The sequence below is a fragment of the Mustela putorius genome, unplaced genomic scaffold, assembly GCF_011764305.1.
Source record: "Mustela putorius furo isolate JIRA1106 unplaced genomic scaffold, ASM1176430v1.1 tig00003845_pilon_pilon_pilon, whole genome shotgun sequence".
Classification (NCBI taxonomy): Eukaryota; Metazoa; Chordata; class Mammalia; order Carnivora; family Mustelidae; genus Mustela; species Mustela putorius.
Genome location: NW_025421998.1, coordinates 85,346,872 through 85,418,683, shown reverse-complemented (window position 1 = coordinate 85,418,683; position 71,812 = coordinate 85,346,872). Strand labels below are relative to the sequence as shown.

General features: G+C 44.0%; 1 long non-coding RNA gene across 2 annotated transcripts; it reads left to right on the top strand.

Moving 5' to 3' along the window:
* The first annotated feature begins 24,195 nt into the window (after window positions 1-24,195).
* LOC106004537 lies at window positions 24,196-69,882 on the top strand. Of its 2 annotated transcripts, XR_001177573.2 has the most exons (4): window positions 24,196-24,946; window positions 30,902-30,959; window positions 50,207-50,366; window positions 67,075-69,882. It is a non-coding gene; the product is annotated as an uncharacterized LOC106004537 (long non-coding RNA). The 2 variants fall into 2 exon arrangements; XR_006601409.1 differs by lacking the exons at window positions 24,196-24,946; window positions 30,902-30,959 and adding an exon at window positions 47,387-48,102.
* Window positions 69,883-71,812: the final 1,930 nt, after the last annotated feature.

The window sequence follows — 71,812 nt, the reverse complement described above, 5'->3', positions numbered from 1 at the left end:
ATCATCACAGAACGGGCTGTCAAGCAGCATGGTTCTAGATGAATTCTATTCATATACAAATGTGTGTGTATATGTGGGTATATGCGCATACACACACATATATCTGTGCAGTTGGCATAATATTGTACATACTCTTCTGTAATTTGTTTTTTCCACCTAACAGAGAAACTGTTAATTTGGTGTGATCCACACGCAACATCATGCCAGGAAAAATTTAAAACCGAGCGCATAATCAAACGTAGAGTTTTAGTAAATTAAAAGTATTTTAATTCCAGATTTTAGAGGTAATTGCAACACATCCTTAATGCTTGTCCCAACTTCAACTAAATAAATTATTTTTGGAGATAGTCCAGTCAGCCTTGGGTATGTGAAGAAAGACGATTCAGAAGCTGTGGCTTGAGTTTAGTCTACTATGCTCAACACTCACACAGGCGCGCACACACACATTTCCTCTTATTCCTGTTTTGTAGCAGGTGTAGTAACCTTCTCCTGTTTAGTATTTCACTGTTCAGTAGACCAGCGCTGTCCAAAATGGTAGCCATGAGGCATGGGTGGTTATTTAAATGGAAATTACATTTAGTTCCTCAGTTGTACTAGTCCACGTTCATTAACTGTGTGTGGCTGGTGCACACCGTGGGTCTGCACCATTGCCATGTTGCACAGGGTTCTGTAGGACAGCCCTAGACCGGAAGCTTCCTTCAGATACACTGTTCATTCACTGCAGTGATTTCCCCACGGTTGAGGAATGGGGGACTCTGTCATGGAGGAGATCTCAGAATTTATGGGAGTGAGCGGAGAGCTTTCACCCCATGCCCTTTCCGCTCAAGATTCTGATCCCCTTTGAAGGTGTCTGTCCTCTGACTATCTGTTGAGAATTAGTGTTCCATAGTAAGTTAATTCTGGGAAAGAAAATTGGTACCAATGGCATTTCAAGGTTAGAATGTTACTTTGATCATTGGCTATGTATATATGCTGTTACATAGCACCTATATATCCACTAAATGTTACCGTTCAGTATTTTTTTTTAAGATGTAGTTTATTTGTCAGAGAGAACGGGGGAGAGAGCACAAGCAGAGGGAGAAGCAGGCTCCCCACTGAGCAAGGAGCCCAGTGCGGGACTCCATTCCAGGACCCTGGGATCTTGACCTGAGTTGAAGGCAGATGCTTAACCGACTGAGCCATCCAGGCGCCCCTGCACTTTCTGTTCTGAACTGAATACTCTATTCTTGCCCTGCTTGTGTGCTTGCTCTCTGTCATATAAATAAATAGAATCTTAAAAAAAAATTTAGATGCATTAGTTACAGTGAGTGCTGACAATAGATTAGGTTTAAACTTTTTAAAGTGAGAAAAGAATATTGGAAAGGCACCCTTTCGTGAAAAGTGCTGCATTTATGTTAGAAAATGTGTAATCTGGGTGGATTTACAGGACACCTTCCCTCTGGGACGGGAGATACTATAAGAGGGAGACGGAGGTATAATAGAATGACTTCGTCACTCTACCCTTTTCTTTATGTACCTTGTAACTATGTGCTATGTTCCTTAGCAAAAAACAAAAAACAGTGAAGGACAACATAAAACACATCATTAAAAATGTGCGAGATGCCGAAAAGATGGCTTAGGGGATAAGGGTCACTTAGAACAGAAAGAATTCTCTCATTCAGCAGGAGCAGAGGGCTGGTCTGACGTTTCATGTGACCATCAGATGAAACCTCGTGAGGCCTCGGGGCCTGCCAGGTCCCCGCTTGGCAGACTGTTTCTTACAGGCTGGATATTTTGCAGTAATTAAAACTATATAAAACTGTCTTGGTACCTCAGCGTTAATACATTTTAGCAGAAAAAATACACTCCCAGTACTGAGTTTTTTTTTTTTTTTTTTTCATGCCACCATTCTTAGCACTCGTGGAACACAGCTTAGGAAATGCTGATTTAAACTCTTGGAAATCATTATCCCAGAAAGAAGAGGTTGAAAGGAAATTATTGTAGTTCTGGGACACCCTGCTTTAGCACCAGTCTTTCAAGAAGATGAATATTGGTGTTAACTGAGTTTAATTTGAACAGTGATGTACCACAGCTTTGCTGGACATGTACTGCTCACATAAAAGTCCGTGTATGCCAAGTATGGACTTGGAAGCCCGCACTGCCCCATCTCCTTCCCCACCCTTTGCCTACAACCACTATCAGGGACCGTGGGGTGGGAGGGTCCAGCAGGGGGGAGGCGTGGGCCACCAGGACAGAACCTCTTGCTTCCACTTCATGTCTGTGTATCCCAGCTTCCAGGAAACCATGACATCAAGCATGGAGTGCCCAGAGAGCCAAAGGGAAGTGTTACAGAACCCTGGAGTTCAACAGACTCGATCGTTTTCTATTAAAGCAAATGGTGGGATTTGTACTTTTTCAGCAAAGAAAAGTAAGGGGAAATCAGTTAGGGAAAAATGATGCCCTAAACCGCATGCATTACAAAGGAGTACTTGTTTGTTGTGGAAGTTTAAGGCAAGGACTTCCCAAAGGCAAGGCTAATTTTCATAATATTTAACAACCAGCCCAGTGTAGGAATTCACACACTGAGCATAAATGACAGCCTCACTTACTGGTGTGGCTGTACCTGTGTGTACGGGCTGAGTGTCACTCCCGTGGAACAACAAGGTCCACTTGAGACCAGAAGTGAGCCATCGTGCTGCTGTTGGGTCTTGTGGCGGAACCTGTGGTTTGTCCTCTCAGTGTCCATAACACCCATCTTTTAGAGTCATTGCAGCCCTACTTCATAGCTGGTAGCTTTGTGGCCCTATGACTAAATTCTGGTTAATGGGAGGTGCATCATTACATGGCTGTTTCTAGAACCTTCCTCAAGGGACAATATGTGTCCCCCCTGCCCTCTCTCTATTTATGTCTTTCCTGTTCTGCTGCTTGGAATGTGGCTGCCACGATGGTGAACCGTGACGTTGACCTCAACTCATGGTAGAGCAACAGTATGGGTAGAGTGCCATACTCAACTTCTGGACTCTTACCTGAGGAAGAAAGAAACTTCTCTTGTTTAAACCACAGATACTTTGGGCTTGCAGATACTCCCAGCCAAATCTAAATCTAGCAATTGTAGGTCCCTAGTGCACTAGGCAAATTCTATTCTATTTAAACTCTTAACCCTCCTGTGAACTAGGTCTTCAGGTTCCTATTTAATGGGTTAGGAGGTTGAATAAAAAATGAAGGAACTTTCCCAAATACCAGAGCCAGCATTTGAATCCATGTCCGATCTTTCTGACTTCAAATCACCGGGAGCTTAATCCTTGCTTTAGTAATTAATGTTAAACATAAAGGCCACGTGGCACATGGTTTTTGTAACATTCATGCTTTGGCAGAGCCCCAGTTTTGTGGATTTTTAAAAAAAAAGACGTTGGGCTTTTCAGAGAAATTCATTTGTGGCTTTTTGAAAGTGGCAAACATGTTAACTGTTTTTCAGTCAATAATACTTATCAGGAAAACTTTTTTTTTTTCCCCCAAATTTCAAAGAAAGCTGTGTTGTTCCTCTAGTTTCCAGTGTTTGCTTAATTGTCATCTTCTAATTAGGACATTTCTGTGAAAAGAAGATAGTTTGGAGAGAGACCGCGTGGTTCATTTTCTTTAGTTATATGTACACGGGAGGATATTTCAGGAAAATCTAGGATTCTTTTAGAATTCTCCTTACTGTGCCACAACTCCAGAAAATCCTCCCTTCCCATATCTGTTGTATGTATGATGATGTAGAAATTAGGATGACAGTGGGGTGAAGGGTATGCGTTATTTCGATTGTCCCATGGGGCAGCCTTGGCAGCCAGCATTTCTACAACATGTAGACAGGAGAACAGAGACATGAGGTGGCCGTGTGCCATGCTGCTTGGGGCTGGGGCGGAGTGGGCAGACTGGCAGCTGATGCCCGGAGCACAGGTGGGACGCAGCAGGTCTGGGGAGGCTGGTGAACTGGGGCCAGTGCAAACAACTAGTTGGCAGCAGACCCGTAATCGAGCAGGGGCTCTTGACCTGCTGCCAGGGCTCCTGGTGGTGCCCTGGGCGATGCTTCAAGTCCATTCATTTTTATAATCTCACAGTGGACACTTAATTGGTTGGAACAGCAGTCTCTTGAGTGTGTTCCTGAGAACACTGGATCTGCAGGGTTTGCTGTATAAAAAAGAATTCTATGGCAAATAGGTTTGGGAAAATGCTGTGTTCTAATACCTGTCTCAGAAATACACACTGCACATTTACCATTTTAAAAGTCTAAGGTGAGGGGCACCTGGGTGGCTCATTGGGTTAAGTGTCTGCCTTTGGCTCAGGTCATGATGTTGGGGTCCTGGGATTGAGCCCATGTCCAGCTCCCTGCTCAGCGCGGAGCCTGCTTCTCCCTCTCCCAGCTCGTGTGTGCGTGCATGTGCTCTCTCAAATAAATAAACAAAATCCTTTAAAAAAAAAAAAAAAGCCTAAAGTAAGAAATCTATTGCACCTCATTTAACCCAGTTTCTTAAACATACTTGAAAATAAAAATTGTATTTTTTTAAAATTTGACCTCTTAGGGAAACTCCTCCATGATTCTTTCAATAACGGCATTGGAAGTTGCCATGTGACTAGGTTGGATTCCTGAGAAGATGTAAGATTTGCATCTAACAACATGGGACTTTTTTCGCATCATGTATGTTGTTCTTTTTTTTGTTTTTTTTTTTAAGATTATTTATTTATTTTTTTGATAGAGAAAGAGAGATCACAAGTAGGCAGAGCAGCAGGCAGAGAAAGAAGGGGAAGCAGGCTCCCTGCTGAGCTGAGAGCCCGATGCGGGACTCGATCCCAGGACCCTGAGATCATGACCTGAGCCGAAGGCAGCGGCTTAACCCACTGAGCCACCCAGGCGCCCCTGCATCCTGTTTGTCCTTATTTGCCGGGCCTTATTCTCCAGATTGTAATGCGTCTCTGTGTATAATTGAGAGCAGCAAAACTTTCTGCTTGAATGGCCGTTTAGGTCATCTAAATTGTGCCCCTTCACGTGCTGGTTGAGGAAACTAAGACCCAGAAAAGCGAAGTCGTTTGCCAGAGTCCACACAGCTAGTAAGTGAGGGGCCAGGGTCTCTCCATGGGCCGTTCCTCGGTTCCTAGTGGAAATTACTGGAGTCAGTTCCTGACTTTCAGTAGTTTGTTGTTAGTGCTTCCTCCCACTTGGGGTAGATGAGAGCAAAAGAACTGATGTTTGATTTCCTGCCAGCGTTTGGGATTGGTACAGAATGAGAGAAGAGGGAGTGCCCGGGGAGGCATAGATGCTGCTACATAAAAAGGGCCACAGGGGAAACCCCAAAATCCAAAAAAAAAAATTTTTTTTTTAATTTTTGTGGCTAAGAATGACTTAAGCTCTCTGTGGAGGAGAATGCAGAAATTGTGTTACTTCTGGCAGTGCTCGGGGGTGGGGCGCTCCTCCGCAGTGACCAGGTGAACAACTGAACAGACCGTATTGCAGCTGTCACCACACTTTGTAGACTGGCAGCTGCCTAGAGCCCATCAGGCAGTGCTCATTACCTGCCAGAGATGCCCCTCGTCTGGTTTTCATGAAGTGAAGGGTTTGGAAAGAAGGATTTCTGAAATTGCTTTTTGCAAGGTCAAGAGCGTTGACGTCATTAGGGTCCAAATTATTATTTCGCTTTAATTTACATTTTTCTTTTTTCCCGTGGTGAAATTAGTAGGCTCTTGCAACTGGAGTTTTTTCTTAGGAGAGGTTCTTTTTTGGTCTAAGTGTCATGATTTCATCTGTCATCAGTTTTTGTGGCATCGGTTTTTTTGTATTCATCTTATGTTTTTATGAAATACTGTCTACAGTCTTAAAATTCAGAGAAAAAGAATAAAGCCGCAGTGTTTTCTCCTAGTCGAACTAGTGATTCTTCCTTCAGAAGGGAGAAGGTTAATGAAGGATCATTTTGATTTTGATTTTTTTTTTCCCCTTAGAGATTTTTAGTTTTTTTGGGGGGAGAGAGTGTGCGCATTGGGGAGGAGGAAAGGAGGGGGCAGACAGAGAGGGAGAAGCAGACCCCCACTGAGCAGGGGGCCCAGCGCAGAGCTCGATCCCAGGACCCCTAGATCATGACCTGAACCAAACGCTGTTGCTTAACCAGCGGAGCCACCCAGGCGCCCTGGGATAATTTTGACTGAGCAGGCCTTACAGCCTCTGCTTGAACTTTGGTACATAACTGCTCCTTTGTCTTAGGATCGCTCTAATCATTAGAGCAGTTAGGTTCGTTCTTGTATTGAGTGGACATCTGCCATATGGTGACGTTGGCCTGTGTTCCTGGTTTTGCCCTCTAGCCCCATTTGGGGAACAAAGTAGAAAAACCCACTGCATATGCATGTTCTACACATTCTCATTTAATCTCCATAGCAAGTCCGGCAGGTAAGGCCATTGAGATTCAGAGACAGAAGATTCTGAATGATTTTAGAGAGCAAGTGATTGGCCAGGGGCATGGCATAACGGGCATGCCAGGCAGCTGCCTGTCCATCGTGACCCCTTAGCATGAGGAGGAGGCAGGATGGTACTTGTTGGAACAAGGTTCAGGATCCTCATTGTCCTGCAGAGAATGTCTTCACCCCCGCACCAAATCCAACATATGCCTTGAAATAGGGTGGACGGTAGGGGCTGGAATACTGCCTGCCTGTCCCGTGCACACCTCTTTCCTTTATCCCCTTACCTGGAAATGCCCCCAGACCTCAGGTGGGGGCTTCTCATGGCAGCTGCTTCATTGAAATCTGTTAACTGAAGCCTTTGATGTGTAGCACTCAGTGAGTTTGTGTAGGAAAGTCCAATGCTGCACATACATGCTGGGTCTCTGTGCAGCGCACAGAGCAAAGACTCAATAAATACTTGCCGATTTTTGTAATATCAAGTGGCGGCCTTTGAAATTGGGAGTCGTGGTATCCGTGGGAATGCCGTTCACATACCGTGCACAGCCTGTGTGGTGCTCAATCGGTCCTGAGGTTGGGTAGGATTGATCCCTAAGCAGGAGGGGCCCCAGGGGTGGGGGGAGGCAGAGCCATTTGGTAAAAGCTGGGTTGAGTGTAAATTACGAAGGGCAAAACTCCATGTGGGTCAGAAACCTGTGAGAATGGGAATTAAGAGTAGATTCCATTGTAAGAAGCCATTCTGTGTGAGTAACAGGACTGAGGATGTATAGATGGGCTTAATGTGAGCAGACCCCCCACATCTAGCCTTTCTCCTTCCAGGAATATACCCTAGAGAGATGGTGGGACATGTGCATAGAGAGACAAGTTCAGGAAGACCCCACCCTTTAACTTCTCTTGGCGTAGAGATAAGTGTATGAAGATACCCGTGGGCTGGATAAGCACTAAATTCAGGATAGCGGTCTGAGCAGAGCCCGTTTTTTCTTATTAATGTACGATGCGTCAGTCCTAAGTTATAACAGCTCTGTCTGGAAGCTCAGTTAGTGGATAGGTGTTTTGTGTGTGTGTGTGTTTTCTTAGCCAGTGAGGCTGATGGTAACAGGGCAGGAAGGACTCAGAGAGAAGACCTGCAGGAATGAAGATTCCAAGTTGCTAGGGGTACGACTGGGATCGAGAGCCATGCTTTTCTGACCGCCGTTCCAGGCCTCTCAGCACTACAGCATGTGTGCTCTCTTAATGAGGGATTTTTTTCTGGTAACTAATGTAGCTGGTTCCGTGCCCCTAACTCTTTGTGGTTCTCCATGAGAGCCTGTTAGTGGATTCGGGCACTTTAACTGCATCGATCACCAAGCCCCGGGTGCATTTTTCTTCTGTGAAAATGTATTAGCATCTGTCCACATTTCTTTTTTCCCTCCAAGATGTTTTATAAGTCTTTTTTTTTTTTTATAAGTCTTTTAAGTGAAAAAACAAACAACTTTGCAATTAAAAAAAAAACACTTATAAAGCCCTAGCTTTATATGGATTCTTTGTTCTGAAAAACCTTTATAGAACAAATTCTTAAAACTTGTCAATATTCAGTTAATTGCAACAGGAAAAATGTAAGTGACTTTCATTCCTCAAGCTGACATTCATTTGTGGTAACACAGCATTAAGTCCAGTTAGAAATTGACATAATTGCTTGAAGGACTAGCATAGTTACCACAACATGACCTAAAAAGGCGTTATATGTTCTCTATAATACGGCTTTCTGTCCACTTTTCTTGAGCTATTGCTCACCAAGAGTCTAAGACCACAATAAAAAAGCAAAACATAATTTGGTAACAAGATATCAACCTTTTTAAAAATCTGTTTAATGCAAAACACTCAAATAGTCTGTAGACAAATCAATGAAAACATTGTGCTGTGGGTTAAGTGTAGGTTAAATGCCGATACTAGTGCATGAATTTACGAGCCCCAAGTGGTGTGGAATGAGAACTTCCATACAACACACTTAGCTCTAAAACCACGGCGATGTCCACTAGTACCCCCTGTCCCCCACCGCATTGGCCCTCAGGTGCTGGGTGCACAGATGGTTCTTAAATGTTGAGAAGTGCCGTATACGGAAAACGGGGTTCTTAGAAGCTGCCTGCAAAGCAGAGATGTCTTAACTCAAGTGAAAAGATAGATGTGTTAGAAATGGAAACAGCTGTGCGTGCGTGTGTATGTGTGTGAGTGTGTGTATGTGTGGTATGGTAGGATTGATGAAAAAAGAAAAAAACCATAGTGTGTTACAACTTCTTGAAGATGTGCATGCAGAGAAACCCTTTTCCCTTTTCCTGCCTTTTTCCAAAGTCCTGTGGTTTATCATTTAGTTTGATTTCATTCAGTCACGGAGGGCTTTTTCTTCTCATAAGCTTTTATGCCTTTTTGTAGCATAGAGTGAGGGACTGACAGATTGTCTTGGCCAGCTAGCTTGTAATCAGTGGTGAGGAATGTCCAACATCCTATTTATAAATAATGATACTCCTTTAGTAGCCTATAGTCTTCTCCTGTCCCAGGTTTGTTTTTTAAACACCAGTGACTTCTTCTAGCCAAAGAACTCATCCCTCAGCTTGTTCTGCCTGGAGAACTGAAGTATCATTGGGATGTTTCGGTTCCATTGATACTACTCAGATGCTTAAAATAGTTTGGGTGTGATTCTCTCTGCACTTGGGGAGCAGTGGGGGTCTTTTATCATTTGATTCAGTAGTAATAATACGTCCCAGGACATGAAATCTACAAAAGTGAAAAAACTTTATTTCACTTGTTTTCCCTAAGGGAAATTCCCATTGCAAGTGGATGGTGGTGCGTTTCCCGAGACGCGCTGGTCTGGAAGCAGGGCTCTCGGATGGCTCCTCCTCTTTCTTTCCTCCCTTTTGTCAGCAGATGGCGTCTTGCAGTTTCCTCTCTTCTGCTTTCTTCGCCTTTTTATTCCTCTCCTCCTTCCTCCTCCTTCCCCAGCCCCCCCCTCACCTCAGCAAACGTTTGTCACAAGAATGAATGGCGTTAAAAAAAAAAACAAAAAAAAACCCTGACTGTGACATATTGTCTTTTCAAAAGGACAAGAAGGAAAGGAGGAAACAGGTTTTCATGGCTTCAGGCATAATACAGCTGGCTGATTTTCTCTGCTAACCACATTTATTTATTCAAGGAGCCTTGTTTCCCGTTTGAAGCGAATCTGACATTTTACTGTAACAGTTTGCCTTTATATTTCTATCACGTTGTTTGGCATGTGGATGGCTCCCCTTTTCCCTTTTAGGGGAGGCGGGCTTCCTTTTGTTAATTTTACCTGTTTTTAAACAAAGCTTTTTTTTTCCAAACAGAAGCCCTAAATGTACAGGTAAGTAGATTACAACACCTTCGTACTTAGCTGGGGGAGTAAGACTGCTTCTGTGACGCAGGGCTGCGGACGCAAGGGTCGAGCACACGTGGAGGCGTGCTTGGGTGCAGAGCGCGGACAACCTAATGAGAGGCTGTGAATGACCAGGGCAGGGCTTATGAATAATGCATTGGAAAACCAGACTGCACGCGGAACGCATGAGTGAGCGAATTAAACCTTCTAAGGAGACCTACAAACGAACCCCCTATTCCCTTCACCCTTTCGCTGTCCTTTCTGCCATCCGTATCTACCGAATCCTTCCAGGGTGGGTGTGTGAGGTGGTGCTGCCGAGGATACCTACAGTCTCACGTTGGTCCCCTCTGCCGCCTTAGGAAGAATGGTAGAGTGAGGCCAGTTCCCTCGTTCACGTCCCGTTACCACTCACTCGTCCGATGCTTGCGTAAATGCAGGTTGCAACGCAGCACCCTCTTCTTTGTGACCAACTTTAATTCTCCGCCCAGCCCTCCTCACTCGCCCACCTGCCTCCAGAACACGTGACCTCGTGGTCCCCTGAACGTCCTTCGCATTTGTGCACACCCGGGTTTGGCCTTGTCACTTACTGCTTCGTAGGGCAGTTCTTTACAGTTGAACTTAAAAGCATTCCTGGTTCCCAGTAGTTCTCCACACAAAGCCCTGAACAGGAACGCTGCCCGCTAAATCCTTTATTGAACATGCATCGCATATTAACTTCTTCAGTGCCATGGGCCCTAGAATCAGTCAGACCCGGGTTTGAAACTCCGCTCTGCTGTTGGCCAGCTCTGCGATTTTGGCCAAGCCTAAGCCTCTCTGCGTTTCAGTTTCCTAATCTGCAGAACGAATACTTGATCAAGATGCTGTAGAAATAAAAAGCATTGGAGGAGGGAAAACACAGTGTGTGGGGCACAGTGGGTGCTCAGTGATCTCAACGTCTCTCCCTCTCTCGCACATGCACACACACACACACACACAAACACACACACGGTGCATGTGTGAGATGCGAGGCATTTGAAGGCAATACCATACAGGTCTGAGGCTCGTGTTGCATAAAGAAGAAATAAAGCCATACAGGGTTACACGGTGGGGAACAGCGCCTCAGGAGTGCCCGTCTTTCTCCCAGAGAAAGAATGGATCTAGTTTGTCGAGAGTTTTAATATAAAAGGTGGCAGTTGTGGGTTGGGCTCAAATCAGTGTTACTGGAGGCTAGAGAGGTAGATAAATACTTTAAGAGATTTATCTTTTTAAAAAATAATTGTTGTGCGGTAGAACTTTGCAGTGAAGGACTGCGATTGGAGGTGAATACCTCCTGATCTGCCAGTAGTTTTCTCCGAAAGCTGCCGGAGCTGCCCACACGTGTGTTTGGATGGCCTGCTGTTCTTAGTCCGAGTGTGGTAGTTGCCACCAGGCCTGTTGGAAGTGGTTAAACAGATCGGTAGCAACATCACCAGTACTCTGGGTCCGACAGGTGATAGTGCAGTATTGGGTGCATTTCCCATGGGTACAGAGAAGGGGAAAATCAACTTGTCTCTAAAGATGCGTCAGCAAGAGGCTTTTCAGCTTAACGGTGACATAATCACACACATTACAGGGTAAACCCTAGTCCTTTCTGTGTACAGATTTTTCTAAATGCTTTGAAGTAGGCAGGGGGTAAAAGAGGCATGTAATTGTAGATCATCCAAGAAAGAGATGATGTGTGTTACTTTATTGGGTATTGGATCACCCGGATTCAAGTGTGGACCTTAACGTGTAGTCTCCAGTCTACAAAGTTGACTTTACTGCTCCTGGGGGGGCACAGAGCTCTACCGCCCAGACTGCTGAGTCTGTTCAGTAATGGAATCAGGTTTATACGCTCCCCTCAGAGGTTAAAACTCTAAACAATGAGGAGAGCCAGTGATAGTAGTATGTTCGAAACAGGGTATTAGAGTCCTCGCAGAAGGGTGCTGGGACTCTAGTGGGTGCTCAGTCTCCTCGGAAAGCCTTTGGGAATGGTCTGAGCACGGCTGCGTGGTGTTCTCACCTCTGCTTCCCTTGGCACCAGCTGGGTCCTGCCGCTCTGAGGAGAGTCCACAGGAGCTGGAGAGGGTCTCGCTCAGCCAGTGAGGACAAGGAGAAGATCGAAACCCACATGCCCTAGAGCTAGAAACCCAGTGACACACTGCTCTGTAGAAATGTGCGTAGCAGAAACTGCTTTTGAGGACAGGCACTTCTTTGGTATTGGTGGGGGGTGCCTGGTGTATCTTACGGGAATGCGGTTCCACTGACCCCACTACTGATCCTGTAGCCAGGAAAGGGCTGGTCTCTCCTGGCTGTTCATCTTCTTTTCCCTACCTCCAGTTGCCTCGCCATTTCGTGTACTGTTTAAATTGGAAATTGGGAAGAATTTATTTTTCCTCAGGCTCAGCAGTCCTGTTTTGGTTGTCAAATGAAGTCAGAAACAAGAGCCTAGTGGTAGAAGCTCTGGGGTTCTGTTGCAGGTCCTGGCAGTCACCTGCTGTATGATCTCAGGTAACAGTTTCTGAACACTTGTGTTTACTCATCAGTGAAATGAGGCGGAGGATACCTATTTCATTAGAGAACATAGATTTGTAACCTGGAATCCGTAGATGGTCTTCCTTAAAACCGCATACGTAGTTATATATGTCTGGGGCCCTTACCCTTCCTTTTTCTTGGATCCTCAGAGGAGTCTTTGAACTCCCTTCCTCCAAATTAAGAATCTCTCTCTGCCTTGGAAGTTATTGTGAATTTGGCAAAAGATAATAGATAGAAAGTGCTTTAGCAATGTGAAAAACATCATTGTTCCAAATAGCTTATAATCACTCTCTGCTTAGATCACTGAGTTTGTATTTTGTCTCTTTTGGAATTCCTCAGTAAACACATTGAATTTTTTGTAGTATCTCCCTCCTTCCCTCCTCCCCATCTCTGCCTCCTTTTTCTAGTTGCAGAAGATCTAGAATAGAAATATGAGTACAATTTTCCAGATTGAAGCAGTTGTCCAATCTCTGCTTCAGCTCTAGGCTGCTTCTCCCCCTGATGGTGCTGTGTTCCAGCTTCTACCAGGGCTTTGGGTATTTAAACTGACTTTACCTCTGAGTTCCAAAATATTCTCCTGGTTGCTTTTGCATTCCCTGTATTTCAACTCCACATCTTATAGAGAAAAGATGAATCTTCCTTTATCTAATCCTTTGAAGGAGACACCTTCAGCCACTTACCCCATTTGAACTTACAAAATACTTTCTTAAGTAGGAGCTTACGGTGGGGGGGAATCACCTTAGGTTTCTTTCATGAGACTCTTCTATTCTAAACCAGATGTAGTTCCTAGTGCTTTGAGTTATCTGTTATTATATAATAAACCATCCCCAAACTTACTGGATTAACACAATTGTTTTATCTGCTCCTGCCTCCGTGAGTTGGCTGGGGCTCAGCGGGGGGGTTCTTCTGCGGTCTCCCTAATGACCTACAGTGGTTGTGGCAAGATGGTGGCTGGGGCTAGAGTATGCACATGAGCTTCACTTATGTGCATCTGGTCTTTTGGGAGGTTTTGATCTCTTTTTCTACATGGCTTGCTTGGTCTTCTATATCTGATAGCTGCATTCAGTAGTTATTTGAGAGGACAAGCCCTGCTGTGCAAATACTTGTCAAGTTTCTGCTTGCCTTGTGCTTGCTGACATCCCTTTAGTCCAGCCCAGAGTTGGTGTGGGAGAGCGCCGCGCAGGATGTGAATTCCAGAAGTCATGGTTCATTGGGGGGGGATGGGGAGCAGGGCGCTAAGATAACATGCTATACTAGCATAGCGGAGTAGCTCATTTAATATTCTTTATGAAAGGAGTGATCTAAGTTTTCAATGCAGGATAGTTCACAACTCATCTCTTTTTAAGGTTAATTTGCATGTAGATGATCCCCTTTGTAATCTTTGCTTATTTACTTATTTATGTATTTATTTTGATGATTCAGCTGTTCTTCTGTGGTCTCCCCCATCCATACACACACCCAAACATAACTTAAAATTTGTTTTAAATTTGGAAGTACAGAATTCTCCTGTAATTCTGTGTGCCCCGCCCCCGTCTTTTGTTTGGATATGATTATTTTTTACAAATTGTCTCTGTGTTTATAAGTCTTACCTAAATGGTGAACCGTGAGTGTCCTTCCCCTTTATTTATAGGCACTCTGGGTATGTGACATCAGTGAGAATGAAGTTTGCCCTTTGCTCTGAGGAAGCTCAGATTTAGAAATCTAAACTAAGAAACGAATCAATTGGAAGAGGCTGAGGAAGTTCAGTAGAAGATGAGATTTTGTTATAAATGTTTCTCTTTTGCAAATTGTTTTGCTCTAAAACTCCCCATTAATATATTTTAAGAATTCATTATAATACACCATTACTTGGTAACAGAAGTAAGAGGGAAAGAGGAAGTCTTAAATTTTTTTTTTAAGTGTACAGGTTTTTTTTTTAAGTTCTAGGAGTTGCTGTCATTTCAGGACAATCAGATCAAAAATTAAAAACAAAGCATCTATGGTATTAAAATATATCAAGGAAAACGATGTGACATGGCTCGTCTGGAGTCCATCTAAAAGATTTGATGAATGTCAGGCCATTTTTTTCAAGGAGAGTAATAGCCTTTCTCTTCCTTTGGAACATCTGAGGAACATTTTAAAAATAATTTTTTAGAAAGATGTCTTTATTTAGTTTAAACAGAGAGCGTATGAGTGGGAGGGGCAGAGGGAGAGAGAATCTCAAGCAGACCCCGCACGGAGCAAGGGGGCTGATGCAGGTTTTGACTTCATGACCCTGAGATCACAACCTAAGCTGAAACCAAGAATCAGATGCTCAACTGACTGTGCCACCAGGCGCCCCTCTGAGGAACATTTTAATTCATGAGAAAGACCTGGCAGATGATGAGAACGATCTGGTGACAGTTCCAGAACAGAAAGCCGATGGTACCAAATGACAGCATTTCTGAAAATGAAGTACTTATTTATGTGTAGTACTTCTCAAGTTCCCATGTGCATGTGAGTCTTGGGGAGCATAACAAAATACAGATTCTGATTCAGTAGCTCTAGGTATTCATGTCTGATGAGCTTCCAAGTGATTCAAGAGTGCTGGCCTTAGTGGACCTAACCCTTCTGAGGTTCCTCTCCTGGCCAAGGCTCCAAGCTAAACCCACTTCATTCCCACACACACTAGTGTGTGACATTGACCTCTGGCAGGACAAACAGAAGTCCTTTTCACATCTTTTCTCACAGGCTCAAGTCATGTTTCTCACAACGGGGAAACAGGTATTAATTGAAAACTACAGGGGCACCTGGGTGGCCCAGTTGGTTAAGCCTCTGCCTTTGGCTCAGATCACAATCCCAGGATCCTGGGATCAAGCCCCACATCTGGCTCCTTGCTCAGTGGGACGTCTGCTTCTCCCTCTCTCTCTACCTGCTGCTACTCCACCTGCTTGTATGCACTCTCCCTTTCTGTCAAATAAATAAATACAAATTCTTAAAAAAAAATAAATAAATAAACTAAAAAATTTAAAACTAGCATTGGCCCTGGAACAACATGGGTTTGAACTTTGCAGGTCCACTTATGGTGGATTTTTTTTTCTCCAACAAATGCAGTATAGTCATGTAAATATATTTCCTCATTCTTAATGATTTTCTTTGTTTTTAAAAAAAGATTTTATTTTTAAGTAACCTTTCCACCCAATGTGGGGCTTGAACTCCCATCCTAAGATCAGGAGTCTCACGCTTTTCCGACTGAGCCACCCAGGTGCCCACTCTGCTTTATGACTTTCCTAATAACATTTTCTTTTCTTTACCTAATTTTATGGTAAGAATATAGTGTGTGATACATACAAGCTACAAAATATGTGTTAATCTATACGTGTTTATGCTATCAGTAAGGCTTGTGATTGGCAGTAGGCTATTTTAGTAGTTAAGTTTTGGGAGAGTCAGAAGTTATATACTGTTCTGTATGGATTTTCGACTGTTTGAGGTGGGGGAGGTGTTTAACCCCCAGGTTGTTTAAGGCTCAGTTTTATTTCCTGTGGCATATGGCACTAAGTCATTATATAAATCTGGCCTTAGTTGATGGCTGTAACTAGAAAACAGAAAATTCTTTGGTTTAAGTTGAATTGATGAGTCCCTCAGGGATTTCTTATCAAAACTCTCATATCTGGCTATCAACAAGACTTGTGCTTGTATCAGATTCTTCTTCAATGCCAACGCAGATAGAGGGCCAAACAGTCTGGTTTGCCAGCTTTTGTCAGGTACTAGCTGGTAGAAATGGAATCAAAGTTTTATTTACCAACACTCTAAAGACTTCCTCTGAACCAGGGAACCTAGAGGTGTGGCTGTGGTCCCTTACTCTGGTGCCTTCATTTCTCTAGAATTCTGTTTCTTACACTGGGCTTAAACATCTCTTTGGAGATGCCAAAGATCTTCTTGCGCAGTTTTCACAGGACGTTCTTTCTTCTGACCTTCCTCTTTACAGAGGGAAGCAGTGCAACCTCATAGATCTAGTCCATCCAAATAGTCCTACCAAAAAATTTATTTTCCAGTTAAAAAATTTTTTAAATTGGAAAATTATGTACTAACCTTCACCTTGGAACATACTACCAGTGGAACTCCTGCTTTGAACAAAGGCAGTGTGGTAACAAGAGTGAGGGCTTTGGAGTCAGGCGATCTTGGGTTTGTGTCCTAGCTCCCACTGTTACTAGTCTGATCTAAGACATTTTTCTACATGGAATTATGTTTGGTGAAGGTTCCCACTTCTTGGGGTGTGTGGGAAACCCAGACTCGGCTGCTGTTGGGATCCCTTACTTCCTAGAAGGAGAGCAGGACTTCTGGTCCTCATCTGTTCCTGGTTGCCACGGTTCATGCACCTGCTGGGGACCCCTGACATCACTCAGAAGGGGGGCTCGCTAGTAGCTCTGCTTCCCCCCTGGCCAGCCCACTAAACGGGTCTTTGCAGAACACCCCAAACCTTGTGTTTACGACAGTCTCCATAAGAACTGTGACCACATCTTTATCTGAGGTCTTACTTCCAGCAGATGTGTAGATGGGTCAGGGCTTTGCTCTTCATGGGACCCTAACCCTTTCCCCTCCCAGTTTGGGGAGAATCAGTTCTGTGGGTTGAATAACTCACTTTTGCAGTCCCACAAGCCCCCAGCCTTCATCCCCATCACTTTGGGGGATTTTAGTGCTCGAATTCCTTTGGTCTCCACCTTTAAAATTCAGAGCACTTAGGTCAGTTCACCCACCTAGAGACTTCTCTTTTTACTCTAAATTGTTTCCATAGGTTTATTCTGAAACACCATCTTCCCTCCAAAACAGCCCCCAAACCTGTTTTCAGCTACTGCTGGCATGATTGTGTGTTTACATGGAGCCAGATGCTATCCTAGAAGACCATTAAGTATCTTTATTATTAATTAATGTTTACTTATTATTAAATAATTTATTATTAACTTTACATAATAATTCTGGGTGCTGTTCTTCCCACATTTACATGTAAGGAGATTGTGGCCTACGGTTGGGGGGTTGGTTTTAACCAAGTGCCTGCAGCCCGTGCATGAGAAGCTCTTGGTGAACAGAGATGTTTGGTTACTGAACCCTGGAAACATGCTTGCTGGGTTGGGTTCTCCCATTGCCCGTGACCCTTTGAGGTTGCGTATCTTTGCTAAATGTGTTTCCCTTCTCTGAAAACGCCGGTGCAGGGTAGTTGCACCTGAAAGTCTGTGACAGTGCATCACCGCTGTCGTACTGCCCGTGTTTGTCAGCAAGAGGAACAACTTTGACCCTGTAAAGAGCTGCAGCAGTCCCCTGGGAAGTGTAGCTCAATGGGGGAAACATCCAGTGACTCCTTGTGGAAATCAGTAGCTCTCAGCCTCTAGTTTGCTGGAGGATGGCAGAGAAACTCGAAAGGCCCCAGTGTTGACTACCTTTGAAGAATCACAGCAGACTTGAAAGGGGTCCAGTAGAGAAGGAAAACCACCTTTGTCCAAATTTTAAATTAAGCAAGAGAATCCAGAAGCTTCACCAGATGCTTTGACTTTCCGTTCCCCAGTGAAACAGAGTCAAAGAGATGATTTTTCAACCTTTAGAAAATCATGTGGTATTAGTAGGTCTAGCACTTCACAAAAGGACAAATACGATACTGACTTTATTTCCTGTTTTGAAGGAGTCTGCATATAAAGGGTATGTCGTTGACACGTTTTGTCTTAATTTTACTAAGGCATTTGACCGAGAATTCTATGAAGATGGTGATATGTTGATTAGATCAGTAGCTTCCTCTTCTTCTTCTTCTTTTGTTTCTTCTTCCCCCTTAGGCCAGATTTTCATGTCTGTTCTCTATCTATTAGAAGAGAATTATTGAGAAAAGGGCCCAGGAATCCGTATGTTAAAAAAGCTTATCCAGGTCCACCATAGCCATTCCATGGACTGCTGTTTGAGAAACACCTTTGACAGAAGTTTCCAGATTTTGGTGGGGGCAGGGAATCCCCTGTTCAAATAAAATTTTATATGAAACTCTACCATGTAAAACAGATAAAGTGATATAGCACTAGTACAAATTTTTTGAAGTCTACATATATATAATTTTTTAAAAAGATTTTATTTTATTTGAGAGAGAAAGAGTGTGAGAGCAAGCCTTAGAAGGGAGACGGTCAGAAGGAGAAGCAGGCTCCCGGCAGAGCAGGGATCCGTATGTGGGACTCGAGAGTCATGACCCAAGCTGAAGGCAGTCACTTAACTAACTGAGTCACCCAGGTGCTCCTGCACGTATAATTTTTTACTTAAGAGTCAGAAGAGTGAGGCTCTTAATGAAAATAAATAAGTAAATAAGAAAACCTTTAAATCCGGTGTTGATAGTAACTGTGGTAATAGCTGTATTCACATCAGCTTCTGTGTTTAATAAAATTGTACCTTTTGCTTTAAATGCATAATATTTAAGAAATATGCTCTTACCAGGTAGTTGCTCACAAATTATAACAGGGTTTGTGTGTATGTGTGTTTTGTTTTTAAATAACTTGCCTTGGAATCCCAGGATGCTTTTCACTTGCACCAGCCTGAGGTAGGGAATATTTGTCTCAGAGCCCTGACCCTGTACCGAAACCTATGGAAACAATTGCGTACATTCCTTATCATAAGTCAGAAGTCATACAGGAAACCTCTAATTCTGAGAATAAATATTTACCCTCTCTCAAGTAGGATATTATCACAAAGGACTTTTTGACTGCGGTGAAAGCAAGGCCATGAGGACGCCCCTGAGCCCCGCCCGGCGTGCAACGGAGGCCTGTACTAGGTGTGGTTTTACTGGCGTGTTCCCCGGCCGGCCGACTGCACGGGAGACCACAGGAGACCGAGGCGGGGCTGAGACTTCCCATCTTCGTGTCACACTTCCAAGAAGTCCATATGTGCCCAGACAGGCGGCCCAGGAGCCTACTGTGGGGGCCATGTGGGTCCCCTAGATGGGGCCATTAGGTGTGACCTCCCATACATGAAAGGTTACTGTGTCATTTAACTGTTCCCATGTCACTGAAAACAACTACAGCTTTTTAAAAATACCTAAAATCCATTCAAACAGGAGACACAGATGGTGGTATCCGCGAAGCACTTCCACAGAAATGCCCTTTTTAGAAACGTTCATCTCATACTGATTCATGCTAGGAAAAACGGTTTCCTGCGGAAGACAGAGAAAGTTGGGGATAACTAGGTCGTCACCGATGAGAAAAAATACTCCAGTTGAGAAGGCGAGGCACTGTCGGGCACACGTAGGGAAGGGACCTCTTCTGGCCAGAAAACTAGGGAAGGCTTCCTGAAAGAGAAGACATTTGAGGAGGCCTTTGAGGATGTTTAGGTCTCGGATATGAGAACATTAGGGAGGAGAAATGATATTCTAGGACACTTCACCTTTTTCGGAGAGGATAACTTTATGCAAAAATAGTGTAAAAAAAATAGTGTAGGTACCATTATTGTCTTAAACAGCCTTCTTCACTAGTAAATGAGCTCTGTGTGCATTTAAAAATGTAATCCATTCATAATCGCAAAAAAGAACTTTTTTTGTAGATTTAAACATGCCTGAGGTTTCCTTGAAAGTGGTTACTTATGGTCAGTGATTCACTCATTCCCTTTTACACCTTCCCAGTGATACTCTGCTCAACTTGGGCTGACCTGCCCCACATATTTGCCAGACACCTGGCCTCTGAACCAGTGATAGCCATTCATGCATCTGTTCATTCACCCTCGCTGGTGCTATCCAGCACCTTTACAAAGTGCAGGTCCTGGAGAGTTCTAGGCTCCCAGCATTGAACCAGTCAGCCCTGGTGCGGGGACTTGGATGCCTGGAAACCACCTTTCTTCTTATCGTTGAACTACACTTAAAAAGATAACAGTGCAACTTTTCCCACAAACTGGTAACAGCCTAAAGTGTGCACATCCCAGAACTTTCACATTTTAACAAGGATCAAAGCTTCGCCTAGAACTACTTTCTAATCAGGCAGTGTGTAAAGGGAACTGTGGTTTGAGCCTTGGGACGTTTCCAGCTTATATGGCTTTCTAAGCAAGCAGGGTTACTGTACTTGAAGGTGGGGACTGGCTCTGATAATATTCTAATGTTCCTCTCAGGAAAGTCGCTTAAAGAGAACTCTACAGGAAGGGGGTGGTTAATTAGATATACCATAACGGAAAGAGCTCTTGTTATAATTTTGCCTTATTGAGGGCCGGAAGAACAGAACACGGAGAGGGGGGAGTATCGTACAGAGCACCCCAGCGCCCAGCGCGACTATTGGTGACTGTCGGTTCTTGGGCAAGTCATTTAACCTCTGTATGCATCTGTAAATACAGATTTTAATGATAACTAGCACACACCTCAAAGGATTGCCGAAGGTCAAATAAGGGAACGCATACAGAACATTTAGAATTGGGCCTGCCACAGAGGAAGCATTAGGTGAAGATCAGCTGTTACTTCTTTCAGCTATGCATTTTTCCAGTTGTTCTATTTTCTGAGAATACAGAGTAGCTACGAAGGAAGAGTGGTTAAGAAGCTGAATCAGAACGAGAAGAGCACGCGCTCCTTTCCCATAGTCACATTCCCACCCTCCTGCTCCACACACCCCCGAGTTCCTTCTTTTGTAAGGCCATATAGCATCATATTTGAATGTATGACCTTGAAATTTTCTGATTAAGTAATTCTGGGCAAAGCTCTACTGGTTGGAAAATAAATCAGGCCTCCCACACATACCTGCTCAGCCAAGAATTTGTTTGCCCCGGGAACCGTGGGTGGGCGGGCGTGGAAGCAAGTACACACCCAGGCTTATGTGAACTCTCTGTTCCTACTTGAGACTGGGGTCATCCCCCTCCCTCCGCCTTACCAGTGCTTCCTGGTCACTGCTTTCCATTCTCAGTGAGGAGGAATAGAGAAACAAACATTTTCGTCTTTCATGTTCTTCTCTTTCCCAACAATAGGGGAGCACCCGCCCCCCCCCCCCCAGCCCCGTTGGTTTGTTTTCTCAAGTTTGGCTTCGTGGTCGTCCTCTGGTATCGCCCTGGAGCTCATTTCTCCCAAGCCCAGGGACACAGTGTACAACGTCTTGCTGATGAACTGTAGGCTCCCTGTGTGGTGCCCCAGTTTCAGGGTCTGCAGCAGGGCCCTCCTGGAAGTGCTCTGGAATGTTCTGTTGGTTCTTGTAGGCAGGGATAGAGACCCCTTCTATGCACGGGGACCTATTGCGGGTGCTTCTACTTCGGGCGCCTGCTGTCTGCATCCTGGGGACGTGGGTGAGGCCAGTGCCTCTGACATGGGGTCTGTGTGACCTTCAGTTACTGGTTCCTGTCCTGTTTGGATTTACTTTTTATTCTACGTGGCACTTCATCCCTTGTCCTGGTGAAGTGCTGTCGGTAGAGCGGGTCTGCTCTGAGTTCCTGAGTATGAGAACAGGTGTGCATCAGGCCCTCTCCTGTGGGACGCAGTCCGGGATTCGGGGGAAGGAGGGCTTCTTAGGCTTGGGGAAGTCTCCCCGGGCAGAGCTGAGCTCAGAAAGTGACTTGACCAGAATAGTCAACTGTGCCCCAGCAGCACCTGCGAGAGAAACCATGCGGGACTTGGAGAACTCTCAGGAACGAGTCCTTCCTTTTCCCCTGTTTCTGTCTCGGCTTATGGAATGCAGGCCTCTTGTAGGGTTAGGTAGGTCCTGGGTCAGTTCTTTCTAGTTACCTAACCGGACTTCCACATGGAGGACTGGCGCTTGGGGGGCTTTGCCCTGTAGCCGGACTCCTGATGAGCCCACCGAAGGAGAAGCGCCCTCCACCGCCGTGGCTGGCCGAGGAACGGCCGAGGCCGCAGAAAGCTGTGTGTGATGCTGCTGCTTATTTCCCCTTGCGTTTGCTCAAATTATAAGGCAGAACTGGCAAAATTAAAAGTAAAACAGTCTTATTTTGAAAATGACACCCTATCTGCGAACGGCCCCAGATCAAGAGTAACCACCAGACATCCTATTGCTCAGCCTGTGTGCTGGTCAGGCGCTGCGGTCCCCGGGGCTCTCTGCACGGGCACCCTGGCCTGGGGACAGACCCGCGTCCCCCGTCACCTGGCACCAGCCACCTCTCACTGCCACTGGAGAGCCGATATGATGAAATCAGCATCTGGCCTGCTTGCCGCACCACCCTGCCCTTTTCCACTTCACAAATCTAGGACATTCCGTAAAAAAATAAAGAACCACCGGAAGAATTTTATCCTATTATGTGACTCCATGTCAGGCCAGAAAACTTGGGCGAATGCCTCTGAAATCTGTATCTCAGAGCTCTTTTTTTCAGCCTCATGAGTTGAACTAAAGACCTTCACTAGCTTCTAAGGTTCTCGTTATGGAGAAGGTCCACGGTGCTTCCCTCCGTAGTAAAGGACACGGGGTGACCCCCCACCCCCAGGGAGGAGGCTGCAGCCACTTGGTCAGACCTTGGTCCCAGAGCCGCCTGGGTTGCCCGTGTGGCACCTGCGGAGTCCGAAAACCATCCTCTCCCACCCAGGGCGGCACCACAGGAAGCACAGTGGGACTGGAGGCAGCGGGATGCTGGGGAGGTCAGGGGGGGATGTGTTGGTGGCTTTCTGTGAGGGAGGAGGAGGAGGAGGGAGGACACTCGACCCCGGGGCCGTGTTGATGCAGAGCCAGGCTTTGTGGGACAGTTTTCTGGTCTCAGGTGTGCGTTTACCTGTTGTCATGTCTTCTTTTGAGAATGGTGTGGTGCAGGTTATGGAAATCTTTCCGGATGGTAATAATTGTTTTTAGCAACCCTTCCTTAGTTCCCAGATTTATTCACCTGTCTGTCACTCCGCTGAGAAGTCCCAGTCAGAATGGCCCTTCCTGTAAGTGACCACAGAGCATGGACTTGTCATGTTTTTGAGTATTGCCAGTGGTAGGGTAAGAAGTCAGTTAACTTGGGTGAAGATTCTTTTTTTTTTTTTTTTTTAATGTTTTATTTATTTGTCAGAGAGAGAGAAAGTGCATAAGCGGGGGGAGCAGCAGGCAGAGGGCGAAGCAGACTCCCCCACTGAACAAGGAGCTCGATGCAGGGCTCCGTTCCAGGATCCTGGGATCATGACCTGAGCCAAAGGCAGAGGCTTAACCAGCCCAGCCAGCCAGACATCCCTTGGGGTGAAGATTCCTAAGAAAATGAGAATAAGAGGTGCAGTGAAATTTCCTTTATCTGTGGGGTGCCTGGGTGGCTTGGTTGGGTGTCTGACTCTCAGTTTTGGTTCTAGTCATGATCTCAGGGTCATGGGATTGAGCCTTGTATCAGACTTCATGCTGGATGTGGAGCCTGCTTGGGATTCTCTCTTTAACTTCCTGCGTATGCCTGTGTGCTCTCTTGCTCTCTCTCTTAGGTGAATAAGTAAATCTTTTTAAAAAGGCGGGGGAAGAAATTCCCTTTTTGTATTTATTGGTAATTAAGGTAAAGGCTTGCATGAATTAGGGAAAGTTTGAAGACATCATTTGCTTTCTGGTATGCAGAATCTTAACAGAAACATCTATAAAGTATTGCTGAGGTGTTTTGCCAGTCCTGGCCTCTGTACCTGCTTTAATGATAGATTTATTCCAAACTTTAGGGAAATACCCTGGACCTTTTTTTGTGGGTTTCTGAGTAACTATGAAAGATTCTTTTTTTATGTGCCAACTTGTAAGGAAATTATTTGTATTATTGAATAACAAGTACATATGTGCACTTACCTACATAAGCAAAAACAAATTTTGAAGACTATTTCCAGACAATTACTAGATTAAAGATTAATTAGATTAAAACGTAGGGGCACCTGGGTGGCGTAGTTGGTCGGTTAAGTGTCTGCCTTTGGCTCGGGTCATGATCTTCGGATCCCGGGATCGAGCCGTGTCTTGGACACTCTGCTCAGTGGGGAGCCTGGTTTTCCCTCTTGCTCTCCCCCCACCCCTCTTTCAAATAAATAAATTAAATCTTTTTAAAAAAAATACATAAAATGATATGCCTTAGGAATGACACAGTAATTCACGCCTTTCTCCATAGAATAGGTTCATGCAGACTGCCTTTCCTCTCACTATCAGAAGTCCTTCTGTGATAAACCTAACAGATAATAATTTGGGCAGTGGCTTCTCTTCAACTCCTCCCCTGTCCTCTGCCTTCCTCCAGTTTTCACCTGCACACTGGGTGTGGCCACTGTGGTCGGCACTGCAGGTACACAGGTAAGTCCCTGGGATGCTGCCCACAGAGGCCGCCTGGTCTGGGCGTGCACAGCAGAGTGCGTTTGCGGGAAGTTCCCTGGACATGGGCAGGCTGTGCACCTGCCCTTAGAAGAGAGACCGCGCAGGACTCACGGAGGCTACGTGGCAGCCGAGGTTTCCAGTCCGGTTGGCCCAGAAACCGGGAGCTATTCTAGGCAGAGCCCTTGTGAGGCCTCAAATCCCGAAGCTGGGTGTGGGGAGCACCTGCCGCCTGGCTCCGTCGCGGTCTACAAAGGTGGGGAGCGGCTGGGTGGCAGGATGAGGCTGTCTCCCTCTCGACAGGAGCTCACTACTTGGCCAAAACAGAAACGTGGCGGAGAAGTGTGTTGTGTTAGGAAGTTCTGCCTTATATTGTGCCAAGTCTGATCTCTCTTCTCTCTCACGTTGGGTTCAAGCCGCAGCAGCAGCGTGGAGTGAGCCTGTCTGCTCTTTGCCACACGCCTTTTATGTAAGTGATATTTTGCTGCTTTAAATCTTGCTCCACGCTGTGTATACCTTCATTTATCCCTTCGAAGAGAGTTTGGTGACTAGTTTGTTCCCTTAATATAAGCAACGACAATTCCGGTTCGTCCTCTCAGAGTCTGCAGACCGGTGACTGCCATCTCCTGGATGGGTGCGGTAGATCTCCGGGCGGTCACTGCCCCGCACCCTCCTGTCCGGTGACCCCTTTCTGCCCGGTTCCTCCCCCCGGGGCTTTTTACAGGATCCCTGATGGTGGAGGGGCTGCACTCGGGGCGTGGGTCCCCCTCTCCTCTTTATCCCTGGTCCCTGCGGTCTCCTTTTCCCCACAGCCTTGTCTGCTTTTGGTCAGCTTCGGGTTTCAGAGAAACAAGTAGGCCTTTTTCACACATGTACAGGGGATCCTTACCCTACAGAAAGTGTCTTTTTTTTTTTTTTTAAACAGTCTCACCACTATGATCTTCTGATTTAGAAACAGACTAATAAATACATACCTGTGAAATGGTAATAAAAATTAGAGGACACACTCAAATACTAGCTCAGGGCTCAGGGCTGAGAGGGGCGTGCTCTGGCTCGGGTTATACTTTCACATGAATTATCTATGATTAGGAAATATCAGTTATCTTCCGAAGGAGCGATCCGGCCGTGTGTGTTACCCCTGTGTACACCCCAGGAGGCCCCTCCACCAGCAGGTGGAGGGATCGGGTCCTGTGGAAGCGCCCTCTAGGGCTTGTTCTAGAAACCAGTAGTGCCGGTACCTGAAGCAGCCCAGGCCACCCGCTCCTCCCCGCCTCTTGTGAGGAGAATTCCGTGTGTTCTCATCCAGTGCCACAATTGTCTGTGGATTAGTTTCTTCACTGAAAACGGACGTGTTAGAAAATGTTGAGCAATTTCGGTTCTTCCACACCCTCACCTCACGCCGAAGCCTGTAGCCTACCTTACAGCCATGGTCCTTTGTGGGGACCCTTCCTCCACGTGGAAAGGGGATGAGTGAAGGGGAGGTAGAAGAGAAAGAACCTTACACGGTCGGTCAGACGGGAGTTTCCAATCAGATCCGTTACCAAACGATGCCTCGGGAAGGCTGCTTGTTGCTGAGATTTCATTATCCCCCATGATGAAGGGCAGAGTCGTAAATGGCCATGTCTCAGGCTCTGTCACTGGTACTTAAAAAGGAAATGGAAGGCAGTGGGGATGAAGACAGGACGGTAAATACTGGACCGCTGCAGTCTCAGCCCATGGTCCACAGATCAGCCACAGGGGCATCACCACCGGAGAGCCTACTAGAAGCGCATGCAGCATCTCCAGCCCCTACCCAGAGGTAGCAAGACTGAATCTGCAAGTGAACAGAACCCCAGGCAATCCCTGTGTGCCTCACCGATGGAGGGGGGCTGCTTTAGAGGGGCCCTGACAGTAGTGGATTGGCGGTGAGAGATTAACCTGCACACTTTGAGAAAAGCTGAACAGATGAGGCATATGAGCTGTAGGTGCTAAATGCTGGCAGTCAGTTTAATTTTGTTTGCAGCTAGAGACCAGGCCCGCTGACAGCGTTTGACCAAACCTCAGCGCCCTGTTTAGGGATCTGCAGGGGTTTGTTTACTGCACAGGCGCTGGCCCCTGGCTTGCTGACTGCCAGCTTAGAGCTGCTTCTCTGCCCCGGGGGCAGAATGGTTTCCTCGGGAACAGCTGGGCCTTGTTCCCTCCCACCCCAACCTACCCTTAACCAAAGAGGAGAGAATAAAAAGAGTACTTACTTAAAATTTTCAAAAAAAAATTTTAGGAATTCATCATGTCCACTTTTTACTTTACATCACGTTATCATCATGGGTTTGTTGGGGAAAAATTCTGCAAAAAAAAAAAAAAGTGTGGCTTCCTCAGTGCTGTGCCAAGCATTTTTTTTTTTTTTTTTTTTTTTTTTCTGGTTTGAACTTAGTCTGGTACAGCTGACAAATGTCAGGGTTAGATCATACTGACCCAAGTCTGGTTTTTAAATGCATGTCTGTTTGGTGTTCTTTCATCAAGTGAAGCAAAGATTCTTTTTTTGCATTTGCTTTTTTCCCCACTGTCTGAGATGATCGTATGTTACTTGTATATAGATAAACATCCACTGAGTTTCCTTTTATGAACGGAAGAATTAAAACCAAAAAGCACTCTTCATGAGAAAAGGATTAAGATTAGAATCAGTCCTTGCAGGAGTTAAAGTTAAATCCCAGGGCACTTTCTTCAAGGACCCTGAAGAATCCATCAGATTTTTTTTAGAAGCCCTGTCACTGCTCTGTTCTAGATTAGAGGCTGGCTGCACTCTTGCCTGGATTATTTCAGGAGTCCACTAACTGGTCTTGCTGTCTCCCTCTTGCTTTCTCTTCATTCTATCTTCACCACACATCCAGATCATATTCCCCTCTGCCCCAGACATCTCATTTGTGTTCTAGGGCTCTCAGAATATAAGTCCAAGGCCTATAGGGCCTTAAGAGTCCCATCGCTTACCTCTCTGACCCCCTATCCTGTTATCTTCTCCCTTGCATATCCCAGTTCAGACCGGCCACACTTCTGCCTCAGGGCCTTTGTACTTGCTGATTTCTCAAGTTATATATAGATAATTGAAAAACAATTTATCTATATAACTCTTTGCCAAACTTTCTTTAGGACTTTGTTCATATGTCAGCTTCTCATTGAGGATTTCCTTGGCTCCCCTATTTAAAATTTAATCTCCCCTTCCCACCCTTCCCCACTGGACATATTTTATGTTTTACTTAGTATGTGTTCATTGTTTGGTTCCTCCTAGAATATTACTTCCTTGAGAAGAAGGGATTTTGTCTTGTTCGTCTTGTGTTCACAGCACCTAGAACAGTGCCTGGCTTATTCGAGGAGCATCGTGTTTGTGAAATGACTGAGTGAAGTCCCCCCCCCCCCCCCCCCCCCCCCGTTTCCAGCGCCATGACTAGACGTGAATTTAGATCCAAGGGCATTGTGGGTCTTCTTCCCACCAGTACTGTTCTCATTCACATCACATAAGAGGAGTGAAATGTTAGGAGAACATCTTTAAAATAGTAAGCCCAGCTGTGAGCCATTGAAAGCATTGTACGTAGTCTGTTAGGAAATGCCGGCTAATTGTTGATTTGTAAGGCAAATGGGAGACTCACACGGTGCACAGCAGGTCCCCTGTGCGCCAGGGCCGGGGGAGGAAGAGAAGAGAAGTATCTGGGGCCTTCTTCAGGAGTCTTCGCACTTTCTTGCTACCAGCCCTCGTGGCAGGATCCCACGCACACTCAGCCTTGGTGCCCCCCTCCTCCAAGGGCTGCGCTTTGGGTGTTCGTGTACACGCGTGTGTGCCTGTATATTTTGTTTGCCGGTGTTGTCTCATCGAGGGCTTCCTTTAGCCACAATTTATGTTTTCACTTTTGTTTATAGCGTTTCTTAGTAACCCACTGCCACAAGTCCTCTGTGCGGAGTTGCTACACAAATGTATCTTGAACTTTGTGCTAGTTGTCTTTTAGTATCGCAAGATTTATTGTGGCCGTGGAATTCAAGGTAGCAGTAGTGTTATCGACGTGAGTGTAGACAGTGCCCATGTGATTACTGCTGTTGCAGGCGTGGGAGGACACCCTGGGGAGGATGGGGCCAGTCAGGGAAGCCGTATGGTCTACCTGGCAGAATGGTTCCTGTTTCGGTGATGGATGCAGCAGGTTCTTACGGCCCAAAGCCATTCTTCTTCCTTTGATAAAATCTCTCTTGCATGTCCACTCTTGTGGAATGTGCTCGTCAACTGAGCCCAGTATCCACCTTCATGGAGCTTCTTACTACTCTAATGGGAGAAATACGCATAAATAATCACATACATGTGCAATTATAAGCTGTTATTGGTAAGTGCTACTAAGGAGATCAAGATGGTGTGGGAGCTTTAAATAGAAGAATTTGGGGGCGCCTGGGTGGCTCAGTGGGTTAAGCCTCTGCCTTCGGCTGAGGTCATGATCTCAGGGTCCTGGGATCGAGTCCCACATCGGGCTCTCAGCTCAGCAGGGAGCCTTCTTCCCTATCCCTCTCTGCCTGCCTCTCTGCCTACCTGTGATCTCTGTTAAATAAATAAATAAAATCTTAAAAAAGAAGAAGAAGAAGAAGAATTTGTCCCAGTCTTGAGGTCAGGTCATTCAAAGTAGGATCTGCCAGTTACTAGGCAAGTGTGTGCTTTGAGGGGGGAAGGGGCAGAATATTGTGTATTAATTTACAGGCAGAGGAAATGAGGTATGCAAAATCTCTGAGGTGCCGAGGGATTGTGCACATTCAAGAGAGTGAAAGTAGACCAGCGTGGCTGCAGTGAATGAAGGTGGCAGGGTGAGTGGTGCTGAAGGAAGCTGGGGCAGGTACGCGGGGCCAGAGGGAGCCTTCCAGGCAGCTTTTTGGGCCTTAATCATGAGCCCAGTGTACAGCACTGAAGGGGTTTGAGTCAGGCTGGGCCCTGAGCTATTTTCTATCTTTGGATGTATACTTGGGACACCCTGTGGTTAATGGTCTGGAAGGGAAAGTGTGGAAGCTAGGAGTACGTGGGAGTATCTTGAGTTTGTCCAGGAGATGGTTGATGGAGCCTGGACTAGGGTGATGTGGTACAGGAGATAGGAGAACACTTATCTGGAGGGGAGAGTGTTGGAGGCCATTAGCTCCGAGGTTATGATTGCTCTGATATGTTTGCTGAACAAGCTTCAGTTGATTTGGCTTGACCTTTCACTTGCCTATAAGTTGCCTGGACCTGGGATTTCAGGAAATACCTGTTGACTAGAGAAATGTAAATATATTGGTCAAGCTGGATGGAGCAAGTGTCCAGACTGGCAATGACGGTCTTCGTTGTATGTGAATATAAAGGTATTATAGCCTTATACATCAGTCTTTTGAGCTTTGTTAGCTTTAATCAGTACTGGATTACATTTCTGGAAATTTAGTGAGATAGACTTTTGGATGCAAGAGATTTGAAAGACAGTCCTGAATTCCCAGAGGTCAGTGTCATCTGGTGACAGTGCTCTGAGTAGCCGCCTTCCCTAGGCAGTACCCTCTTTTTTGATGATTGCTTTCCCATTGTCATTTTTTTAAAAAATTAGGTAAATCTGTGATATGGGGCACCTGGGTGGTTCAGTCGACGAAGCAGCTGCATTGGGCTTGGGTAATGATCCCGGGGTCCTGGGATCCAGCCCTGTGTCAGGCTCCCTGCTCAGTGGGGCGCCTGCTTCTCTGCCACTGCTGCCCCTGCTTGTGCATTCTCTCTGTGTCAAGTAAATAAATAAAATCTAAAAAAAAAAAAAAAAAGCAAATCTCTGATCGCTATATCACCAGTCGTCTCTGCCCTTAGAACTGCAATTATCCACCCCACCCCCCACCCACAGAAAGGTGCTGCCTACCTGAAAAAAAGAACTTGAGAGGGAATGTAGTTTGAAAAGGCATAATAAATGTAGAAGGATTCAGAGTCAAGGAGAACCTTGTTCTAAATTGTTTCCCTACGCATCTTTTTTTTTTTTTTTAAAGATTTTATTTATTTGACAACAGAGATCACAAGTAGGCAGAGAGGCAGGTAGAGAGAAGGGGGGAAGCAGGTTCCTCGCAGAGCAGAGAGCCCGATGTGGGGCTTGATCCCAAGACCCTGAGATCATGACCTGAGCCGAAGGCAGAGGCTTAACCCACTGAGCCACCCAGGTGCCCCTGCATCTAACTTTTTAATATGGCATGTTGATTTTCTTTGAAACCATAAACCATATCTGTTTTCCAAATCTATTATCTAAATGTACGGTGATACCGTCTTAATGGTTCTACCTGGGGACTTCTGAAACGATGCAGCTGAAGTAATTGACTAAGGTGTCAGGAAGCCCTTTGGGTGCTCCTGAGTTTGAAAGATGTCAGACAATGATATGCAACACATGTATGCTTATATGACTTCTCACTGTGTTTTCCTCATTTTTCTCAGGAGAAAAGTGGAAGAAACAGCGGCACTTGCCCATGGAACAGAGTGAGCTACTGAACAGGTACATAACTGAAATGAGCAGGGGTTGTGTATACAGCCACCTGTTGTATTTGTGAAGTCCTTACAAGAGTACCTGGCACATTGTGAAACATGTGTTTGCTCTTGGGAAGTTCTTTTAAATGTGCCTGAGCCCCAAACAGACTAGGCATCCAACCAAAAAGTACCCCCACAAAAACAAACTCTCTGCTCCTGAAGCCGTTGGGAACATCATTGGCAGATTATTTTCCTCTTTTTTCCATCACTGGTAAATTCTGTGGGACCTGTGAACCTGGCCTGAGAAACTTGCTGTCTTCATCTTGGAGCAGCACCCAGAGTGTTTGAGCACCCCTCCATCTTTGATTTTGATGAAGACCCTTTCAGTGTCAGCTCCATTTCTGTTTTGAGCAAAACAAGCTTTTTAAAAAATTCTTAAAGAAACAGCTCCTTGTCATTTGGGGAATGAGATTGCAAAGTTCACCTCTCACGTTTGACCTCCCCTATGTCCAGTTTTCTGGAGCCGCACAGTTTCTGCCTTTCTGCCTTGTTCTGGGGAGGCTTGGGTCTCCTGATCTGTATCTCACCTTCCCTCTCAGTTCAGCTCTTCTGTCTCCCCCCGGCTCCTCTCCCTCAACACGTCAGCTTGGTTCGGGACCCAGAGGACACGCCAGGAGCGGGGCCCCCAGTCTGATTAGGTCAAGTTAGATGTTTCTCTAAATGGCGTTCACACTGCACCCCCTCCCCCCCAACTTACGTAGTTGACTTGCAGTACTCTGTCATTTATGTTTTGTCACATTTCCCTTCTGGGATTTTGGGATATTACCTTTGGGAGTTTTTTTTGTTTTTGTTTTTGTTTTTAAGATTTATTTATTTATGAGGTGGGGTGGGGCAGAGGGAGGGAGAATCTTAAGTAGACTCTGAGCTAAAGCGGAGCCCGACGTGGGGCTCAGTGTCTGACCTGAGCCCGAGATCATGACCTGGCCGGAAATCGAGAGTCAGGTGCTTAACCAACTCTGCCACCCACGTGCCCCTAGAAGTTGCTTTTCTGTTTGGAGGTGTTACAGATGGCATTGTCACCTTGAGAGAGGTGGGCACTGGTGCTGCACTCCATAGGTCGTGGCTCCCAGACCTCTGGGCTGGAAGCCCCCAGGAAGGAGTTGGGTGTCACGTGAGGACCCAGCACACACATTTGTATCTGCGGATCTGTGGTTTCCCAAAATAATACCTGTACTGTTGGGAGCTGTGATACAATTTCCTTTTTTCTCTTTTTTCTTGCTGCTTTCGTCTCTGCTGCTCCTGGTTACTTACAGAATAGGTTCCATATACTACCGGTAAGGGGTGCTTTGACCAGCGGCACGGGCACGTGTTTCTCCTTTTCCATGTTCTGTAGTAACTTGCACAGGTCTCCGTTATCCCTAAATACTCCCTCAGACTTGCCTTATTTTAGTTCTTTATATGCAAAACTCTCTCCTTCCTTTTGTTCTTTTTAAAAAAATTATTAAATAATTTTTGTTCTTTTTTAAAAAATTATTAAATTCATAATTTATTTTTAGAGCAAGAGAGAGTGTGTGAGTGTAGTGGGGAAGAAACTCAGAATCAGTGCTGAGCCCGACTCCAGGTCAGGGACAGCGATCCCAGGACCGCGAGATTATGACCTGAAGCAAAATTAAGAGTCGGGCCCTCAACCCGCCGAGCCTCCCAGGCGCGCCCCTCTCCTTCCTTTTGTAAGCCTGTGTTTCTGTTTTTCACGTACCATTCACTTCTCAGTGCTCTTTGTTTGAACTTGGACCTTCCTCTCTTGACCAAGAGCCGAGAATCATTTTACCGTTTTGACCAAAACAGATCGCTCAGTGCTATTAGGTCCTGCCTAGTAAATGTAATTTTCAAAAGGTAATACTCCTGTATCTGCTTAGATCCCCATATTCAGTTTCTCAGAAACCTGCCTTTTCTGGCAGTCTCATCTCACAGTTCATGCTCTTCTGTGGTTCGCAGGATCACAGAATTATAGTGGGGCGGGGGTCTTCTGTGTCCTGTTCTTTTTGGTTGGTGTTGTGGGCTGCAGAGAGACACCTGCTGGCTCAGATGTAGAGTTGCAGCATTTTTCCATTCTGAAGTCTATCAAGTTGTCATTTTTAGGACCTTAAGCTTTCATGATGCACAGGTAAGCCATGCATACCTGTGCACAGGTATGTTGGAACGCACCGAAGTCACTCCTCTAGCCCCCTGCAGCATTCTTAGACTCTCCAGCTCCACGTCTAATGAACTGAAAAGTATTAATAGCCCATCACCCAGTCAGAAGCTCATGCCTCATGGGTAAAAGGACTTCATGGTAGAACTAGATTCCTTCCCTTCATGTGTTCCTAACGGGACCACAAACTGATAGTTTAGTAAAACTCCCAGTAAGCCAAGATCCATTTAAAACTTTTGGAAATGATAATGCACTCTTCCAGGATGGTTAAGAACTTAAGTTTTAAATGGTTTAGGTTTGCAGCTTGGTTTGTTAAATGGGCAATACATTTGGTTGTAGTTATAAATCTAGTGCTGGAAAACAGGAATCTAAAATCTGTTGCTGCTTTATTTTGAAGTCCGAATTGGAATATCATAGTGACTTCTGTGCAATGCTTATTTTAGCAAAATTTTTATGGTTGATATCAGAGGCAAGTTTATTTATAAAGAAATCATAATGATTTTAATGTGCAAAGTGGTTCTTCACTTTTTTACTTTTTAATTTTTTTAGAGAGAGAGAGAGAGGGAAAGCGCGCACACGAGCTGGGCAGGGGGTGAGGGAGAGAGTGAATCTTCAGCAGTCTCCACACCCAGTGCAGAGCTCTCTGGGCTTGACGTGGGGCTCAATGTGGGGCTTGATCTCATGATAATGAGATCACGATACTGAGATCATGACCTGAGCCAAAATCAGGAGTTGGACGCTTAACCTATGAGCCACCCAGGCACCCCACAAAGTGTGGTTCTTTTATTTATTTATTTTTTAAGATTTTATTTATTTATCTGACAGAGGTCACAAGTAGGCAGAGACGCAGGCAGAGAGAGGGGTAAGCAGGCTCCCTGCTGAGCAGAGAGCCCGATGCGGGACTTGATCTCAGGACCCTGCAATGGTGACCTGAGCTGAAGGCAGAGGCTTAACCAACCGAGCCACCCAGGCGCCCCTAGTGTGGTTCTTTTAAGCAAAACTAATATCCACCTGTTTTTGAGGACTGTTTCTAAGGTTGTAGATAATAAAGAAGAGCAACATACTCTAGTTTTCTCTCCGTCTCTACTTCTAGTACACCGTGCATGCCTGGAAGCTGGTAAAAAACACCAAAATGTGTACATCCGTCCCTTTAAACAGGAGCTGTGAGAGTGTGCAGAGAGGGAGCTAAAGCCTGGTCCGCCCACACTGTTCTCTTCTCCCCTCCATTGTAGAAGATGAACTGTTCCTGAGCAAGATCGTACTGGCTGCAGGGAATGGCCAAAAAGAATGGTATTAATGGTTCAGGGACACAAATTATGGCAAATACAGAAACAGTGTTTGGGAACATAAAATACTCTGAGTTTAAAACGCTAAGCCAGAAGAATAGCACATATTTTTAAAAAAAAATTTCCTACGCACCCAGTTTTTCTGGCCATCTTCCTTTATTCCTGTTCTGAGAGGGGAACCTGAAGTGAAAATAGAAACCATTACTCCTTTTATCAGGGCACCTAGAATGATCAGGAAGAGTGCAGGAAGTCACGTCTGGTAGCCAAGCACTTCTTCCAAAAGCACGAACAGAAGAAACAGAAGACGTGAACAGTAAGAGAGGGAACACAGGGTGGTGTGGGTTTGCACGGTTTGAAGTCCAGGGCTTCGGTCCAGTTCTGTGACTGTTGTCCTGAAACAAGGGACGTGAACTGCGTGGCCTCCTGTAAGTGCATGGTACCTACTTGCTCCTGTCGTTGCCACCTTCGGAGCTACTCGGTGGCACTCTCAGGACATTCTTTTCCTTGTGCTTATTCCAGTCAGGGATGGATTTGTTTAGCTCTAGTCTGTATTTTTGGGAGCCGTTTATATGACAAAGAAAACAACAACGTTTCTAGCATTCAGTGTTCCCTGTGTGCCAAGCATTGGGTGTGGAGCGTGAGGGTAGATAAATATTACTGTCATCCCAGTCTTCTTCTTTTTTCTTTAAATTCAGTTAATTTCTATGTTATATACATAATGTATTATTAGTTTCAGACGTGAAGGTCCGTGACTCATCAGCCTTGTGTAACCCCCGGAGCTCATTCCATCATGTGCCCTCCTTAATGCCCATCACCCAGCGACAACCCCCCCCCATCCTCTCCGTTCTGCAGAATGTGCACATTATAAGGAAGCTCAGGGAGGCGAGTGTGTGAAAGACCGCAGTTCCCTAACCCCCGTCGGGAATGAGCCGTCGCCAGTCCCTGAATGCTAGTTGGCTCAGAATGATGTTGCTTACATGAAGCTTCAGAAAAAGCTTTTTGTTTTATGTTGTTGATGAGCTGGGATAGCCAGAAAGGAAAATACCACTTACTGAAAGAAAAGGGGATTTAATAGAATTAGAAAGTGTAACTCCAGGGCTCCAGGGTGGCTCAGTCGGTTGAGCCTTCCACTCTTGGTTTCAGCGTGGGTCCTGGTCTCAGGGCCCTGAGCCAGAGCCCCCCCCATCAGGCTCCCTGCTCCCCGGGGAGTCTGCTTGAGATTCTCCCTCCCCTGCACCACTCTCTCAGCGTGAATATCTGAATATATTTCCCGAGTATCCTGATGACGTGGTATATCTTGCTAGTGCAGTAGGAAATTTAAGGCAGACAGATTCCAGAGGATTTCAGGATTTGGGGTGTGTCTACACCAATAATTGGAAGAAGGTAAATCCAGCACCTCTCATTGAAGGACAAATAAATATATATCTACACCCAGTTTTCCATTGACCACCTTACTGGGGAAGAAGTAATACCATAGTTAATCATAACTTATTTTCTTGTTTAGTTTTTGCTTTAGGGTTCTTTGTTTTCTGGAGCGCAAAGAGCTGTCATTGGATTTAGAAGTGGCCGAGTATGTAATTATGAAAAGAGGAATATCTCTATAATTTAAAATATATCGCAGATATTGTCAAGTGTTTAGAATTAATACATGGGGAGTTCATTATGTTTCTGGCTTATTCTTTTTTTAAATTTTTTAAAGTTTTTAAAGTTTTTTATTTATTTATTTGATAGAGATCATAAGAAGGCGGCAGAGAGGCAGGCAGAGAGAGAGGGGGAAGCAGGCTCCCTGCTGAGCAGAGACACCCCCCCAATGCGAGGCTCGATCCCAGGACCCTGGGATCACGACCCAAGCCGAAGGCAGAGACTTTAACCCACTGAGCCACCCAGGCACCCCTGTTTCTTGCTTATTCTTCAAACTGTGAATGTCCAGGGCAAAACAGGAAGTTAATGAGAGAATCTGTCTTGACCAGCCTTCCCGGCTCCCCTCCCCACCTATTCCCATTTTTTTTTTCCTTTTAAGGCAAAATTAGTGTAGGATTAAGATCAGAGATCTTGGAAGGGGAAAATAAGTTGGAAAATAAATTTAAGCTTGTGAATTTGTAAGTGAAAGGCAGTTTAGAGGACATTTACCTTAACCTTTTCCATTTACAGATAAGGAAAGTGAGTTCCCTGTGGCTTACACAAGGCCACAGAGCTATTAAGAGCCAGAACTGATCCTGACATGGAGATAGTACTTACTCCACCAGAAGTTTTAATGGGATTTTTTTTTTTACTTTTATTAAGGTATAATTGACAAATAATATGGCAAAATAAAGGGTACTGGGATGGATGGATATATATATATATATATACACACACACACACACGTAACTGGTCATAGGGTTTCTTTCACTTGAATAATTTTCAAAAATGGGTATTAAACCTCAGTCTTCTTTGTCTTTTGTTTTTTAACACACTCCTTGGAAAGCACGTGTCTTAGCATAAGTGTCCCAGAGATCACAGCCTAGTCCTGTACCTGGTGCTCTGTTTCTCCCCTCTTCTAGACTGGGTGGGGGGCAGCCTTATGTGTGCACAGGTGGGAAAGGAAGAGAGACGCTGTCTGTGCCTCCATGAGCATGAAGCCTGTGTGTGACAACTTTTCCACCTGGACACCGCTTCCTTTCCTAACAGCGGCGCCCTGGGAAGTTCCAGGTGTTTCTGACTGTGTGCACCCCTTCACAACCTAGAGAACAACACCCCTAATTCGTGCATTCTCAGGCATGGGGCAGCTCCCGTCAGCAAACAAAATGCTCCTGTGCAGGTGGTTATTATTTTTACTATTATTTATTTATTAACATATAATTTATTATTTGACCCAGGGGTACAGGTCTGTGAATCATCAGGCTTACACACTTCACAGCATTCACCATAGCACGTATCCTCCCCAATGTGCAGCCACCCTGTCCTTCCCTCCCCACCCCCCAGCAACCCTCAGTTTATTTCGTGAGATTAAGAGTTTCTCACGGTTTTTCTCCCTTCTGATCTCATCTTATTTCTTTTTTTCCCCCTCTCTACACCCCACAACCCCCAATCTATCTCTCAGATTCCTCATATCAGAGAGATCATATGATAATTGTCTTTCTCTGATTGACTTATTTTGCTTAGCATAATACCCTTTAGTTCCATCCTCGTCGTTGCAAATGGCAAGATTTCTTTTTGATGGCTGCATAGTATTCCATTGTGTATATATTCCACATCTTCTTTATCCATTCGTCTGTTGATGGACATCTAGGCTCTTAACATAGTTTGGCTATCGTGGACATTTCTGCTATAAACATTCAGGTACATGTGGCCCTTCGGATCACTACATTTGTATCCTTAGGGTAAATACCCAGTAGTGCAATTGCTGGGTTGTAGGGTAGCTCTATTTTTTTGGGGAACCTCCATGCTATTTTCCAGAGTGGTTGCACCAGCTTGCATTCCCACCAACAGTGTAGAAGGGTTCCCCTTTCTCCACATCCTCATCAGGATCTGTTGTTTCCTGACTTGTTAATTTTAGCCATTCTGACTGGGGTGAGATGGTATCTCATTGTGGTTTTAATTTGTAATTTCCTGATGCCGAGTGATGTGGATCACTTTTTCGTGTGTTTGTTGGCCATCTGGATGTTTTCTTTGCCAAAATGTCTGTTCATGTCTTCTGCCTATTTCTTGATTGGATTATTTGATTTTTGGGTGTTGAGTTTGACAAGCTCTTTATAGATTTTGGATACTAGCCATTTATCTAATATGCATTTGCAAATATCTTCTCCCATTCTGTCGCTTCTTTTGGTTTTGTTGACGGTTTCCTATGCTGTGCAAAAGCTTTTGATCTTGGGGACACCTGGGTGGCTCAGTGGGTTAAGCCTCTGCCTTCAGCTCAGGTCATGATCCCAGGGTCCTGGGATCGAGTCCCACATCGGGCTCTCTGCTTGGCAGGGAGTCTGCTTCCTCCTCTCTCTCCCTCTCTCTGCCTGCCTCTCTGCCTGCTTGGTCTCTCTCTGTCAAATAAATAAATAAAATCTTTAAAAAAAAAAAAACTTTTGATCTTGGTGAGTCCCAGTAGTTAAACTTTTGCCCTTGCTTCCCTTGGTTTTAGCAAAGTTTCTAGGAACAGGTCCGTGCAGGAGGTTACTACCCATATTATTTTCTGCAGGTATAGATGCAGTCTCAGTTTTGGAGGCTGCAGTTTTACATTTGGCTCCCTTCCCCCTTCCCCAGAAATCATTTAGCTTTCCACGTTAAGAGAATCTGATTCCCATGGCCAGGCAGTATGCTCATCTGGATGGCTGGCTTGGACAGGAATGCCCTTGGTCCCAAGCAGTGAACCCGAGTAAATGGGCAGGAAAATGAATGCTGTCACCCCAGAAAAGTCCCACTATGTAATACCACTAGTAAAAAGTGTCATCTTTTATCCTTGGTCTTCATCTTTCATAGAAACTGATCCACTAAGTTGGTATATACTTGAATCATCCTTTTTTTTTTAACTATAAAAAATGTATTGTAGCCCCTGTGAGAAGTATTGCTTTTAGACCTGATGACTATGTGTTAGAAATAAACAGTATAATCTGACCTAGCAGAGAAGTAACTTTAAATATACTTAAAAATAACCTAAAAATTATTGTAGTGGTAAATAGTAAAATCATATTTCTGACTTGGGTTATGACATTGACCCTGGCACGTACACGGTCATTACTCAGTTAGAAATTTTATTTTGACTGAACTCTATATGATACGTATTTTTTTTTAAAGATTTTATTTATTTATTTGACAGACAGAGATCATAAGCAGGCAGAGAGAGAGAGAGAGAGAGGAGGAAGCAGGCTCCCCGCTGAGCAGAGAGCCTGATGTGGGGCTCGATCCCAGGACCCTGGGATCATGACCTGAGCCGAAAGCAGAGGCTTCAACCCACTGAGCCACCCAGGTGCCCCGATATGTATTTTTTAAAAGTGTTAAACCATTGCCTTATTTCTTTTTTAAATTTACTTTTTCACTTTCTGAGCAATCTCTGCACCCAGTATGGGGCTCAAACTCATGGCCCTGAGAGCGAGTCGCATGCTCTTCTGACAGCCAGGTGCCCCAACACTGCCTTACTTTAAATAGGTTTCTTGGAAAATGTATATTCAAGCCAAGGCTGGGAAAGCATTGTCACAATATGCTTAAGCCTCAGATTTTGTCTTAATTATATGAGTATTGCATTACATTTTGAAAGAATCCTGAATTATTCTCATCATTTAATTCTCCACATACAGTGCATCAATAGGCATTAATTTTTTATAGTTTTAAATTTGAAAGGGAGTTGTGTTTGGCCACAGGGTGCTCTTAGGAGGAAGAGTTTCAAATTATGTGGCCAAGGTGGGGAGGTCAGACCAAGATCTCAACATGGTTTCCCTTTGGTTCCAGGATTCTCTTGCACTGGCCATTTTAATTTAGATGGTATAAAAAGAGCAATAGTACTTCCTTCTCCTTTCAGCATGGAGAAGCACGTCGTGTTTGCTTGGCACTTATACAACACTGTGTTCGTTTCTTACGTGTGGACCTGGTAGCTAGGAAAGGTAACTATGCTACCAAGAATCGTGTTGGTTTTTACCTCCCTTACTGCCTGTCTACGCTCGGTCTGTAGGGCTTACTATATATCTTGAAGGCAAGGGTGGGTAGATTGGACAAAAAAGAGAAATCTTTGGTACACGATTCTTTCATATTTTTCCTGAAACACAAAGGTGCACCTTTTACAGTGTATATCATATCTGCCATATCTTTGGATCTTGTTTGAAACTGATGAGAGCAACACAAGTGATAACGGAGAAAGAAGTGCCCAGTGAACACGAGGGCTGCCCGGTCACTGGTTTGAGGAGGCAGGACACAAAGGTGTGTTGGAAATGACTGGCTAATAGGAACGTTTAAGGACCAGAGAACGAATTCTTTTTAACTTTAAATGAATAAGAGTTCGATTCATTACCGAAAAGTAGGGACGCGCTCAGTTCTCCCTCTGCATGTTTTCGAGGGAGGAAAAGAAGAGATGGAGTTTGAACTAATGTGCTGAGAAGCGTGTTCAGAATGCATCAGGGTATCAGAGTGTAAAGGAGGCTAACTGTGTGTGGCATCCGTGCAAAGGGCTTTAGCTGCGGGAGAAGGGAGGAAGACGGCAGAGCCGAGGCCAGAGCGTTAGCAGCACGAGTACACCCTGAGGTGTACTTCTTTCCTGCTCCAGCCCCAGCGCCACAGCCCTCCTCTTAGTTAGGGATGATCATGGACTGAACTGCTAACGATGCTGTACAGCAATTAAGGGTGACATTTCTGGACCCAGACTTCCTGGGCTCAAAGGTGACTCTGCTTCAGAGGCCACTGACTGAATTTATATGGTTCTCGGTAAAATATAGATAGGTATTAGTATTTACCTTTGTGGGGTTCTTGGGAGTTAATGACATGCAAATGAGTCAGTGAGAACACAGTCACTCAGCACTCAGCTTATCTTAGCAATTACTATATCATACGACCCTATTTAATTTTTTTTAGTAATTTTATCCTCCCCCCATAGCCTCTGATTAGGGAGAATACACACGAAACTGGTGAATGAGTGAATAATGACTTGCGTGGTATCTTTACCGTTGTCAGTTAGTAATGTAAATACATCTTGGTTTGTGGGTCAGTTTCCGAGATGAGGCCACCTAGGCACGGCGCCGGTTCAGTTAAATCCGCACACGAACCCTTCCCCCTCATTTCAAACATGATCTTTAATCTTCTCTCCTAATAAACCATTTTGTTTCTTGGGACTCCCAGAACCGATTATGTTTGACAGCATGGAAAAGTGCACATAACACACACACCATTAAAGAAACAACTATGTTGTAAACTAATAGCTACACTGAGCGTGAGAAACTCTTCTATTTTATTCTGTTGTTTTGTTTTTGTAAAAATGCTGCTTGTAATGCATCATGTTTATTTTACAACCCACCCTACAGTTTGAAAAACACCACGTTAAGGGTTTGACTTTTGTCCAGAACCAGATGGGAGGGAATACCTTTGACTATAACCAATATTCTCCTTTTCTTTCCGTAGGCGCCCAGTAATGAAAAGGGAGTTCCCCAGCTTTAGAAACACACAGTCACACTCATGCTCACACCCCATTCAGAAGTACAGTCCGTCTATTTAGTTTGTGTTGTGATCTATAAGGCCTTTAAGTGGGGCGCCTGGGTGGCTCAGTGAATTAAGCCTTTGCCTTCGGCCCAGGTCATGATCTCAGGGTCCTGGGATCGAGCCCCACATTGGGCTCTCTGCTCAGCAGAGAGCCTGGTAACCCCTCTATCTCTGCCTGCTGCCCTGCCTACTTGTGATCTCGGTCTGTCAAATAAATAAATTAAACTAAATTAATAAAAGGCCTTTAAATACTGTATTTCAGATTTACTTTTAGCACGTTTGTGACGTTAAAAATGCACGTAGCTCAGGCTCTTGGCTGGTTCAGTCTGTGGAGTGTGCAACTCTTGATCTGGGTCGTGAGTTTGAGCCCCACATTGGGTATAGACCTTACTAAAGAAAAAACCACGTGGAGCTCCTATCACTCTAAGGTAGGGTCCTGTGATCACTTTCAGGAAACAGCGTGAGGTTAGGTATGATAATAGGAACCCGTTTTTCAGATTGTGATCCCTAACTTCTATTCCATCCCACCCCTTCCCAATTAAATAAGGAGTCCCCAGTTTACCACCGAAAAATGATTCGATTGTTAGAACAGAGTTGCTGTAACAGCTAGAGAGTTGTTACACTGTGCTATCTATAGGCTCGGTCTGTTCCTTTTGGCCAGCGTGGGAGCCTCCTGCTTAGAGCTATTCATGCCCCGTGACCATGAAGCTAAACACACACCACTCGCTGCCCCCTGCTGAGCCTCGACTCTATTCTCATCCACTGAGTCACCAGCCAGGCCAGATAAATTGCTTCTTTTGAAAGACTGACAACTGAATTCTTACCAGGTTTACCACACAAAGCCTTCCCACGTTATAAACACTCGCTTCACACACATTCTGGTCACCCCCATGACCAGTCGCACATTGCCTCGGGTTGGCCTCCCAGACTCCCCAACTCCGTAAAACAGCCAGGCTGTCCGGCTCAGCTAAGAGGTCTAATCCCACACTTCACCATTCACCTGGTAGAAATCTGTTAAATCCTCTTCTTTGTCCAACTGCTTCTTCAGGTTTTAGTCTTCGTGAATTTCACCCAACATAGTACCACATTTTTTTCTATATTTCAAGTAAATCTTTTTCTAAGCTTTTTGCCTTCTTCCGTCTTGGAGAGCTCCTCCGCCAGGGATGCCAGTCACCGCTTTAAGCCCAAGGGTAAGGATATAATCTTTATCAAAGAATGTAGTATATTTGGAAGTAAAATAAGTCATAATAACCAGTGTCATCAACTTTTTTTGTTAAAAAAGATTTTATTTATTTACTTGACAGACAGAGATCACAAGCAGGCAGAGAGGCAGGCAGAGAGAGAGGAAGGGAAGTAGGTTCTCCACGGGGCAGAGAGCTGGATGTGGGGCTCGATCCCAGGATCCCAGGATCACGACCTGAGTCAAACACAGAGGCTTCAACCCACTGAGCCACCCAGGCACCCCAGTGTCATCAACTTTTAAGTAATCGTGAGTGTCTTAGGGAAGGTCATCCTCTTCTGATTAAATTTTCTTACACATTTGCACACAGAAAAATAAAAATAATTCTTAGTTCTATTAGTTTATTCCTTATATAATTACTGGTATTACAGTACAGTTACAATATACATTTCTTTCAGGTATATCGTATTACAGATACATCATAAGTGAAATCTGCTTCTGTGGCTTGATCTAGCTACTGTCACTGGCAGCATCATTCCGAAGGGAAAGGTAGCTCCAGTCTTAAGCACTAATATAGATATATTTGGGGAACATAACCACTTATTTCTCTTAACCATGCTTTTGGTTCTTGGAATGAGGTTGACTGCTTTAAAATTATCCAAGTACGACTAGAGTGCTCCCATAATTATTTTTAATAATAAGTTAAAACGAAAATCATGGGAGAATTCACACTACTTTGAAATGAGAAATACAGTTAATCATGAATTGTGAAACAACAAGTCACTGTTATCCCTTCTATGTATGTAAATGTTTATGACACTGTCTTGGACATAGAGTTTGCTACTTTTAAACACTATGTTTATTCTGAGGGACAGAACATTGAGGCCTTTCCCTGATTCAAGTTGGTAGTCCCAAGTGACTCAGGACAGCCCCTATGCTCTGACCACTGTCTTGCAAGAACACTGGAAACGTGATGTCTTTCCCGGAAGAGACACGTTAACCTTTTAAACTAAATAGCATTTATTTTAATAAAACTGGAATAAATAAAATAAAACTGGGGAAAAGCCAGTCAGAAAATACTTGGGAAGAAAAGGCTGTTACATGTTCTGTGAGCAGAATATTAGAGGTATTGGTTCTTCATGAAGGCATTTCAGTCTTTGTTCTGTGTGCTGATGTAGTAGTCCATTTTTTAAAATAACAATTGGGGCGCCTGGGTGGCTCAGTGGGTTAAGCCACTGCCTTCGGCTCGGGTCATGATCCCAGGGTCCTGGGATCTAGCCCCACATCGTGCTCTCTGCTCAGCAGGGAGCCTGCTTCCTCCTCTCTCTCTCTCTGCCTGCCTCTCTGCCTACTTGTGATCTCCGTCAAATAAATAAATAAAATATTTTAAAAAATAAAATAAAATAACGATAACCTGGCAACACTTCAAATTCATTCCTCATATTAGATCTCAAGGTAATTTTTGTTTGTTTGTTTGTATTTTCATGTATAGTCTGAAACTTACTGTACCATCTGTAGCAAGCTAACAGCCACCGATGAAAAGTAGAATCACAGCAGGGCATCCAGGAGTTCCAGTTTTGTTGACGGTTTCCTATGCTGTGCAAAAGCTTTTGATCTTGGGGACGCCTGGGTGGCTCAGTGGGTTAAGCCTCTGCCTTCAGCTCAGGTCATGATCTCAGGGTCCTGGGATCGAGTCCCGCATCGGGCTCTCTGCTCAGCGGGGAGCCTGCTTCCCTCTCTCTCTCTCTCTGCCTGCCTCTGCATCTACTTGTGATTTCTCTCTGTCAAATAAATACATAAAAAATCTAAAATAAAATAAAATAAAATAAAATTTGTTATCCTGACAAAATTTTGTGTTTATACCATGACCTGGGGGGCTTCTCAGTAGCTGACTCTTGATTTTGACTCAGGTCATGATTTCCAGGTGGTGGGATCAGCCCTTATGTCAGGCTTTGTGCAGGGCGTGGAGCCTGCTTGATTCTCTCTCTCTCTCTCTCTCTTCCTTTGTCCCTCCACCTCCCTCCCTCTCAAAAAAAAAAGAAAGAAAGAAAGAAAGAAAAAAAAAAGTTGAATTTGCAAATATGCTAAGGATATTGTTGCCAAAGAGATACAAATAGAAACCATACTTTTTTGTGTTAGGGTCCACATTAGCCAAATACAAAATAGGATTCCCAAGTTGAATGTAGTGTAAGCACACTTGAAATATGATTTGACATTTGAAAATTTCTTGTATATTCCCAACTTTGAGATGCAAAGGCATACACAGTATAAAATAAAACCCAAGTTTTAAAAAGTCACCAGGGTATGAGAAGGGATAAAATAGAGCCCTTGGGTGGCACCTGGGTGGCTCAGTTGGTTGAGGGTCTGACTCCTGGTTTCGGCTCAAGTCATGATCTCAGGGTCAAGGATCAGGCCCCACATCACACTCTCTGCTTGGCGGGGAGTCTGCTTGTCCCTCTCCCTCTTCTCCTCCCCCTGCTTTCTCTCCCTGCCCCCACCAAATAAATAAACAAAGAATCTTTTAAAAACAATAGAGCCCTTGGGGCTTGGCGGTGTTGGCTCAGTAGCTACCTTGGGGGATGATGAGTAAGTCAGCCCAGGTAAACCCCCAGAGGGGGACTTTCCCTCCTCTAGTCCGCCACAACAACACGTCACTGCACTTCTGTCTGGTGTCCGTATTGGACTTTCTCCTATGATTTCATTTGGGGTTCACATTGGTTCCATGCTAACGTATAGTTGTGAGAACTGCTGTCCTGACAGATCCTGTTAGACAAAATAGTTGGAACACCAGATACACTCTGCAGCAGCTCATGGTAAAAAGTTGAAGGTATACAGTGGGTTTCCTTACTGTCAGATGTCCGAGTGCCTAGTCATCCTGAAACACAGAGGGGAGCACTGGAGAACTTACTTCTAAATGTGCTGGTTGGGGTCCTCCCCATATCCAGAAAATTGCCTTAGACACTTCATGTGTATTGGAGGAAGAAGGTAAAATCCTTTGTGTTAAAGTGAAACATAGTTCTCATACTTGCTGATGATACTCAAAAAAACACTGATTCTACTGCTCATGTTATAATGATGGGGCGTCCCCCATCAGCACTTCGGACTGAAGTAAATTTGGTCAAAGTAGAGAACAGGGGATTGTTCTCTGATCGAAAAGTATTGTAAATATTCAGAAAGGTACCACAGTGTTCAGTTGGATAAAGAAGGTACCGCAGACAAGAGCTATGGGAAGATGGCATCATTTCAGATACATTTCTCAGTTTCCTTTTTAAAAAATCTTTTATGTGGGGCGCCTGGGTGGCTCAGTTGGTTGAGCCAGTTGGTTGATTTTGGCTCAGGTCATGATCTCACGTTGTGGGATTGAACCCCATGTCGGGCTCCCAGTGCTCAGCAAGTAGTCTGCTTGGGTTCCTGTCCCTCTGCCTCTCGCACCCACATGCCAGAGCGTACTCTCTCTCACACACACAAATCAATCAGTCCATTCAATCAATCAGTTGTAAAAAAAAAAAAAAATCCTTTATGTGCAGGGGATGATGGAGGTGGAGGTGGGCACAGGAGGCCAGTGTCAAGTCCAGCTTAGGGAATGCACTGCTGCTGTGTCCCTGCTATTAGGTGTAGAATCCTGAACTTGTGTCTTTGTACACTTCTGAAGAAGTTATTTTTTGGTGAGACTTCTGAGGCAACAAACTGATAGAAAGTTCTTGACCTAACACCTGGAACGTGGTCAGCAGTCAGTAATCTGAGTGTCCTGTCTCCTTCATTTTCTTCCTCTTGCTGTTAGCAGTTGTAAATTTTGCTTGTTTTCCAGTGGTAGCATCTTTTAATGTAATGTTCATCTCAACCTCAAGTACTACATTTTTCACGTTCTGCAGCTCGAGTCTGGAGGGATAGAGAGGCGGTGGGGGTAAGGGAAGGTCAGGTGAACCCAGACCAGCACTGCTCACCCCCCCCACCGGGGACTTAAAGCCACAAATAGTTCTTATTGCTTCTGATTTCAACAGTAATCGAAGACAAAATAACTGAATAAGAAAGGAAAGTGACAGCAACTATAATCAGCTGTTCAGTTGCATTGACAAGAAGAATAGTCCTCAAACTTCAAAGTATATAAGATGAGTCTAGTTAACATGGGGATAACTGAGCTCCACCCCAGAGGTTCTTTTTTATTTTTTATTTTTAAAGATTGATTTATTCATTAGAGAGAGGGAGTGTGGAGAGGGGTAGAAGGTGAGAGGTAGTTCCAAGCAAACTTCCCACTGAGCATGGAGCCTGATGCAGGGCTCAGTCTCAGGACCCTGGGATCACAACTGGAGCCGAAATCAAGAGTCAGACGCTCAACCAACTGAGCCACCCAGGTGCCCCCACCCCACAGATCCTAAGTCCAGTCTTAGGTCATTCTAAGCACATGGTCCAAGGACTACATGCTGAAAACCCCTGATTTGGGACACCTGGGTGGCTCAGTCGAGTGGTTAACCATCTGCCTTCGGCTCAGGTCACCACAAAATACAAGAAATAACCTTCCAGGGTCCTGGGATTGAGTCCCACATCAGGCTCCTTGCTCAGCGGGGAGCCTGCTTCTCCCTCTCCCTCTGCCTGCTGCTCTGCCTGCTTGTGCTCTCTCTCTCTCTGTCAAATAAGTAAAATATTTTTTGTAACCAAAAAAAAAAAAAAAAAAAAAGAAGAAAACCCCTAATTCTAAAAAGATCAGTTTACACCATTGCTGTGTTATTCTTGGTTTTAATTTCTTGATCATTATTAGTGTAGCCCAAAGATTACATTTCTTTTGAGAATTTTCATTACTTCTTGGTTGTTTTGAGCCTCCAAACCATGGCTCAGAATTCTTGACTTAAAAATAATGTGCACCAAGCCTATACCTATGTATAACTCACAGGCGGTCATATAACAGGAAAAACTTGGCAGAGGTTTGGGATTCATTTGTACATTGCCAGTGTTGACATAATAATTCTTTCTTTCGTTGGCATTGCCTAGCGAAGGAGAGGCTCACTGTGGTTTGTTCTCCCCGTGGTTTCCGTAGCATTAGAGAGAATGCTACTGAGAAACGAACCCTTTCTGGTTTTGACTCACTCAGGAACTGTGTGTCTGTAGTCTTTCTGAGATGGGATATAAGAGAGGCATGCCCGGGAGCGGGCAAATCAGACTTCCACACGTGCTGCCTTCTCGTAGCCAATAGCTGGCTCAGAATGTGGATATTACGAGGGGCAGTTTCATTCATCAAGGGGATTTTCAGGCTCCAGCAGCAAATGCTTTGCGTTTTGGGCGATTGCTTGGTTTGGGGCTTAGCATTGACTGTGCTATAGAAACAAGTCGGTGCATCTGGCTCTTAGAAGAATTAATGGTGATTCAGGTAAGGATAAATTGGAGAAATCCTTCCTTTCTTTTCTTTGGGTGGATATGAGATTTTAGAAGGATTAGTCCTGTCTTTGAGAAGAGTTCAGAACTTATTTGTCTTAAGTTTTTCCCCCTCTGTATATCATCCTTTTAATATGAAATCGACCTTCAAAATGTAGTTTCATTTTCAGATAGTAAAGTGAGGATTCCATTTTTCTTTCCGTGCATGAAATTTTTTGGAAAATGAAATAACTATAGTTGCTAAGATACTAATTACACATAGCTTCCTGGTTTAGAGCTGAAGTCTTATATTTTTAGGAAGTAGCTTTAAAAGTTGGGCAGGGGGGATATCGATGCTTGCATTTGATTTGTGAAACAGTGATATTGTATGTGTGTCAGACTTCTCCCTGTACTAAAGGCCAGATTTTGAGACGTACTCCTTAATCTGTTCTGACATGAGATTCCCTTCCCCCCCCCGCCTCCCCCCCGCCCCGCCTCTCCTCTCTCCATGTTTTCTGGTGGTGGGATCTGCTCCGCTTCTTTGCTCAGGCATGTGGTTTAGTCTGTGTACATTCAGTGCAGTGGCATTTTTCTTGAAAAAGTGACTAAGGCTTCTTGGATGAATTCTCTCTTTGAAAGAGGTGGTAGAATTGCATCAGAAAAGCATTTACAGTAAATGGCTCCCCCCCCCCTTCCTGTAATGACCACATGTGAAAGAATGCATTAATTCTTGTTTGAGGAAATGAGAGTTGTAGAGTTCTATGAAAAACTCCCTTTTTATTATTAATTAACCAGATTTGAATGTTAAAAATTCTAAAATCTGGATCACTTTGTGCTGTGTAAATAAATGGCAGAGAGAGAGTTTGTCACTCTGTAGTCTATATGGAGTAAGCAATTATCTTGAATTCAGGAAGAGGAAATAATATTGACTATGGCTCCAGTTAATGGCATACGCCTAACCTAAATTAATTTTTTCAGTCATTTTCCATAGTAAATTAATACATTTCTAAAGTGTACTGCTGATTTGTCCTTCAGGATTAGAGTCTTAGTGATGGACCATAAAAGCTAGAAGCAGTCTTCCATAGCTCATCTAGCCAGGGATTCTCATGGGAACAGTACCGCCTCCTAGAGGACTTAGTAGGAATGAGATAGTGTTTGGTTCTACAGTGAAGGCTTTTTTTAAATGGGTGGAAGAGAATTAAGATGTTCCATGGTGGAAGAGACAGAAAGAATTGTCCTGCATCTCATCTCACATGACTTTCAGCTGCCATCTTGGATATAAAAATCAGCTCATAATTACTTGAGCCTAGACCTATCTCCATTTAAATAAGAACACAAGAAACCTTTGCATACTTTTAATATACACAAAATATACTCCTTTTCATCTTGTTGTCCACCCATACTGCTCCTGTTTTGTTTTCCAGTATTTTTAAGATGGAAGACTTCTGATTTGGCTTCTCGTAATCCAAGCTTATTCCTCTCTCTTTTTTTTTTTTTTTTAGTATATGTGCTGCCGAAGCAAGCACTCCAAGCTTATTCCTTATAAGCAAGTTAAAAAGCATCTATTTCATTACACAGTTCATTGAACCTAAAAAATTGTTTATGTATTGAATATGCAGTATTTTATTATAAATTGGATTTCTTTTACTTTCTCCTGTATGTTACGTTTAGAGTATTGTATTGATGTTTTTAAAATAATATGTATATTAAAAAATTAATACATTAGTAAAAATACATATATTTTCAAATAATAAAATAAATAAATAAATAAAAATAAATAATAAAATAAAAATAAAATAAATAGTTACTATTTACCAATGAATTTTATTTCAGAATAGTAAACAGGGCATTACGGAATTTTTGGTTCTAAAAACAGGGCTTTGGGAATATTCCATTCTCTCTCTCTACTTTCAGGAAGGATAGTATGCGAGTCACCCAGATGGGAGAAGTGTTTATCTTCTCTGTGAAGTTCCACAGAAAAACGTCGCACATGTTACCCATGAATATGTTTTAGTATCTTGAAGTCTTTATACGAAGCTAGTTCTTCCTTCGTAATACTTTCCGGGAGTCTTCATTATGTCACTATAAAAACACAACCCTTGGTTTCCTTCTTTCTGTAGGAAAGGACAGACGGGTACTGAGAGGAGCTGGTGGGTCATCCTGCAGCCCAGCAGAGGAATGAAGAACAGACTCAGGTGTTCTTGAACAGTGGGTCTCGGTTTCCCTGTCTCCTCACCATGGACATGTCCCCCGTCTGCAGTGTGAACTTCTGACTATGCTGTGAGTACCGCCCATCTTAGGCAAGGCGTTGTCAGTGTGGTAGAATTAAATCCTTGGAGTCACGACTGTGAGGTTATGGTACCCAGGCGCGTGCCCGTGGCGTTCACTCTGGCTTTGCGGGGCCGGAATTTTCATTCGATTGATCTTTCTCTTGGATGGTTGTTTCTTGTATTTTGTGGTGGTGTTTTCTTGTTTTTATGGATGTAATTATTGCTTCCTAAATGATTGCTTCTTAAATAGGGACACTAACAAAACTTTTTTTATTTATTTTTTTTTTTTTTAGTTCTTTCTAAAGTACCTTCGCTCCCTGGAATTTTCTGTTTCTTCCAGGGTCCTTCTGTTGTTTATCATAGTTTTCCATTTCCACACCGCGTTAGCTCTAGTTCTGTCCTTGCCTCTCCTGCGTGTCAAGCTGAGGTAACATGAAGGCTCACCGGGGCTCTGTGCGTGTGGGTGCACCTTGCCACGGGAGGCATGTCCTCGTGTGGGGGAGCCACCAAGTGTCTGGGTGCAGAGGGCTTGACTTCGGGGTTCTCAGAACCACACTAACTGTTTAGTCCTCACCCGACATTTTGTTTAGTTTCTTCAGAGAATTCATTGGTGATTTTTTTAGTTTTTGCCTGGGGGCAAGTTTTGTTGTTTCTGATAAAGACAGGAGTTGACTCATGGAAGGAACGATTGTTGATACTGGACTTTTTAGTTAATCTTTTCCTTTTCTGCCATTCTTGTCATTTCTGTCCCACACCGTATTTGCTTTTTCTGAGTCTAGAACCTCTTTGGGGTTTCAGTGGGGAAGTCAGTTATCCCTCCACTCAGCAGCAACACTCTCAGAGAAGTTTCAGGGCTATAAGCTGCCTCTCCTCAGCTTTGTCAGTACTTTGTCTGTCAGTACTTCTGGTTTCCAAGACATCTGTTGAATTCTCTGAGGCCCGATAGTGGTTTTTTTTTTTTTTTTTAAGATTTTATTTATTTATTTGACAGAGAGAGATCACAAGTAGGTAGAAAGGCAGGCAGAGAGTGAGAGAGGGGGAAGCAGGCTCCCGCTGAGCAGAGAGCCCGATGCGGGACTCGATCCCAGGACCCTGAGATCATGACCTGAGCCGAAGGCAGCGGCTTAACCCACTGAGCCACCCAGGTGCCCCCCAATAGTGTTTTTATTGTTGTGGGAGTATATGTTTTTTGTTTTTTTTTTTTTAAAGTAACAGCAGTGGGATCTTTCATGTGCCCTGAACACCACCATTTTGAAATGGCATCTTAGTCAGTTTAGGTTACTGTAACAAAGTACCATGGAATGGGTGGCTTTACAGACAACAGAAATGTATTCCTTCTTTTATAGGTCTAGAGGCTGGTTCATAGAGAGCCTTGCTCTTGCTGTGTCCTCACATGTGGAAGGGTCGAGGGAGCTCTGGAGTCTCCTTCATGAGCACAGTCACCTCATTCCTCAGGGCTCCGCCCTCCCAGCCTAATCACCTCCCAGAGGCCCCACCTCCTTATACCATCAGATCAGTATTTCAACTTACAGATTTGGGGGCAGACCCACACATTCTGTTTCTAATAAATGAGAAGTTCTGGCATTTGTGGATTTGTCAGAAGCATATCTGAAGAATTGTATCAGCCCAGGAAAAGCTGTGTTGGGGGCACAAGAAATGCATGGGTATTGGGGTTTGGGGAAGCTAATCCTCTGAAGAACTTGGCCCAGAAGGAACAGTGAGCTGTTGTTATTGTACAGATAATGCTTTCCCGCTGTGGAGGCAATCACCATTAATCACAGAGCCCTCTCATGGTCTTCTAGCTTTGCTGCTAGAAGAAAAGACGCATCTTGTAAAATGTCCAACTTGGTCATTAAAAAAAAAAATCCATACAAGTAGTGGTAGTTGTTTCTGATCTTAAGACAAGTATAAATATAGGTATGCTTACTTTTAAATTTCTTCTCTGCCCTTTGGCATTAGAGTTCCGGAGAGAATCTCCTATTCCTTCATTTCTAGAACTCATATTCCTTAAGGGATGGATCCCCCACACTTACTTCTCCCCTTTCTTGTAAGAAGCATCTCCTGTTCTTCCTTCTTATTCCCTTTGTGAAAAAACTCCAAATTCTTACTGATTCCTTTCTTGTACTTGTTGTGTAGTTCCTGAAAATGCATAGTAGATGTAGATGGGAAAAATTAGATGTTAGCTAATTAGTCTTTCAACTTCCCTGACACAAGTGGTATCCTTTCTTGTCTTAGAAGAAACTCTGAATTGATGTTTCCAGTGTTATCATTCCATCATTTCACTTGGGAAAAAAGTAGCCATTTTCTTAGAAAAATTCCTGGAGATCTTCCCCAGAGGTCCTCCATAGTTAGAGATCCCAGAAGAATCTTCTCAGGCCTGTCTGATCTGTGGCATAGTACCAGGAGCCCCAAATCCGTCTCTAGAATTTGTAGAGTAATACAATTGGGTATTATTTTTTGTGTGTAGGGGCATAGAGGCAACTGAAGTTTGTAAATGTCCTCTGGTATCTAAATTCTGTATCCTTTACATTGTTTACCAGCTTAGAGCCTTTGGACAGTTGGGGTTCCAAGAGGCACGCCCTCGGAGGCCATGCCCCTGGAAGCGGATATGGAGAATGCTGAAATGTCCTGAGCTCTCAGGCAGGCAGGACATGCTGATAATTTTATTTCTGGTATGGGCTAGAACAAGTATCATCAGCTTCTTCTAGGTACTTTTCTTCCCAAGTTTACTTTCTTCCATCCATCCCCCATAACCTGCTGGAGGTGAGGAATGTGTTGAATGCAGGTTATCAGCTGTATACTGAAAAATAATGAGCCTAAAAAGAACATTCTGTGAGCTTTTAGAATGAGTTTTTAGAACAGTCTTACACTGGTTCTGGAACCTGGACTATTGATTGACTGACTGTTACTGTTAGAGGAGAGGAAACCCAGCAAGTTCCTTCTTTTCCTTTGGAGACAGTATCTTGTATAGGTGGTCAAAGAAATAAGACAGCCATGATGGTTGTCAAACTGGTTGTCTGTTACTGAAAGTAGTTCAGATAGAGTTTCCCTTTGGTGGGGCCAAGGGGTGCAAATCAAATCACATTTTTCAGGAGTTCTTGGGGATAAAAAGACATTTAAGAAGGCCTACCTCCACGCCCCCCGCCATTTTTTTTTTTTTTTTTTTTGAGTGAGAGGGAGTGGTAGTAGGACAGAGGAAGGAGGAGAGAGAGAGAATGAATGAATCTTAAGCAGGCTCCACGCTGAGCATGGAGCCACATGTGGGGCACAGTTTCATGACCTCAGGATCATGACCTGAGCTGAAATCAACAGTTGGATGCTTAACCAACTGTACCACACAGGTGCCCCCAGCTATCCTTTTTAATAGATGGAAATTTCACATGTGAAACACATCAGTGTCAAATATACTCAAGTAACCAAACCACAATTAACAAAATGAACATTTCTACCATCCAAGTTCTCCCATGCCCCCCCCGACCCCCAACATCCAGGCACTCACCAACCCCATTGGCAAATGCTTTCTGATTTCTGTCCCTATAGAATTGTTTTTCCCTGCTCTTGACTATCATGTAGATGGGATCATAGGGCATGTACTCTTTCCCCTCCGGCCTCTCACCCCAGTTCTGTGTTGCGTACCAGGTGTTCATTCTTCCTTTATTGCTGGGTGGCATTCTGTTTACATGAATAGACCCAATTTCCTCTTGGCACTCCCATTTTCCTCTCAACAGAGTTTTGGGTTGCCTTCATCTTTTTTTGGCTGTTATAGGTGTTAAGCCGCTGTGAGCACCTTCTCGCTCACTCACATCTCATTTGAGATTTAGGCTTAATTGCTGGGCCATGCCAGACGTCTGTATTTATCTTCATGAGAAACTTCTAAGCAGTTTTCCAAAGTAATTACACCCTTTTACGCCCTAGCCAGCAGTGGATGAGCATTCCAGGTGCTCCAATTCCTTCTCAGCTTTTCTGTATTGTTGGTTTTTCTGATTTTAGCCTTTCTTGGGAATATGAAGTGGTTTTGCATTGTGATGTTTAATTTGTATTTCTTTGATGACTAATATGTTTTTATTGGGCATTTGTAGATCTTTGTTTTTGGAGCATCTGTTTCATATTTTACCCATTTTTAATTTTTGAGGGGGTCATTTTTATATTGCATTGTTTCTCTTACTGTTACTGATTCCTAAGTAACATTTTATATATATAGAAAATCTGAAGATACTTGTATTATATACGTATACATACCTCAGAAAATTGTGATGCACATATATTCTAGTCTGTGATTTAATTTTCATTTTCTTAAAAAATGTCTTTTGATGGGCAGTTTTTTTTTTAAGACCTCTATTTAAGAGAGAAAGCGAGCAGGGGAGGGGCAGAGGCAGAGGGAGAGAAGCAGACTCCCTGCTGAGTGGGGAGCCCAATGCAGGGCTTAATCCCAGGACCCTGAGATCCTGACCTGAGCCAAAATCAAGAGTCAGATGCTTAACCGTTGAACCTACCCAGTGCCGCTGATGAGCAGATGATTTTAAATCTAAAGTCAATTAACAAAGTAACCCTCTATATTATCAGTACTTACTGTGTTTGAAGTAATTTGCTTCCCCAAGGTTGTGAAGATATCCTTCTGTGTTTTCTTTTAGAGATCTTTTATTTTATTTAAATAAACTTTGTGCTTTGGTCTATGAAGCATTACAAATTAATATTTATGTATCAGGTAAGGTAGAGGTGAAAGGTGTTTTTTTGGTTTTTGTTTTTGTTTTTTTGCATGTTTCCCTGGCTGTTGCAGTGTGATTTGTCAAAAAGACTTTCCTTTCCTCATTGAATTGTTTTGGCACTTTTATTGAAATTAGTTCCCCATATATGTTTTGGGCTATTTCAGAGGAAACTGAAGAATGTTTGTATAGACCACATGTGGCATGCACTTAAGTCTAGGAAGTGAGTTCACATCGGTCAACTTTAATAAGCCTCAAGTGGCTGGCAGTCTTGGACTTCTATATAATGGAACACTTGTGTCAAAAGTCACTGACAGATGCTATATGGGGGACATTTTTTGCTTGCTAACCCTGCTGAGGCTTCCAGAAGTTCCAGCGTTAACACATTAAGTATAATCTCTTATGTGCGAAGAAATAATATGTTAAATCTGTGAGATCCAGCCTCAGCCTGTGGCCATCTTCACAGAGAACTAAACAGTAATTTTTCTTATTTGAAAACTGGATATATTGGGCACCTGGGTGGCTCTGTTGGTTAAGCGACTGCTGTCGGCTCAGGTCATGATCCTGGAGTCCTGGGATTGAGTCCTGCTTCGGGCTTTCTGCTGAGCAGGGAGTCTGCTTCTCCCTCTGACCCTCCCCCCTCATGCTCTCTCTCTCTCTCTCATTCTCTCTCTTTCAGGTAAATACAATCTTAAAAAAAAAAAAAAGCAATCTAGATATGCATGGATTCAACATGACTGATTTGGAACTCGTTATAATTAAGTGTGGTTCAGACTAAAAAATACTACTCTTTGGGCACCTGAGTGGCACAGTTGGTTACCTGGGCCATCGACTTGGGTCATGATCTCAGGATTCTGGGATCAAACCCTGTGTCAGGCTCCCTGCTCAGTGGAGAGCCTGATTTTTCCCTCTCCCTCTAATGCTCTTCCTGCTAGTGCTCTCCCTCTCTTTGTCTCTGTCTCTCTGTCAAATAAAAATATATTTTTTTAAAATATTAATCTTTATAAAAATATTTTATTAGAAGAGCAGAAGCAGGGGGAGGGGCAGATGGAGAGGGAAAAAGCAGACTCTCCACTGAGCAGGGAACCTAATGTGGGTCTCAATCCCAGGACTCTGGAATCATGACCTGAGCTGAAGGCAGATGGTTAACTGACTGAGCCACCCAGGTGCCCCCCAAAAATATTACTCTTAAGATGGAAATTGTTCATAACGTAAAGAAGCTTGTGGAAAAAAAAAAATCTGTTGTAATAACTTGTTCACATTATATGCAGAATTATAGGTTTGCTGACTTGAAACAAATCTTGCCTATGAGTGGAATCTCTACTTAGAAAGGTTTTGGGACACAGTTTTGCATAGTATTTTTACTTGACTTTAATAAAAAAATAACTTTCTTTTTAAAGATTCCTTAATCTGAAAACCAGAGGATGACTAGAGTAGGAAACATACCAAAGTTATTCTGTTAGGAAGATAGAATAAATGGTGATCATCTCTTTTTGACACCCTGAATTTTAGAATTTTAACTTCATGTTTTCATGGTATGGCACTGTAGTTCAGTGGTTGAGCACAGCTGTGATGCTGGCCCGTCTGGTTTGGGACACCAGCTCTCCTCGTCCCTGACAGACAAATGATATATGCCGCTGTGCTTTGCCCTAAAACCCAGAGAATAAGAGTGTCTGAAGATTCAGAGCTGGGTCACAGTGAGCACTATGTAACTTTTGGCCAGTAGTAACATTATATACAAACATATGCAAACAGGAAATTTTTTTAGAAAGGAAAACCAGAAAGCAAAACTATATGACACTCTGCCTGTGATTCAAGCACCTCACTGTTCACAGGAGACTTCCCAGTTGGTTGAATTGGTCACATTTTACTGTTAATTCCCATTCTCCCCCAAAAGGGTGTAGAACTAAAGGATTTTATTTTGAGCTCCTTGGGAGATATTTGCCTGAAAATACAAGAGGCACTTCATGCTAATTTCCAGAACTACTTCTGTCTCTGTAAAAAGATTTTACAAGGAAAGATACTCGTTTAAGCTCATGTCTTCCTCTCCTGCTTTGCTCAGTTAACTCAAGTAAAAAAAAAAAAATCCACTCACCTGAAATACCTACCACCTTCTGTAGTCTGTGTTTGGACTTGCACAGTTGTGCTCAGCTCCTGGCCCCTGTTTTGCTTTCTCTAGCGATTTCCTGGCCAGAGCCGGAACTAGAGGCAAGTCTGGGAGAAGTGGCCGTGACAGGCCTTTTTGCCCACTCATCTCCCCCACAGGACTTTGGAGGGAGGGAAGTGTCAGACCCTAACTGCAATCCCCTGTGCACCAACCCAGAAGCAAAATCCAGCTCAGGCCAAACGCAGAAGTTGCTAACGCACCGTGGATGTCATTCCCGGTGAAATACGATGTTTTGGTTACTCATACAGACCAGGTTTACCCCTAGCACGATCTGGGAGCTTCCCACAGGTTGTCATGGGTTGGCCATCTTCGTCTTTATGAAGTATTTGTCTTTGTCGTGGGTACGCGGTCAGGCCTGAGGAGAACTGATGTTATTACGGCTGACTTAGCTGATCGTACAGTATTGAAGGCGAGACTTCTCATGAGGTCTGCTCAAAGTAACTGAGTTTTTGTTTACGTTCTTGGTGTTGTTTGGGAAGTGCCACAGGTGCACAGAGTACCTGTGCTCAGAGCCTGTGGCTCTCCTGATTCGACCTGCGGGAGAAGCGCATTCTACAAGGTCACTTGTCCTCCCAGCCAGCCCCTGCGCACGATACTTGTTTACTCCTTCACCCCACTTCTCTGCCCTGCAGCTGCAACCCCTCCTGCGTCACGGAGAAGAGAGAAGCCGGAGGCGAGCTCCCTACACTCCCATCTGCGCCTGCCTTGTTCCGCTTGCCTCCCGTCGCGGCGGAAGCAGGGTCCTTCCTCATGCCCACTCTGGATACCAACCCCGGCTGCCCTCCCCTTCTCAGACACATTCTCTCTGACTTGATACCTGCCGTTCACGTCTGATGAGCATTTAAACCTATGCACGTCTCACTGATGAAACACGCACGTGTACACACATACGACACAGACTTTCAGTGTTCGCTTGCCTTTCGGTCCACTCTGCGTTCACGGGTGCCAGGGCCAGCCTTCTTGGAAGAATGGCCCGTGTCGGTCGCCTCCACTTCCTCATTCCTGCCCCCTCCTCCCTACTCCAGGCTGGCGTTTGGACCTGTGACCAAACTGGTACGCTCTGGCCAAAGCCGGTGGTTGTCTCCTGTCCCGCTGTGGCCCCGCGGATCAGGTATGTCTGGACTCTCAGCTTCCGTGCGTGACCTCACCACAGTGACAGCGTTTGCTGTCCTCTCCTCTGGCCTCCTGGACCCTACCCTGCCCCTGCCCCTGCCCTTTGCGGGTTCTTCCTGCTTCGTGCTGTGTATTCAGATGTCCGTCGGACATTTCCACGTTGATATCTTTTTTTTTTTTTAAAGATTTTATTTATTTATTTGACAGGCAGAGATTACAAGTAGGCTGAGAGGTAGGCAGAGAGAGAGGAGGAAGCAGGCTCCCTGCTGAGCAGAGAGCCCGATGCGGGACTCGATCCCAGGACCCTGGGATCATGACCTGAGCCGAAGGCAGACACTTCACCGACTGAACCCCCCGGGCGCCCCTCCACGGTGCTGTGTTGCCAGCACCTCATATCCAGTAGATTCCAAACCGACCCAGATTACCCAGGCTTGAAACCTGTAACTTACTGACCCTTCTCTCTCCTCCCCTCCCCCGTCCACAAAGAAACCACATCCGGTCACGTTCTCCACTCCACCTGCCTTGTTTCCAGTGTGTGTCCCTGCCAGTTTCCATCACCTGCTCCCACAGCTCCTGCCTTAGCACCCCTCTCCCTGCTGTCCCTGGTCTCCCCCGGTCTGCTCTGCATGTGGGCCTCTCTCCCTGACAGCACTCAGAGTGACGCTTCTAAAAAGCATTCGTGTTGTGTCCCTTCTCTGCCTGAACTCTGACCCATTTCTGTAATCCCTCGTCCCCAGATGGGCGGGGGCCTCTGTGGGGTTTCTGTTCTCACCCCATGCGTAAAGAAGTCGTCCGAGCACTAGAATTCAGGCGGAGACGGAGACGAGAGTACATCCCACTCCACGCAGCAGAACTTCATGAACGTCCCTGCTGCACTACAGCCCCTCCGCCCTCCGGAGTTCCTGATGGGTTTGCTCCTGCTCTTCCCCTACTCGCCTGTCTGGGCTTCCCAGCCACAGCCTCTCCCCCCTGGGCTCTCCTCTTCTGTGTGCCCTTCTTCTCTTTCTCAGAGCAGCTCCCCTCTTTGCCGAATGTTCTGATCTGAGTTGCATCACTGTCTCGTCTTAGGTTGGGTTCCCTCACAGCAGATTCTGAGTAAGGGCACAGTCAGGTCTGGCCACTTGGGAGCTGTGTGACTGCTCTGTGACTCGGTTTTCTCATCTTTAAAATCCTACCCTGTAATACTGCGGTGAAAGTTAATTTGTTCATGGAAAGTGCCTCAAACTGTCTGACCCGTAGTAATCAGTCCAGCTTGCTACAGTGATAGGGTAACGTCTGTTGAAGTGTCACCTCTTACAGAGTTCCATTCCTTTGGATCAGATCAGAGCCCCCTCTGTGTGGACCCGTAGCACCTTGTGCTTACTTTAAATCAGATTGCTAGTCTGGTGGGGGAAGGGTGAGCCCATCCTGCTCCTCATCCAGCACCTAGCTCAGTGCCTTGTACATAGTACACAGTGTGTATTGTACTCTGTTTTTTTGAACAGATTTAATAAAATGACATACAGAAAACTCTTTCCAGTTATGTTATTCTTCTTATCTGTAACAAGGTACCCTTTAAAAAAGGACAGCAGGGCTGCCTGGGTGGTACAGTCAGTTGTGTGTCCCGACATTTGGCTTCAGCTCAGGTCGTGATCCTCAGGGTCGTGAGATCGAGCCCTGGGTCAGGCTCCACATGCCACGTGGCGTCTGCTTGGGATTCTTTCTCCCTCTTGCTCTGCTCCTCTCTCTCTCTCTCTCAAATGAAGAAATAGATCTTTTTTAAAAAAAAAAAAAAAAAAAGACATAACAAACAAACCGTAACTGTGCTCGAGGGTTTGTCTTGAAATCCAGGGTTACTGAGTGAGCCTGGCCAAGCTCTCTGGGTGTCTTTGTCTCTGGAGCAGCTTTACCTGAGGGCCTTTGTCCAACCCCTCACCCCGCCCAGTCTTGAGTTCTGTGATAGCAGGTTTGCAGTAAGGGCGGAGTACATTTCTAGGACACTCAGAGTTTCCCTCCCAGCTGTGTTCTTTCCTGTTAGCTAAGGAGGCGACCTCATTGTGTTGCTTGGGCTGGCAGGTTCTTTCCTGGTTGTGGGGAGTTTTTCAAGCTGGCTGTAATGAGAGGGTCCTCAAAAACCACAGAGAGGTCTGGTATGTTCTCTCAAAGTTACACCCGATGTCCCTTTTTATTTTCAGTTTTGATCTTCTGTGTTGCTGAGCTGACTTCTGTAATTAGGCTTAAAGAATCCGATATCAGAAATAAGATCTGTTTTACTTTGATACCTGCACTATTGACATGCCAGATCAGAAGCCCTCTTCAGGACTTCTCATTCTAGAGATTTCTTTCTTCCTTTCAAGTGTGTGTGTGTGTGTGTATAGAAGACAATGTAAAATTTACAGTCTTCACCATTTAGAAGTGTACAGGTCGGTGGCGTTGAGTACATGCACACTGTTGAAGAGCTGTCACCACCGTCCATCTCCAGAGCCCTCTGATCTCGCGAGACTGAAACGCCGTATGCATTAAACACCAGCTCCTCCTTTCCCCTCTTCCCAGCCCTGTCTCTAGGGATTAACCACTCTAGGTACCTCATGGGACTGGATTCATACAGTATTTGTCTTTTTGTGACTGATTTGTATCACTTAGCAGAATGGCCTCACGGTTGGACCTTGTTGACATGTGTCAGAATTTCTGTACTTTTGGGGGCTGAATAATATTCCTTTGTATTTTATATGCCATGTTTAGTTTATCCATTCATTCGTTAGTGGTCACTGGGGTTGCTTCCACCTTTTAAATGTGAATAATGTTGCTGTGAACATAGATGTACATGTATCTCTTCAAGACACTTTGAATTATTTTGGACCTAATGATTTTTTAAACCTTCTGTCTTGATGTTTCTGTTGTTTTCCTGCCTTCCTCTTTGGGCCACTTACTAGCCCTCTCCCATAAACCTTGTTCACTGTTTTCCTAATAATGTCTTGCTGCTGAGATCTTCAGGCTTTGGTATGACCCTCACAGAGCTATTACATGGAGAAAACAGCTCGACAGCTACGAAGCAGGATTTGTTCCCACCTCGTACCCACTCACCAGTGCCTGTTTTCTGAAGGGTGTACCACTGGTTCTTAACTTGAAAAAGATGAAAATCCCTTAGGTAACAGGACAGATTTTGTTGACTACAGATCTTTTGTATTTTTGAAATTTAACTTTTAACAGTAGCATCTTCTTGATCTGTCAGTCCTATAATTATGATATATTTATGGTCATGGAAACATTATATGATAATGGTAGAAAACATGTAAAGTATGGAGAAAATATCACATATGGTAGCACTACTGAAAGGCAGTCCTTTTTATCCTCTTGTTGCATATTCTTGTTTTTTTTAATGTGAGTTTTTGCATATTTAAGATCATATTGTTTTGTATTTCTTTTTTGCACTTAACAAAGTATAAGCATTCTCTGGGCACCTGGGTGGCTCACTTGGTTAAATGTCTGACTCTTGCTTTTGGCTCAGGGTTGGTTCTTGGATCTGGCTCAGTACTCAGCATGGAGTCGGCTTGATATCCTCTCTCCCTGTCTGTCTGCGCCCCTCCCCAGCATATGCACATGCTTTCTTGCTCTCAAATAAATAAATCTTTAGAAAACATAAAGTATAAGCATTCTCTTGTTAAAAGGTCTTTGCAAATATTTTAATTATTTTATATGGTTGAGAAATACTTATGGGCTGTTTATTAGTTTAAGTAACTTTTTCCCAGTTATAAAAACAAGGTTTCTTTCTTTCCTCTTTTTCTTTCTTTCTTTTTTTTTTTTTTAGACTTTATTTATTTATTTGAGAGAGTGATAGTGCAAGTGAGGAGAGAGGCAGAGGGAGAAGGAGAAGCAGATTCCCCACTGAGCAGGGAGCCTGACAGTGGGGTTCAGTCCCAGGATCCTGGAATCATGCATGACCTGAGCTGAAGGCAAAGTCTTTAACCCACTGAGCCACCCAGGCGCCCCCTTCTTCAGCTTTTAAATTACTCTTTTTTTTTGAGATGAGCTTTTGTACTCTCCATTTCTGTGCATCCCACCCCCTCCCCTTTTCCTTTCTTACTCACCAGCACCGATACCGTACCCACACCTTAACTTTACAGCCGGTATTTTCACCTAACACTGTATCTTGTTATGAAGTATTCTCCATTAAACACTTAGTCTTATGTTCCCCTCCACTTTTAGATACCTAGTAGCAATTTTAGGTCACTGTGAGTATGTCCTTGTTCAGTTACCTTTCTGTGTATCTGTGATTGTTTCTTGAGGTGGTATTTATAGACCTGTCAATGAGTCAGAACAGTTTTAAGGCTTATAAAAAGATACTGTTGGTTTCCTGAACTGATGGGCTCATCTCAGTCCGCTAGCTTATTCTTTTTGTTGTCCATCTTTGTGAATTTGGTGGCTGAAAAAATAAAAATAAAAAAAATCTTGGTTTTTGCTAGTGAAATCCAGCACTTTTTCTTGTTAATTGGCCTTGTATACTTTGGAGTGCCTAGTCTTAGTGTTAATATCTTGTACCTTATGCATTGATAAATGATACAAAGTTTACTACCCTGTTGAAGGTATTTCCTTCTTTTCTTTACCTTTCACTTCAGCTGCTTTTGGACATACAGGACATGTACAGGAGAACATAGTCCGCTTGATTCCAATTTTGTAGCCTTTTATTTCTTTTTTAAATTAATTCCTTTCCTATCTCTAATTCAGAAGTGTTTCCTTCTCCACCCCCCCACCCCTGTTTACATTGAACTCTTTCAATCTTTACAGAATTAATTTTGGTGAAGGTTATAAAGTAGGAGCTAATTTTAGTTTTTCTAGAATATTCTCTCATTCATGTGTGTCCAAAATCCCAGTGAAACTGAGAAGTGAACCCAACGAGTGCTTTTTCTTATTTTAGTTCTTGATTTTCCCACTGGAAAAAAGAGGAGGAGACTGTGATATGTGTGTGGAAGGGAGGTTGCAGGAAGAGAGGCTGGTACCATCTTTCCGAGCTTTACCCCTCAGCCCAGAATTTACCCTGTCTCGTGCCAGCTCAGGAAGGACAATGCTCAGCACAGGCTGGTGGAAGACTGAGATGGCAGCAGTAACAACGGTCCGGGGCCTGTGAGGTCCAGAGAGAGGTCCAGAGTGAGGCACTCTAAGTCTTGACCCTACTTCAGTTCTCTACCACTAAGATAAGCAACCAGGTCTGTGCTCATTGGAGACTTACTTGAGCCTCACGTTATAGGTGGAAGGCAGCACACAGTGAAAAAGAACCCTAGCCTAGGAAAATCAGAAATCTTAGGTCTAGTTTCAGTGGCCAGTCTGTGCCACATAAGAAAGTCTCTCAACTTCTCTGATTTCTTCATTTATTGGGAATTAGGGAGGTGAGATATATATTCCCTGAGGTTTATTCTCCGTAAACTGTGGTCTAGGCAAGTGACAGAGCTAGTCTATGCTGTCAGTCTATTGGGGGATATTTCTCGGTAACTAGTTCATCTTTCCTGTATTCAGCCAGCTAGTATGATAGCCGGTTCAGTAAGGCGATCCCCATGTCATTTAACACCCAACCTTGGAGAATTTGTGCTTCTTACTTTTCCTAACTGTCTTCATCTGCCTCAAGCTTCCCTTCTGGAAGACTTTTGTTTTTCCTAATAATTTCTTGTTTTACCTAGCTACCACTTATGTTTACGAATTAAAGAGAGATGAGCTAGTGATCAAGAAGTACCCAAATCTTGTCCTGTCACTTGCCCAGAGCTGTGGTATACATTTTTCTAAAAAGCTGAAATAGAAGTGTAAAAAGCATTTTGAAAATTGTGAAGCGTTAAAGTGATACAAGTAATGTCTAGAAGGTACAAATTTGTACTTTCAACTGTGTCGTTTATTATGGATATTAATAAATTATTTGTTAATGTATCAGTAACGGAAATTGCATTGAGAAACAGACAACCACAGGCCAAACCATGCCAATTTCAAATAACTGTATTTGAAAGTTATTTCAAAGATACTCTATTTTAGAGAATTTTCTACTCTTATTTTAGAGAAGAAGCGCAAAAAATAGGTATTAAGTAATTTTTGTATAATCGTTAAGTCCTCTATCGGTCAGTCCATTACAGTCATGAATGTTGTAACATTCATCTCCCACTTTTTCATTTCCAGAGCAGGTGAACATGGTCTGATGTCTGTGGCATAATTTATTTAACACATAAGGATAGTTCAGATCCTTTTTAATGATGATCTTTTATGAGTTTAGAATCCGCAGATGAAAATGTCACTGTGTTGACATTTTCCTCTGGAGAGTGTATTTGCTGTAATAAAATACGGTGACTACATGAAACCTACACAACTTGGGGGGAGCCGGATAATCTAGGCAGTTTTCTCCTTGTGCTCCAGGAACGCACAGTACCCTACATTAAATAAAGCATAAGTGTTTATATGGAACTGCAATTGATGTTTTGTTTGATTCCAATTAGGTATGAATGATCTTCAAATAACACTGAAAAATCGCCTTTAAAATAAACCTTGGGTGGATATGATCTTCACAGAAACTGTTCCTTTATTAATTAAACTTTCACTTCTTAACTCCGGACTGCTTTGATCTCATAATATTTTTTAAAATGTCCTGAGGGCTTATTTCCAAGGCTTCCAAACAAATTATTATTTCTCAAAACCATTATATATTCATGACTCAATGAATCCTAAAGACAGTCTTTTTAAAACCCTCTTAGAAGCTGATTTTTCTTAGTATGCTGTCTACTGCGTAATTTTCTTGGCTGTGGGTCACATGATTCCTCCCGTCTGTAACACACGCACTTAAAATTTTTACTTCCTGATTGAGCCATCAAGATTACGTAAAACATAAATCAGTCTAAATACCTAAAAGCAGGAATTTTAAGGGGGAAAAATGCTGTTTTCTTTTTCTGTTTCATTACTGACATTTGAAAAAAAACAGAGTGAGTGTATGCCTGCCTGTTTGTACTGGGAAATGAGACGGTTAGGGATTTTTTTTTTGTCCCCTCCCTTTCAGATTGAATCAGACTTTGCTTTCATTATAAAAATAATGTAGCAACTAGATAGACCGTGGGAGTGGTAGAGTTGCAGGACTGAAATCAAAATGGTTCCGATGACTGAGGGATGTTCATGTACTTACTACTCTTTTCATGATGTGAATGAAGAGTGCAGCATCTGTCAGAAGGTAACAAATGATCTGATATCAGAATTATAAATGGCCATTTAGCCTTCCTGCTGCCTGCTTTAAATGAAAGTAATTTCTCGCAGGCCAGATGACACTTGTTTTATCATGGATCTTAAAATCCTTCAGGTTTTCTCAAAGCAGTTTTGAAGTGGTCATAGTAACAGCATGACATTCGGAGGGGCTTTTTAAGTAGTCCTTTCGCTAGAGTTAATTAATTTCATTAACTCTGGATGTTTTTCTTTCCTGCTTTTCTCTGACAAACAAGGGCCATAATTGCTCACATATGTATCTTTCATGCTCCTTATTGTTTGGGGACTACTGTTTGAGGACTTGGTGTTTTGTGAAGTTGTTTCAGGAAAAGAACAAGAACGCAATCGATTGCTTTCAGATAGGTTAAACTTGGGGGTTTGGTTACTTTTCTGTCAAATTGTACTGCCCTTGTAGGGCCAGAATTTCATTTTATTTAAAGAGGTGGATTGTAGGAGATGGTCCCCCAAAATTTAATGGTGACTTGCTTCAGGGATTACAACTATCCTTTGGTTTGATTCGGATGTACCTAGAACGAGAGTTGAGGAACATGGAAGGGAATGTGTCAGACTTACAGGAGGAAATTACTTCTTTAGAAATGCAACACTCAGATACAACACCAAAAGCATATTCCATAATTTTTTATTTTTAGAAATGGGATAATATGACTTTGTCAAAATTTAAAATGCAATGCTCTTTGAAGCTCTAAAATATAGTAAAATAAATTATCCTTTAGGAAAGTTTGTGGGAATCTTCTCTGGGGGAGAAAGTAGGTCAGGATCTTCTCTTCATAAAACCGTGGGGCAGAAGTTCTTGCCAGTATGGTGATTGGTGAGAAAGGAAGCTCTTCTCTTGGGTAGGCAGAGGGTCAGAAAAAGAATGATCCGTGCTAGGTCCTGGATGCTGGAACTTTCAAAGGTATCAGGTAGTCCGATGCTTTTGTAGGCTTATAAAAGTGACCAGGGAAGGACACTTGCAAAAGATCTCACGTGAGTTCGGGGGTTTAAGGCTAAGGCCAGTATCCTGACTGTTCTGGGGAAGATCTGTTCAACCAGGGGCGATAGAAGACCATTGGGGTAGCCAATGTGCAGCCAGCAGCAGTAAAGGTGCTAATGCGTGTCCGGTGATGTCAGGAGTTACGTGTCGCGTGGTTTCAAAACACTGCAGTAAACAAGGTCAAAGTGTCCCATTTTGCTGGAAGGAGGTTTGTTTTTACGAGCAGGACAGTACGTGGATGAGGTAATTTTTCAAAACAAACCGAATTTATATGCTTTCTGTTTGTTTTACTTCTGGGGCTTTAAAAAATTAAGCAGATGAGATTAAGTAAGGGTCACATTTTTAAGCAGAATTATACTTTCCCCGTTTTTATTTTCTATTGGTTTTCTGTAGTTTTCACAGAGGAAATGAACATAATCCTGTTGGAGGGATTTTTAAAGGCAGTTTCAGGGAGCAAGAGATGACCCAGTGCACAGTAACTGCCAATCACAGTCAATAGTAAAATATTCCTCGTAATTGTGTACCTTTCACTCTTCTTCAGACGGCATGTTACGAACCAGAAAGTTAACGGCGCAGAATCCTGCTGACTTCGTGGTTCTCCTCTCCGCGCCTTTTCCAACCTTGAACCTGAGCCTTGCTAGAGGCTGGCGACTCCGGACATGCGTCTGAGCAGTTATCTGCTGGTGGCCTGGTTCCTGAGGTAACAAGTGGGCGTCCCGGGCGAGTGTGTGCTAATAACGACTGTGATGCCACGTGGTGCCCAGAGGTTGCTGCCTTCTGTCCCGGGGACTCCTGGTCCTCGGGGCTTCGGAGATGAACTGTGAACTTGGGGCGTCCTGCGAAGTGCAGGCATCGCGGAGTGCCCCAGCAGATCTGGACGTGAGCATAAACACAGCTTTCAAAGTGAAAGCAGGGGCCTCGAGGAAGGAATTGCCCTCATCTCATTCCGGACCTGCTCACTGTGCTGTGCCGGGAAACAAAGTAAGTGTTGTTTGTTTCTTTGTTAGCCAATCGCTCCTACATGTTTTCTCTTGCTAACATTATATTAGACACTCCGTATCTGGCAAACGCCAGGGTGTTTTCCCCCTTCATTGGGAAGTAGGATATGAAGTTTGTTAAATAGCTAATTGCTTCTTTTATCTTTTCTGTCCTTCTTCCTGTATCTAGCGCCCTGCCGGCTTGCTTGTTAGAGATAGCAAGAGATTGAAATTTATTATCAGAAAACAAAAAGCTCTTTTTTTTTTTTTTTTTTTTTAAACAGTCTGAGAACTTTGCCACTAATTAAATGACAATGACACAGGCAAAGCTTTTTCCGTGGTGCAGCCAGGAGCACATCTAGCAAAATAGCCCCAGCTCACTGTCCTTATTTGTGTTGGGAAGCAGAAGGGGTGGGTGTCTGAGACGTGTGTGAAAACAGAGAGTCCCCCGCTGTGGGAACTACAGGCACTGGGTGGGAATGGTGCCTGGACAAGAGGCTGGAATTTAAAAACCCGTCAAGAAATGGAAAGGGGCTGAGGAATATAAATTATTGATGATGTTGGAAAAACAAGACAAAACAAACAAAAAACCAGACTTCTCATAAGAATGGGATAACAATGTACAAAGACCTAAACCTGTCAACAGAAGCTGAAGTTTTTCTTCATGTTAGAAAGGGTCATGGAATTTATAGACAATTTGAGGCTTTAGACTTACAGATTTAAAGAAAATGTGGAGCTTTCAGAAAATAATTCAGAGGCATCATCACCTCTGCAGAGGACTTCAGGACAGCAAGCCTAATTCTGACACTTGACCCCCGTCTTCCATTTTTGTTTGTTTGCGTTTTACCTGATCCTAGCTTCGGAGCGGTTGCATGACTCAGTGCCGTTTTAATCCCAACTTCTGTGGTTTTGAAACTGCCCCATGAATGGAAATGCAGAGTAGTTTATGATTTGCAACTGGGTTATCCTTCCTCCTGAAGTGGACTGTTTTTACCGTAGAGTTCTCTTGACTTTTCTCAACTCGAACAGTAACACCTAGAAGGTAGAAGGAGGCAGTGGAACTGTGGTGTGGCACCGGAAACAGAAATTTCTAAATCTGCTGTGAATACTGGAATACTGTGAATTTAAATTGGGCTTCTCTGCCCTGGGAAGCTCACATTTTTATCTCAGAGTGGTAGTGGTAGTGGTAGGGCTTGGGGTGTCTGTTTTTCATTTAAAACATTCCAGGCTCCTTAAATGAATGTCTACGAATTATTAATTCAGCAAACTTCTTTAAATACCTTCTTTATGTAACAGTACGGTGCTCAGAGCTATAGTTTAATCACAATTAAATTTACTGAGATTTGGTTTGTAAATTAAAGATTGAGAACGTTTGAAACAAGGGTGAATGAGCAGAGCATTACCATCGAAACGGTTTGTTAAAAGATGGTGCCAAGTGAACAGGGCTGTCCCCTTCTGAGCTGCCCCTCCTAATTAAAGGGGAAGGTGGCTGCCATCTGTCTTCTTTCATTCAAGGCAGTAGGGGGCCTGGAGTGGAAGGAAGCACCCCCCCCCCCGTATTTTTTCTCCCACTCTTTTTCATAGTCAGCTTTCTCCCTAGTCAGTGACCCAGAAGGTCATTGATGATCTATCTGAGAATGAATAGTAGTAACATAAGCATGCAAGGCACTTGCAGGGAAAAAAAAAAGTTTATAACATGTGCTTATCCATTTAGAATTCTGCTCGGATTATGTCTGAGAGTGTTGGTAATCTCTGTGTTGGTGTCTTTACTCCTCTTGTTCCTGAAGACACTACTGACAGGAAAAGTAGGGATTTTTAGTTGTATTGATTTAACTTTTTCATGAAAAAATTTTTACACTCCACTGGGCATAATCAGAAGATGGCAGCATGTAGCTAGCCAGTGGGGACGTCCAGAAATGCTGTTCTTACCAAAATCAAGACTACCTGTTAACTGTGATACACACATGTCATCACAGGGGAAACCGTGGGCAAGGGTACTCACCCATGCCCGTATTACTCAGTGCTTACCAAGGCTTACTGGACCGGTCGCTGAAACAGCTCACATTGTTTATCCTTTCATTAGGCAATAAGCCTTTTAGCCCCTTTTCCATAAGACTAGCTTATTGGAGAATTTAATTTGGGGTCATGGCTTTTCATTGCTTTTGAAATGTCAAGTGCTCTAACTAAACTGATTGAGCTTTCTTGCCTCAGTTTCTACCTCTTTAAAGGAAGGAATATGTGCTGCTTTCAGAAATATTTAAGAGACTATGAAATAATGTTTTGTCTTTGATAAAAGCTTTATTATAGGGGCACCTGGGTGGCTCAGTGGGTTAAAGCCTCTGCTTTTGGCTCAGGTCATGATCCCAGGGTCCTGGGATCAAGCCCCATGTTGGGTTCTCTGCTCAGTGGGGAGCCTGCTTTCCCCCGCCTCCCCCCCACCCCACCTGCCTCTCCAGCTACTTGTGATCTCTGTCTGTCAAAATAAATAAAATCTTAAAAAAAAAAAAAAGCTGTATTATAACTAAAAAATCCCAGCATCTTTGGTTGTTTCCATTTTCAGTTTTTATGTACCTAAGCAGTACTCCCCAAGCAGTAGATTTAGACTTTCCAGAATATTCTGGGTGTTAGTACCTTCTGTGACAAGGAAATGTGATGTCTGTTAAGCCCTCAGTGTTTGGAAAGCCCAAATGAGAGAGTCATGTCTGTAATTTTATTTGAAGTTCCCCTGCCCCATTGCCATCAACTTGAGTGAGCTTTCTTGTGGATGTGCTTATGTTGTGGAGTCCAGGGAGAGCAGTGTGTAGGTTCTGTAGACACTGATGTCAGTCTGGGTGATTGGAGGATAATGAAAAGTAGACCGTTTCCTAGTCACTAAAGGGTGTGCCGTGCTGAACAGGCAGGTCTTTTTGTCGTCTTCATGTAACAATTTTAGATACTCGGCAAGGTGCTTCAGTAACTGTCGTTTCTAAGATAGGATTTAAAACTTACTTGGTTCAGTGGGTTAAAGCCTCTGCCTTTGGCTCAGGTCATGATCCCGGTGTCCTGGGATCGAGCCCTGCATCGGGCTCTCTGCTCAGTGGGGAGCCTGCTTCTCCTTCTCTCTCTGCCTGCCTCTCTGCCTACTTGTGATCTGTGTCTGACATATAAATAAATAAAATCTTAAAAAAAAAAAACTTACTTGGTTCTACCTGTCTTTTACTTATTTCAGGGGAACTAAATAAACGAACTGAATGGAACGCATCTATAAAGTGTGACTCTGAAGTAATGTGATTAAAATTTTAAGGCACATAGCAAAGGACACACGGACATGCCATTGACTTTTGCCTTCTTTAAGTATCCCGTCAGCTGGGAAGGATTTAAGCTGCTAGCGCTGCAGTGCCGTCTTTGCCAAAGACACACTTAAAAGTTTTTGTTTGCTATCACCTTAAGAGCCTTCCATCCTTTGTTTTTTTGTTGTTGTTGCTGTTGTTTTTTAATTTATTACCCCCTGGGGTAGAAATTCTCTGTCCTCTGAGGATAGGAAGGAGCCAGTAATTAGGTCTGATGAACAGACTTAAAATCAAATAACTGACCTGAGTCATTGATTCATGTAAACATTTAGTGAGGCACCTGTTATCTTCCAGTTCGAAGGACTACAGATTCCAAAGTGAGCATGCCGGGGGCCAGGCCCTCCAGGAGGACACAGTGGCCGGATCAATGACCTGTACAGTACATCCAGGTAACAGTACATCCAGACAGGTACCCTAGCAGAGACCCACACAGTGTTGCTAGGGCCCAGGGCCAGGGGGTGGGGGGCGGTTTACAATAAAATGTGATGGAAAAATGAGAATTGTTGTACATATGACTTATAAAGGGGCTTACATAATAGAATTCTGAAAATGAAAGCCCTGAAAAAAAACCTTTTCTATTTGGAGGAGGAGGAGATTGGAATTTATTTCTGAAATAAATTCTCAGCCAGTTGAAAGCCTTATGAGAAAAGGTGTTCCTTCTGTAATAGACATCTTTTTTTTTTTTAAGATTTTGTTTATTTATTTATTTGAGAGAGAGAAAGCGTGAGCAGGGGGAGGAGCAGGGGGGAGAGAGAGGGAGGGGGCAACAGTGTGAGGCAACTCAGAACCCAGCGTGGAGCCCAGCATAGGGTTCAGTCTCATGACGCTGAGATCATGACCTGAGCCCAGAGTCAAGAGTTGGACACTTAACTGACCGAGCCACCCAGGCACCCATATAGCCACAGTTTCTTTTGGTTAAGAAAAAAGAGATGTCTGGGGTACCTGGGTGGCTCAGTCACTTAAGTATCTGACC